Consider the following 72,089-nt stretch of genomic DNA (forward strand, 5'->3'; position numbering starts at 1 on the left):
GTATATGTTTTAGTAAATCTCTGTGCCTCAGCTCGGAGACTGAGGGCCTGTAGAGCCCCACACTCGGGAGCAGGCATTCTGGTGGCTCTCGGGTTTGACAGTGTTTCCTTGTTCTTCTAAAGAGACCCAGATGGACAGTGGGCAGAGTGTCACCAAGTTCAGTACCCAGATGCCTTTTAAAATAATTAATTAATTATTTTATTTTATTTTATTTACTTTTGGCTGCGTTGGGTCTTTGTTGCTGCATGCGGGCTTTTCTCTAGTTGCGGCGAGCGGGGGCTACTCTTCATTGCAGTGTGCGGGCTTATTGCAGTGGCTTCTCTTGTTGCGGAGCACAGGCTCTAGGTGCACGGGCTTCAGTAATTGTGGCACATGGGCTCCGTAGCTGTGGCTCGCGGGCTCTAGAGCGCAGGCTCAGTAGTTGTGGTGCATGGGCTTAGTTGCTCCACGGCACGTGGGATCCTCCTGGACCAGGGCTTGAGCCCATGTCCCCTGCATTGGCAGGTGGGCTCTTAACCACTGCACCACCAGGGAAGCCGTCAGATGCCCTTTTATTTATTTATTATTTTTTTGTGTGTGTGGTACGCGGGCCTCACTGTTGTGGCCTCTCCCGTTGCGGAGCACAGGCTCCGGACGCGCAGGCTCAGCGACCATGGCTCACGGGCCCAGCCACTCCGCGGCATGTGGGATCTTCCCGGACCGGGACATGAACCCGTGTCCCCTGCATCGGCAGGCGGACTCTCAACCACTGCGCCACCAGGGAAGCCCCAGATGCCCTTTTAAACCACTGCTCAGCCCCTGTGTCTGTCTTCAGAGAGCCACAGGGTCTTAATTCTTCAAATTGGTGTTTGACCAGAGCTGGTATGAGCCTGGGAAGTCTTTCCTGAGCCCATTAATATGTTTTCTCAATTGCTTTTCTCTGAAGTAAGAGACATTATTAGGCCAAGGATGAATGGAGCCTGAGATTCAGAGAGTTTGCAAAGTGTGTGTTTGTGATTCCAGAGGTTACCATGGAACTTCACAAATCCTGACCTTAAGGGTCCCTGAGAGGGGGCAGGTGGGGATAACCAAGGCACAGGGTGGCCAATTTGAGAGGGGTTGGCCCATCAGGAGCCCAATGAGGAAACACTCCTGTCCCATTAAGCCCAGCTTAGCTGTGCTCTTGTGTCTCTTAGATGAGGTCCGGACACGCACCATATGATCTTTTAAGACCAGGTCTGGTAAGTGGCAGATCCATAGATTTTTGGATGCTTTGTGAACTGGCTTTTAATGCCCATCTGAGGACTCTTTCTTCCTCAGCTTCTCAAATTTGTCATTTATGAAGTTGACTATAGTTTTGACTTGATTCTTTTCAACTCCTCTTTACCCCTGTACCCCCAAACAATTACTTTAACAGAAGGCAAGTTCTTAGGAAGGACTAGAAGTGTTGGGATACACAATGCCTTCTCCTTTTAGGACCCAGAGTGGCAAAGGGAGACACAGGAATAGACTTTCTAATGCTCAGAGGGAAAAACTGTTGTATGTTTTGAGATTAAGACAAATAAACAAGAAAAGTACTAACAGCAACAAAACATAGCACCTTGCTAGTCTGATATACAGGTGATTGTGATGGATTTGAAATGTGGCAGGACCACACTCAGGACTGCTGGGATGTGTACCTGGTTCACCTCACTTGATACATCTGAAAAATGGGTTAATGATCTCCCTGGTTTACTGTGAGGATCAGAAAACCTTCGGATGTGAAACTGCTTTGGGAAGCTAAAAGTATTTACAACTATGAATTCTATTCTTTGTGACATTATTGTGACTCAAAGTGAATACTCATTGGTTATCTGGTTGGGTGAAACAATTCTTGTCTTCAGGAAAATCCTATCATTGCTTCATGTAGAGGCACCTTGACTTCCATTGTCTTAGCGTCTTATACCTGCCTACCCACTCCAATCAAATGATATTTGTTGATACCCAACTGTTTGGATGCACTCTATTAGCCAGGTCTAGAAAGGTTTTAGAATTTCTATGTTTTTTTTTTAAAGAGAGCATACAAGGAAGAGTTCGAAGTATTGGTGATAGGTCTGGGTAATACAAAGTTCCCATCCTAGAGCTATACTATCATCAGGCTCCTACACTGAGCTTCTGTCTCCGTCCCCACCACATGCTTTTGGAATTAGATCCATTATAGTTCATGGCTTCTGTAACCTGCCACCATCCCCAGTATTAATATATCCTGTGCTTTCAGTGTGTAGTAACACACATATAGCAACCTGTGATGTCAGCCTCCGCTGTATGGTTACTGCTCCCCCCCAAGTCCTAAGTCAGTCCTAAGACAGTCCTAAGTCTAAGAAATTATCACTTCACAGCTTCCATTTAAAGCATAGAGAATGAAAAAAACTCTTGGGCTTTAAGAATCCCATATATTTGTGTGAGCCACTTTCAGTTTACTAGGCCCATTCACACATGGTGTTATGTTATTCTGATAGTATCGTGGTAAGTGTAATATTATTATTCCCACTTTGTAGATGAACAAATGGGGCTCGGAGACTCAGTAACTAACCCAAGTAACTCATCCAAGATCATTCAGCTCTGCCTAAAACCTAGACCTGTCTCACCCAACACCACAACAGTCCCTAGTATCCAGAAGTAAGAACAGTCCTGTTTGGCTGGAGGGTAGGGAGGGGGGGAAAGAAGCAAATATCCCCATGTGGACCCATTTTTACCTCCTTTACCCTTTTTATAAGAAGACAGAGATCTACCTAAGATGTTGATCCTCTCAAGGATATGTATCTGTGTGTTTGGATTTTAAGGCAAGACAAAGCTTTCTGACTCCCTTTGGTCTTCTGGTGTGATTTCTGGAGGCTTTGTTGGCTTGCTTCAGATGCTAAGACTATTAGTTCACTAGATCTACTAGGAAAAATCATTTCACCCACTGGAGTCTGACTGCCAGGACTCTACAAGATATTTCTGAGTAATCTGGGGTACACAATGTTACACAGGTCCTCTCCGTACTGAGAAAAGCAGGTTGGGGTTCTAAAAGCCAACATTATTTTTACCCAACAAAAGCTGCTGGCATGCACTCATGTCTGGCTTTTCCTTGCTGAGTGGTGCCATGCTCTTCTTATTCTTTTCTATTTCAAGGGACTTCCTGAAAGCTGGAGACAAGGAGAACATCTTTAATGCAGACCATTTCCCTCTCTGGTACCGAAGAGCCGCTGAGCAGATTCCAGGGAGCTTTGTCTATTCGATCCCATTCAGCACAGGTGGGTGCCCTTGTTGATGGCTGGCTCTGTCCCTTTGGTCCCGCTGGCCTGGGCATTGCGTGCAGAGTATGAGGGAGCAGGCTGGATGCTAAGGGAGCCAAATTCAGTCTTGAGAGCCAGTGTTGAATATTGGCCTAGCTCTGAACCAGTGACCAGTTCCATAAGTGTTGCTGCTCCAAATAAAAGGAAGCTTTAACTTAACCAGATTGTGTAAAAAGTATGTCAGGAAGCAGGACTGTTATTTTGTACCATGTGGAATTTGAATACAGACTTCTTAATAGATTTTTTTTTTATCTAAAATGTGATCATGGCCCTACTTAGAGAAAATTCATACAGCCATAACATCCATTGCCAGAACCTTCAACAAGTCAGATCACTCTGGAGGCCCACAGTTCTACATCAGAACTGATTTAAATCAACATGCAAGAGTAAGGACTAAGATTTTGTATAGCCTCGTGCTCTCCTGACAGGGAGCTGCGGTGACCAATGAGAGGCATGTAGCCAATGATTCTTCCAGTCTTAAGGTTTTACGATATTGTAAAAAAAACGAAGATCACCTCCCTCCAAAAAAGAACTGAACATTACCTTATTTCAACCAGTTTTAGAAGCAAGACAAACTGGAAAATCTTTTCAATTGTCCTCGGCTTTTTCGTTTCATGCATCTGATATTTTTGGTGCTCATTCTGTGTAAGGCTCTGTACCGTGCCTTGTAGAAACTTCAGAGATGAATAAGACATAGTTCTATAAACTTGGATTGCTCTGGACAGTTCAGTATATACTTACGTTTTATATTAGGGCCTTTTGTATTAATCTCTTGCAAGCATTCCCAAGTCAACCCTAATGGAGACTCTCTAACTCTCAGTGTCATAGCCCCTCCCGGAGTTTTGGCACTTGCTCATTTCTGTGAATGAAAACATCTTTAGAAATAAGGCTTTCAAAATTTGTGGAAGAGATGTTGACAAGAGTTGTCTAATAATTATTTAAATGGACTCATTAGGAAGAGGGTCCCTCATTAATGAAGATATTCAAGGAAAGGCCAAGTGTTATTGTAGAAATTCCCTCCCTAGGTGGGGTTTTAGAGGGGATTATCAGTTAGGTTCCTTTAAGGACCAAGATTCTTGGAGTCTGTGCTCCTGTGGTGACAGGCCTATGTTTACCCACGGCCATGCACATACATGTGTTCTCAAATATAAATTTCCAGGTACTAAGGCTCTTTCTTTATATGTTTATCTGTATCACATTTCATTGCTGAAAATATCAGCTAAGAGACAGTGGACTTTCTAATTCTGCTGCAAACCTATCAATAATAATGTCTTCTTTTATCGTGCAGTCTCATGATACTTTCTTTTTCGTAGTCTTCTAAAGAAACAAATAGAACTTAGCTTGCTAGATCTGGACAGTAGCCATCAGGTTATCCAGAAGGGCTTTTTCCCAATACTGGACAGAGAGGAGGAGCTATGGGTAATGAGAGCATCTCCCAGAAGTGCTGTGTGTGTGTGTGTGTGTGTGTGTGTGCGCACGCGCGTGCATGCGTGCGTGCGTGATGGCTCCTCGTGTCAGTTTGCTTTGTTATTATTCACCATTTTTCCTACAAAGAATTACGTCTGGAAAAAAATTCTGATTAATTAAGGCTGGCTGTTGTCTAATTGGTTTTTGGCAGGTGGGGTTTTCACTGAACTTTCAATGAAATCGCATAATAAAAAAGGAATTTACCTTGTTCATGGTAAAGTTATGGATGACATAATAGGAGATTTCGTGGCCCCTTTAGATTTGGAGAAAATGTTAAAAATCACCACATGCAGGTGTTGTGGTGGAGCTCTCCCTCGTTTTTTTCTCCTGTGTGTTGAATACCTGTACACACTGGAAAAGAAGCTGGTTTTTATTACAACTTAGACTCGGGCCAGAAAATTCTTAATTGCTTTGGTCATAAGTGTATTCACATTCAGATCTGCCTTCTCCCTGATTCTAAATTCAATTGGATTCCATTCAGCTCACATTCATTGAACCTTTTAAAAGGCAGGCACTGGACTAACAATTATTAACTACGGGCATTAGGAATTTGTGCTCAGCGTCTTTTCATTCATGAGTATTAGAAACATTGTTAGTAATTAAAAATCTCTTTATACTAATACCATATTGTTATCACATTAATAAGAGTTTGGGGTAAGGATTGCATTCCAGCTCTATCCCTGTTTAGAATGGTTTTGTTCAGAAAAACCTGGCTTGAAATGAGAATTTTATAGATCAGTAAAGTTTTAACCAACAGATCAGAGCTAGAGTTCTCAACTCACTGTAAAATAATTTCAAAACTTTATCTCAAGCAGCTCTCCATGGCTATATTTAGAAAGGCAATATAAATATGAAAACTGACACGAGTAAACACTGATATTAGTAACCACAAATTTTTAAAAATGTGGTCACTCCATGGTAGTTAATAATTTTGATGTGAAGCGGCTGGACATTCCCCATTGGGGGTGGTCATAACTCGGTGCAGTGATTCCTTCAGCTGAGAGGACCGCCCACCCAGCACCTATCGCCTAACAGGGCTGACCAGCTCCGAGTTCTGGGAAGCAAGCCCCAGCACAGTCTGCAGAACTGGTGACTGCAAACCAATACCATCACTCTCTTAACATAAGCTCTGTGACTGTCTTCATTTTTGTCATCGTGTTTTGTTTTGTTTCTTCTTACAGGAACAGTTAACAAAAGCAATGTGGTGACAGCAAGTACCTCCATCCAGCTCCTGGATGAACGGAAGTCTCCCGTGGTGGCAGGTAAATGATGGATTTCAATCAGTGAATGTAAAGTAAGCATGGTGTCCATTCATCATTTGTCAACTACTTCCACGTATCAGAAACTTGGCTTTGAAAGGTAAAAAACATTAAAAACTACTTCCTCTTCATCTTAGCATCATCTTCTCCAATCCAGGGCTCTGAAAGCTGGTGGAATTTGATGTGAAAGCAGAAATATTTCCCAGGATTTTATTCTTAAACTCTGAGCCAGTAAGAAATTGTTGGTGCGTGCAAAAGATCATTTCTTGACAGTAGGTGCCGTGAACACTTAAAGTAAGCTCCAGATCTTCCACTTCTATGTCATTAGGATAACAGGGGCCATACAAGGAAATTGTGGATTTGTTTTAGGCAAATACAAGCTGAAATGTGCACCTCTCTGGAGAGCATGAGATTTTCATCGCCCTAATCCCCCTGAGTGATTAGAGTTAGATGTATCTACAGGTGCTGGGTTTGGGACCAGGAGAAAGCCAAAACATTTTATGATTGAGTCTTGAATTATCAAAGAAACCCTGTCTCTGCTGGCTTTTCCCATCTCTCTCACTCTCAAGAGTGTCAGTAGATTTTTGTGGCTGGCTGGCAGCTTTCATTGGTGGTATTTGGCCTAAAGGACCAGAAACTGCCACAAGCCCTCTTTTGAGGACAGCTGCTGAGAAAATGGAGCCTAAGAGCGTGTCTGGCACATTGTCTATTTCTGATAAATAATTGTTGGAGCCTTTGGTTGACGGATGGGTGAGACACTCCAAGTATCATCCTGATATTGGCTAGATTTACCAAAGGGAGTCATTTTGTTTTCAGTAGCCTCTCTCAGTAAGCTGTACCATAGGGTGATTTTGAATATCAGCTTCTGTGGTGGCTCCACACACTGAATATTTGTGGGAAGGAATTCAAATGGATCAGACATGTTTCAAGTGGTTGTTCCTTGGCTGGGAAATATTCCTTTTTCCCCCACTTTATTTCTGGTATAGCCCATACATCATAATTGTATTCTCATAGATTAGCAGGGATTGAAAGATTTGGGGACAGTTGTGCCCTGGTTATTCCTGGGTTTTTGGGTATAGCAAGGAAGACAGTCTTATGTATCTGACCTGTAAGCTCATCTTGAACTATGCAGACCTATAACTAATCAGCCAGGAGATAAGGACTGTGAAAATTCAGGGCTGCTGTTCTTACTGTCTCATGTTCCTTGAGGAAAATAGGAGACAGGATCATTTAACTCAGCAAGATTTATTTTTGCTTAAAGGTCAGCCTTACTCGCCTCCAGGCTGACCCAGCCAGCTAGTTCTGGAGGCATGTTATCTCCCTGGAGTTGGGGCCACATGCAACAGCTGATAACGACATGGTCTGAACCAAACTATCTGTCTGTGTGTTTGAAATTTCTTTCTAAAACCTTTTCCTTGAATTTCTCATTAAGCCATTATGAAGGATGCTGTGTTTTGGCCCTAAGATCACTGTGCCCATCCCAGCCACATCTGTCCAAGTTTACAAACTGTGTGCTCAGATGTTTCCAAATGGCTTATATTTCATAAATGTCTATTTGGCTGAGTATGGGCAAAACATGGACTCAGCCTGGGCACTGTGTATCCAGTGTGGAGAAGACCATGACTTTTCCAAATGGCATGCTTGTCTGCTATTGAGTTATACAGTTGGCCAGAGACCACAGGCAAGTCATGAGACATGGTTGGCCCACCCTGAGTGGGTGGAAGAGACGTATTCCTGTTTACTACGACTCACTATGTGTCAACTCGTGCCCATTTTCAGAAGATAATTACAGAGCAAGACAAAGAAACAAGGTTATCCAAGGAACTGTATTTAGTCCTTACCTTCTAAATCTGATGACTATTAATCTTCTTTTTTAAAGCGGGTCTTATAGACATAAGACAAAACAGAATTGCTCAGTTTTGATCTTGAAGGCTGACATGGATGCAGCACCGTGAAGGCAGTGACTTCAAAAGGACCTTTATGTCTCAAAAAGCAGAGAGTCCTCTTCAGCACTTCCCCCAAATTTCATTGACTCTGACTCACCCGTCATGTCACTGGGTAATTAGGTTTGGTCACTTTCTTCTGTGTATTCTCTGCAAATTTAAGTAGACATTGTTTACTACTCTAAAATTTAAAAGCCCATTTTAATTGGGGAAGAAACCTTGTTTTGGCAGGTGAAGATGAATAGGTGAGCAGGCTTTTCCCCCACCAGTGTATTTCCAACAGCAGATGGGATACAGCCAACTGACAGCAATTTGGGGCTTCAATGAAATCCTTGTGTTAAATTGAAATTTTTCTGAAAGGAAAGGTGTACAATTTTAGTTTATTATCAAGGACTACTTTGAAAAGCCTGCACTGCTCCCAGATCTGATCTGGTGTTCTCATGTTCATTGGCTACATATGTCTGTTTGGGATAGAAAGTTTCTTGTTTTGGTTTTGTGTGTGTATCTCTGTGTGTGTGTGTGTGTGTGTGTGTGTGTGTGTGTTATTCTCTTCTTTCTCTCTTTTTTTCTTGTTTTTTTTTCCCAAACAAAAACATTTAGATAGTCATCTGTCAATGACATCTTTGAAGAAAGGGCAGTCAGTCAGACTGGGCCGGATTCCATTTATACGTCAGCCTCTGTGCATAAATGGGCCCCATACATCTTCTTGGCCTATGACATTGCTTACAGTCCTTCTCTTGAGGAACTTGCCAACTCTCCAGCTGCCACTAGCATGCTAAATTTGCTTAATTGCTTTCCCACTGCAAAGGAAGAAGTGGTATGACTTTCTCTTTGGCCCACCAAGTCTCTCCAGAACCCTGGAACCTGCTGTGTGTGTCAGGACCCTAATCCATTTTTCTGTTGTTATTGGAGATGCAAGCCTGGGACTGTAAGGTCCACGTAGGTTTGTTACTTACTCTATAACTTGCTAAATGTGTGGTCTTGGGTCCCTGAAGTTCTATCTAAAATAGGGTTGGGATTATTGTCTCCCTCACCTTACTCTGGGTTGATTTGGGGATAAAAAGAGAAAACAAACAAGAAAATATCTGGATATGCGGAAGTATAAAATTGCTAGGATTTGAGGTGGCCCATTTTTATCTTCAAGTTGGCAGTATAACTATGCATTCATTTGCTCATTTATTCAATAAATATTTCCTGACCTTGTGCTTTCGCCAGCACTCTAGATACAAATGAATAATAACCGGGCCCTGTAATTGACAGTTCCTCCCACAGCCCCCTGTCCCTCCCCACCAGAGAACTTTAAAAGAGCAGCTATTTTTAAAGCTATGTCTACACAGGACAAGTGAATTGAAAAGCTGAGCAGTCATCTAGAAGCTCCTAGAGGTCAAAGACTTCGTACTTTTCATCTTCTGTCCTTCACAGCATAACCCGATGGAGTCCCTGGAGCATAGTGGACCCTCAGTGAGGCTTCTATAAATTGAATTGAACTTGCAGAAACCTATTTGCCCTTACTTAGTTGTTATTGACTTGCGTTCCATAAATTACCTAGATCATGGTGTTAATTCTCCACTCCACTCTCAATGGAGAGACCAGGCCCAATAGAACAAGAGTCATAGACACTGTTCCCATCATGCTAGGGTGGAAATGACCTGGAGAAGAAAATAAATGCATTGAGGGGAGGAATTGAGCCAAGTTGGAAGGTATAACCATGCAGGGAATTTCTTCCCCTCCTTGGGGTGTTTGTCTGACCTTCTGTATTCTCCTTCTAGACTCTCGCTCTGACAAATACAAAATACTTAATCTCAATTTTTGGTAAGAAGTTCATATTTCTGAATTTTTTAAGTACTAGGTAATAAATTCTGAATTATTTGCATTTGCTTTAAAATGTAAATTTTAGCATATCAAAATCTAAAATCTCTTCTCAGGTGTTCTAGTTTCAATTCTTGAATAAATTATAAACTCTCCAGAGACAAGGACCATCCCAATTACCTTTTTATTCCTAGTGCCAAGTGTGAGGGCTGATGTGGTAAATATGTCAAAATACTGACTAAGTGACTTGAGAAAGATGGGTTTCATATTTACTTGCTCTCTGTAGGTATATACACTTGCACAGTTTACTGACCAAACAATAGGAACACAGTACTTGACCAAACTCTAAGAGAGTCACTCAGCAGCTAAAACTGCAATCCCACCATAGTAAAATGATACAGACCAATATGGATATTTTAAGGAGTAGAAAAACTGTTTAGTGTCCATTCCTAATGGCAACTGTGTTAGCCCAGTAGTTGTCCCTGCATCAGCAGATGTCTTTTCTGAGGTCCAAGCATCTAACCTGATGCTTAGAATAGCTAATCTGGTCAGCAACAGACATTATAGGCATTAGAGGCATTGGTTATAGAAATTAATATTTTTAACAGATTTATTGAGATATGATTTACATACCAAAAATTCACCTGTTTTAAGTATAAAATTTAATGATTACTAGTAAATTTGGGGGGGACTCTGATCTATTCCTTTGCAGGGAACACACACCACATTAGATCCATTCACTGGGGGAAATTGGAAAATGTGGGTTAAATGGTCTCATTTGCATAATTCTGGGCAGTGTAATGAAGGGGGATGCTTGATATTAGGACAAAGGATCTCATTTTAACTAGATGATTAAGAAAGAGACTGCTTAACATCAATGACCATTAGCTTTTGTCAGGTACGTGCTGTTTAAACTGAGTGTACTATTTAATATACAGCTTTCCTTAGAATTGGGTAAATAATGTTGCCAAAATGTTATAGGCAAATATTCAACTTATCAACTTTCCTTTGGTGGGATTTCATATATTTGGTGTATATGAGTTAACTAGTATTTAGGAATTATGTGTCAAGTCTACATGAATAAACTTCTAGTTTGTAGATCTGAGCAAAGGGAATGTTTTATCATAGCAGAAATTAATACTTACTGATTAGATTAGTTGTTCTCAACCAGGAGCAGTTTTGACCCTCAGGAGACATTTGACAACATCTGGAAACAATTTTGATTGTCATGACTGGTTAGGAGGGGAGCTACTGGCATCCAGTGGGTAGAGGCCAGGGATGCTGCCAAACATCCTACAAGGCACAGGACAGCCCCCCAACAACAAAGGATTGTCTAGTCCAAAATGTCAGTAGAGGTGAGATTGAGAAATGCTAGATTAAACTGACAGACAAACTTCAATTCTTGGTGCTTTCAAATTCAGTGTTTTCCCTTATAGGCTCATTTACAAAAAGATGTTTCATTTCTTCATTTTCTAATTAAATAATTCAATAAATAAATAAATAAATAAATATATATATATATAGCATCGACTATGTACCTAATGCTGAGGATACAACTGAGAACAAGCACCCCAAAGGGCATTTTGGAGCGAGTCAGGGGATGATGATTCATACAGTGAGAGGGCACTGTTGGCATCCCCACCCTGAAGCTGGGGTGGCAGCTGCCCAGTGAAGACCCATTCCGACTAAGTTGCTGCCAGTGGAGGGGAGCCTCCACTTGTGTGGGAGGTACAGACAACAGACAAGTGTGGCACGAATGGGAGGAAGAAAGGTGGGAAGGAGGGAGGGAGGAGGGAGAGGGAATTTCTGGTAGTGGCTAATGCTCTGTAGAAAATGAAGTGTGGTTGGGAGTAGCAAAGGCAGGGAAGAACACTCATGTTCATACTTGCATATGACAGAGGCAATGCTTCTCCAGATTGGGGGAAGATGGGGGCTCAGAGAAGGCCTCCCCGAGAAGGTGACACGAGTAGAGACCGGAATGATGAGATACAGCCATTATACAAAGATCTGTGGGAAGAGCATTCCAAGCAGAGGGAACAAGATTCCGGGAATCTTGAATGAGATCCCCCATACATGTTGTGTCTAGATGGGTTCTGTGAGACACAAATGAGTTTTTCAGGTTGGGTGGTATTTACTAGGATCTAAACGCACAGCTGATGGGCAGATGCCCCAGGGGGAGGTGAGTAACCCAAGGCAAGTCTTTGCTCTAAATGTCAGCTATGAGGTGGGGCTTTTTATATATTTGACATTTGCTTTAAGTTGACTGGTGGGTGCCATGAAGGGACAAAAGGAGGTCAAGGCCGGTAGGAATGACAACAGCAAACTTCATAGAAATGGATTAGTGATGTAGCTACCAATTATGCTGTATTTCAAGTCTGCAACAGAATCTGAGTTAGAGTTGGCCACGTAGAACAGCTGCTCTGCATAGTGCGGGTAGCCAGTGACAGGGCACGCTGAGGATCATTGCTCCAGAAATAAAAATAGCCCAGAGTTTTGAGAAACTGGATCCTCTGTGCTAACTCTCCAGGACACTCACTCCCATGAGCCACTGTCCTTTTATAAACCTTATCAAAAGCCCCAACACATTCTCCACCCCATCAGCCACAGAATTTTGGAGTTACAGGTCCTTATACCCGGTTTTCGAGTTCTGTATCGGCAAGACTCCTCTTTCTGAGGTCATAGTAGGATTTGGACATTAACCCTAATGTAAGCCAAGGATTTAGGAGTGAGTACAGGGCCATTTCTCCCCTCTTGCTCTGGGATTGAGTTTTCACATTTGTAAAACAAGGTTGATTGGTGCTTTGGTTGGATTTCTAACAGCCTAGTTTTTAAAGACAGAGATTTGTTTCATCACCACAGAAAAGGAGGAGAATTAACCAGTAATGGAGTATGTCTTGCACCCAGATTCAGTCTGGCTTTGGGGGGACCCCTCTGGTTCCTTTTGAGAGAAATAAATGAATTCATATAAATAAAGTGCTTAGTGAATGCTTATAGTTGAGTGCTCAGTAATGGTTAGCTGCTAAATTATTATTGCTGCTGTTACCGTTGGTAAGAATGATGTATGTTACACCCACCACCTCTCATTAGTCAATGCTTCTTGCCATGTGCCGTCCCCTATGCGAAAAACTTACCTAGGCAATGTCGTTATAGTATCTTGAAATGTTTCATAGTAAAACTTTGAAGCTCACACTTTCATGTACTTATTCCTTAGAACAGAGACAAGCTGTAGCCCATAGGAGCAAATCTAGGATACTACCTGTGTCCTTCTTTTAGGGTTTTACTGAGATATATTTCACACACTATTAAATTCACCATTTCAAGTGTACAGTTTGTTGGGTTTTAGTATTTTGCAGGTTGTGCAACAATCTCTACAATGTAATTTTAGAACAATTTAACATCCCGCCCAAAAACCCCCCATACACACACACACACACACACACACACACACACGCACGCACACCCCTTCATTCTTGATATCCCACTCCCCTTTCCAGCCCCAGGAAACCCACTAATCTACTTTCTGTCTCTGTGGATTTGCCTATTCTGGACATTGCAGATAAATGGAATCATACAACATGTGGCCTTTTGTGATTCGCTTCTTTCACCGAGCTTAATGTTTTCAAGATTCATCCATGTTGTAGCAAGGATCAGTCCTCTGGCTTTTTTTTTTTATTCTATTTTATTTATTTATTTGGCCATGAGGGCAGCATGTGGGATCTCTGACCAGGGATCGAACCCGCACCCCCTGCATTGGAAGGGAGGTCTTAACCAGTGGACCACGAGGGAAGTCACTACTCTGGCTTTTTAAACTGCCAAATGATATCCCATTGTATGTATGTATAGCATCCTGTTTATCCATTTATCAGTTAATGGACGTTTGGGTTGTTCGCATTTTTTAACTATTATTAATAATGCTGATATGAACATTCATGTACAAGTTTTTGTGCAGATATGTCTTAATTTCACCTGGGTAGAAATTGGAATCGAATTGTTGGGTCATATGATAACTCTAGGTTTGATATTTTGTAGAACAGACAGGCTGTTTTCCAAAGTGGGAGCACCTTTTTACAATCTCACCAGCAACATACGAGGCTTCCAATTTTTCCACATCCTTACCAATGCTTACTATTGTCTATCTTTTTTATTTTAGCCCTCCTAGTAGGCGTGAAGTGATTTGTATTTCCCTAATAACTAACTACACTGAGCATCTTCTCGTGTGCTTGTCAGCTACTTGCATATCTTCATTGGGGAAATGTCTATTCAGATCTTTTGCCTATAATTAGGTTATTTGTCTTTTTATTGTTGAGATATAAGTCCTTTTTATAAGCTGGATACAAGTACCTTGTCAGATATCTACCGGCTGTTTTTGTAAATAATGTTGGATAGAGAGCACATGGACTAAAAAGCCAAAAATATTTACTGCCTGACTCTTTACAGAAAACGTTTGCCAACTCCTGCTTTAGATAAAAATATGTCACAGTCCATTTTTTAAAAAAAACACCTAAAATGCTAATTTGTTCACTCACTTATTTCACCATCTTTTTATCTTATGAAAATGAAGGGAATATTTAAATCAGAGGCTGTGTAAGTAGATATTAAAGACAGAGCTTCCTGTATCAGAAGGTATCCATCATTGTGCCTAATGTTTTTATATATGTGGTTACAGAGAAATTCCAGTCAAAGATCCTGAGCTTTCTAAAACATACGCTCTCCCTGCCAGTCAGGAGAGTGATGTACTTAGTCTTTGCTCTCGTTTATAAACCTCTGAACGGTGTAATCAGCATAGTGCTTGTTAGAACGTTGGAGATGCCCTCACATGCTTTGGTGGAAAACAGTTTCTGGGATACTTTTTTCCCCCAACATGGCTCATGAGAGATTTGAGGATTTATTTAGCCACCCTTATCCAGGCAAATCTCCTAGTGACCTTAGTGGGATTTTGATCTCGGTGAAGATTAGAATATATATGACTCAGGCTAAGTGAAGGGCCAGAGAGGATAAATGAGCTGACGTACATTTCCCCTCCCCGGGAAGAGGGGGCATGACCAGAGGCTGCAGCTTAAATGCTTTGACAGTCAGTCAGTGGACTCTTGCTCATGGAAAATGCTTTTGCCAGTCTGTGGTGGGAAAGGGACAGTGCTGATCAAAGGCTCTTTATTCCAATGGCCTCCCACAGTTTGCACTCACCAAGAGCTCCCACATTCTATTCTGGGTGAAAAGGTCTGCACGAGGTCAAGATCAGTGTCTGAATGTCATTCCTACTTCAAGGCCAAATTATATATGACCAGGCTCAGGCAGACTGGAGTGTACATTTGTCTTAAAACATAAAAAGGAAGTTCAGAGTGAAAACATAGTGCATGGGCATTTTATATGCTTTTACTTCACTAGCCTTCATCTATCAACTTCCAGATTTTTGCTGATATAGTCAGTTTTTTTAAGCCAAAATTATTTTTGTTATCAAATTATTTTATTTGTGTTATTTCTCATTTTTTATGCTCTTCTCACTTCCTCTCTTTCATGCTTTCTGGAACCCACTCCAACCAGGTTTCGTCCACAGTGAATCATTTCTCATCAAGGTTACCTGTAGCTCCTACATTACCAAATCCAAAATTGAACTTCAGATGTTCATTTTTCTTGTTCTGTGAGCAGCACTTGGCCAAGCTGATCACGTTCTCCTTGCAAACCTCTTTACTTGATTCTTTGCCTACCTCACTGCCCACCCTCCTAGGCCTCCTTTGCTGACTTTGTTCATCTCCTGATTGTACATGTCGGAGGGCCTCAGGGTTCCTGTCCACTCTCAAGCTTTAAACACCCTTCATGAGCTGGTGATTCCCAAGCCCAACCTCTCTCCCTTGACTGCTCAGTGTCCCTGCCTCTCAAATAGGCCCATCAAATGCAATCGATTCCACATTTAAGTCATTCTAGTTATCTGGTTATTCAGTCTAAAAACTTTGGAGTCATTCTTTTTTAAAAAACATTTATTATGGATAATATTGAATATACTAAAAAGTAGATAGAAGCATAAGAAGAAACCCATGTATCCTTCATTCAAATTCCTACTCCACTAATTAATGATATGACCTTGGACAAGCGACCCAAACCCAATGATTATGTATCTTCATCTGTCATGTGGCAGTAAAATGCTCACATTTTTGGTTAATTTGAGACTTAGAGGAAAATGAAAATACTACACTGAAAACAACTGGCACAAAACTGGGTGTTCAATAAATGTTGATGGTGGTACTATAATTGTTCTTTTCCAAATAATTAATATAATAATCCCATAGTCTTCATATTGTGGTTCACCAGAATGAATGAAGGATGGCAGGGGTTGGGTTGTGTTATACATTCTAACCCCATGCTCCTGCAAACTGCATTTATCAGGTGTGCAATTAATTATCTGTGCGACTTTGGGATAATTCCTTTCCTTTTCCATGCTTCCAATTGCTATTTGTAAAATAAGAATATGGAACTATATGAGGGTAGCAGATAGGTTTAGTCTCATAAGTCGACTGCAGTTGATCAGGAGTAGGTACCTAGAAAACAGATTAAAAAAGATTCTGAGGCCAGACATTAGCAATGTCTGAAACAGGTAGGGAGGCTGGTCACAGCTATTCTGAAATTTGCCAGACCTAGACTAAATGCTCTCCAAGGACTTTCCCAACTCCCAATCATCTTTTTCTTTTTCTGGCTCTTCTTGATGAGTCTTTGAAACTGGGTCACATCCTATCCATCCAAATGAATACTCATTGTCATTGGAGTGAAAAGTAGGTGTGGATACTCCAGTCAAGAATCTGAAAAGAAAGTGAGGGGTTAGAAAGCTGCTTCTCCCAACCGGAGGGAGGTTTCTTTGAGATTTTATTGCATTTTGAGCATTAAAAAATAAATTTAAAAAACCATTTTCATCACAGGGGAAAGCAGGTTAGTTCCCTGAAGTTGTGCATATAAACCACACCCCAGTGATGCCATGTGAGGTTGGAATATCATTTGCTGGTAGTTTTCTGTCTAATAGCATTTAGCAATGGATACACTGGTGGGTTTGACCCAAGTGAAAACAGTTATTTCCTGATCTGTGATAGAAAGTTATAGGTTTCTAACAGTTGTATAATTATGATAATGGGTGCTATGGATAGATCATTTTAGAAATTGAGCCACTTCCTTTGATATTTTGGATCTAAGACGAGTGTGACATTTCTGGGGTAACTTGGTAAACTTGAGTAATGAGATTTGATTTTCATGAACCTTCGGGAGGCAATCCTATGATTCACTTTTCAGTCTTTCATTTTAGTAAGAAAAAAATAAAATACCCAGTTGTCTGTGGGCATATTATCATCTGAAGCACAAGATTGTTCCCACAGGGTCACGGATTTTTGCCTTAATTTTAAAAGCTTTCCAGGTATAGATTTGACACTAGGTCTTCTTTCTCCACGATCTCTGTGGAAGAAATTCCTCCTACGCCGTCTTTATATGCCTCATGTCTGTTGGGTCCTGCTATTGTGAATTTGTGATCTCTGGCAGAGCAAAAATAGTGATACTGTTCCGCTAAATATAATGAAGAAACTATATTTTACATGATTTTCTCAGAAACAATCAACACTAAACGTGATATTTGTTCACATATTCCTTCAGTAAGGCTCTATGACTCTTTGAAGGAAGGGCATTTTTATAGGGGAATTTATAAATATGACAGCAGCAATAAACAGCTGAAAATAATCTATGAAGCATTTGCAAATTACCCCTCATGAGCTGTAGTGGTTGTGAAAGATAATTTGTGGTTCTCACAGAATACCCTGCAAATTGGGTCTTTCATCTGTGATGTTTTTAACAGAGAAAACATTTCATTTCTCGTATTAACAAATGATAACGCTGAATTGTTAATCTAAACAATTTGATTTATATTTTTCTGTGCTGAGAGAATTGTTGACATTTTAGGGTAATTATTTTCATCGTTAACTGCTCTTTTTGGTGACTATAGGCAAAAGATAGAAATCTGAATACATGAAGACATCATTTTAGTCATTCTCCTTAAAGACTTCTCATAAAGCAGGAATCTGTTTGCCTGAGTTATCATCTGTGCTTAGAAATCTAATAGGACGTGGGTGTTGAGGAGTGAGGATTCTAGTAGCCACTTTCAGGATTTTCAGCGGTGCATTGGAAGCTCTGTCATGTAATCACTGTGGCCAGGGGGACGGGATTGACCTGTACAGTCACCAGGCCTCCGGCAGAGCACGGTGCACTGCATGTCTTAAATCACAGCAATGAGAAGAGGCACTTGTGGTTGGCCTCAGTAGTTCCCAGCTTATGTAATATCTGTTCAAGTATCTCACAGCATGGTTGCCAAGATTACACGAATGTTCACGAGAACACCTCTCACCATGCCTGGTACGTAGTACGAACTCCAGAAACATTTGGTGAAATGAGGACGATGTATAAAAAGATCTTCTCGATTTCCCTTCTCATAGTGCTTTCTTGGCCAAGGGCTCATGGTCCAGGGCAAGGGAAAGAAAGATTTTTTTTCCACCTGGAAAATAATCCCTACAACCTTAGACCGGATGCTCAGGCTCGCCCACTGAAGTGGTGCACGAAGCAGAGAAGAAAGGAAGCACCAGGCTTGGGATGGAGCTGATGCAGCAGCTGACTTTCTCTGGAATCTCTTTTTGATCTTAAAATCCATATGCTAATTTTTCAAACTACTCTTTAACGTACCCAGGTTTATTTTAATACTCAGAAAAAATTAACATCAAATTTATACTTTTTCCCCCAGAAGAATCATTTAGCAAAATTGCTGCTCCAAAGAGATGGCCCATCTTTAACTTGTGGGTGTGGGCAGCCCACACTAGTTGTGAAGCACTGTGAGCAGGTATAGATGGCCTCTGTGTCCTGCAGGGTAGGCTAGGGTAGGTTCATCCGTCTTTCCCTTGGCCTCTTTATACTGTTGGGCAAGGCTTTGGCCACATCACACAGGGAAACAGTATTCCAGGCTGAATGGACCGCCCATTCACATGCCAGTTTATGGAATGGACTGCTGATTTAGGATCCAAGCAACTTTTACATGGCCTGAAAGAGTGAATATAGGGCCAGTACCCTGAATGACAAATATGTTTTATCCTTTGAACCAATTCCAGTTGATTAGTTCTGGTTGCCTTACAGTGCTGTCTTAAGAAAGCATCTGTGGTGCATCAGGGCTCAGGGAGGAGTGCTGGGATTGATTAATGATGTCTGTCAAGGCCTCTGGAGGGACAGCTTGCCCTGTATTTGCTATTCCTTGCTTTTGCCAAGTCCTTAACTCCTCTGTGTAAAATGATTTTAATACTAACAGGTGACTAAGTATGAGATGGGACATCATGAGAGAGAGAGAGAGCAGGTAGATTCTACTTTAAGAAATCCTAGCATGAGAAAATGCAAATTTACAAAATACATAAATCTGGAGCCAATTATTGCCATTACAGAAAGATTCCATGAAAGGTTCCTTTAAATAGCGAGATCCCCTACTGCATTAAAATGATGATTCAATTTACAAAAATTTCCTTTGCATGCAGCTCTTCAGGACCGTGTCTGTGGAGTCAAGCAAGCCACACCTGATTTTTTTAAACCCCAGCCTAAATGATGTTCAGGACGGCTGCTCCCACGTATCTCCAGCCTCTTGATAATTCCCACTCTCTTCAGACTTCCTCTGACTTCCTATCCCAGAGTGTTGAGTAGACAATCTGGGTGGTGGTCAACAGCTGCTGGCTTCCACCCTGCCGCGGCTGCATTTCATTAGTGGGTAAACTGATTGCTCTGAGTATGTTTATGTGTGGGTGTGGTTGAACAAGCCTATGCACTCTGCACACTATGTACGTAGATACAGATACACATAAGCCATTATCTTGCTCTCAGCCCACCCTAAATTCATTCCTGCTGTGAGAGTTATAAATGGAAGGTTCCAATCGCCTGGTGGATATGGCCTTTGGGTAATAGTGCCTCGAATTCCGCCACCCCATCCTCTTTGTGTTTGTTTATATGTTATTTACCCTTGCATCAGAAAACTTCCCCAGACCCTGGGCCTGAGTCCCATTATCCAGTCATGGAGCCCTCTTCTTCTTCTGTGGCCTAGAAAGCCCCAAATGGTTTTCTGATTTAGAAAATTAAATATAATCTGACTCTTGTGGCAAGCTACAAAATTCCCAACCAACAGACGCTTTTGCTAAATATATAACATACCTAACATCTAAAAGTATCACCGGTCTATCATGAACTTGGACTATAGAAGCACTCAGTGCCCATTGGGTAAGATTGCCAACTTCTTCCCAGGCACTCAAAATTGGGCAGTTTTCCAGTGGACCACAAAGCTGCCAGGAATGCTGGCATGCGTGTTTGTATTTCTGCTGCCCTGTAAAGGCAACTTAATGCAGGGAAGAGTACCTTGAAAGATGTATCTTCCCTTTCTCTGTGGACAGCCTTCCCCACATAGAATATTGTCATAACTTCTCAGGCACAGAGCACAAGTTATCATCTCTGTTTCAACTATGGTATTTTTTTAAAAATCTCAACATAAATTTCTTCCCAGGAATACTGTCTTTTTTTACAGACACATCTTTTTTTTTTTTTTTTTTCCTTTTGGAAAAAGAAAATGAGGCAGTAACAGTGAACCATCAGCCCTACTCAGAAACTTTCTTCTGGCCTATAATGATTATTCCTATTTGAGATGAAAGCTCTCAGGCCATTGAGCTGTCAAAGAGCTCTTTTCCTTCTGTCTTCGCAGGCTCATTGATCTGAGCCGAGCGTCCCGCATGGTACTGGGCGGTAATAGCTGCATAGGTGCAGCCATAAATGGCAGCCGCCAACATCATGAGACACACGATCCCACACAGCACCCCTGTGATGATGATGGTGGCCACGGCGTGGCGCAGATTGGCTGGCCTCGGCTTGGGTTTGATCTCACACTCCCAGTGGTCTCGCTCCCCTGAGCTGTGGCTCTCAGGGGGCCTGGGTACAGCCCGGTGGGCAGCACCTAGCTGCTGCACCTGTGATGACTCCAGGTCTGGAGAAGGAAAAGGGCAGGGCTGGTACAGCTCGTGAGGGATTTTAAGGAGGTCCTTTCCCTTCCAGGTGTCCGGTGAGGCACAGATGATGCTGTCTGTTATTCCCCCTTTGAGAAACAAAAGCAAAGAATGATAACAGAGCCTGATACAACCAAACTCCCAAATCCTCAACCTGTAAAAACTTAGGCAGATGGAATTTATAAAACACCTTTTTTTTTTTCCTGGAGTCAAAAAATTTAACAATCGTATTTTATGATTTTAGGGTTTCTAAATTGGCTAAATGCTAAAAATACCACACACTAAATGGACAATTATGTGTGACCAAGAGTTCATTAGAAGCTAAGTCACCTTTACCTTATAAATGCCAAGGGAATAACAATGCAAAAGCTGACAGGAAGGGGCGCTGGAGGCCAGCCTGAGGGCACTGTTGCATGCCCTAATGAGCCCTGCCACACAAGAAATCTATTGTGCCAAATTCCCACAGGAGAGCTAAAAAATAAATAAATAAAACAAATGTCTTTTGTTGTGATGTTATGTGTTAATTACAAAGACCCTCTGTCTCTACCAACACTCTTCAGTGATGCCAAACCGGGAGATCAATGGCCCTGTGAGTGAGTGCTTTGTGTATCTGAAGGTTTGACGGGAATATGAGTTAAGTTCATGGGATTAAATACAATTAACGTGTCTCCTCAGACCTCGAAACACTTAGTACTTAAAGTACCAAACTTTCTCAGTGTTTTCTTTTTTTTGGCCTTGCCGTGCGGCATGCGGGATCATAGGTCCCTGACCAGGGATCGAACCTGAGCCCCCTGCATTGGGAACGTGGTGTCTCAACCACTGGACCACCAAGGAAGTCCCAAGTATCGCACTTTCTAATGGGTTATTGGACTCAATTTCCATTCTCTCTAAGGGGATTAATTTCCTCATGTGTGTGGACTACTATTGTTCAGGAAGAATTTGTGTGCCTAGAAGTTCTTTTCTAGAAAGAACACTGGGCTAACAGATTCCATCCTGGCCAAATTTGACCACCAATTTACTACTTGACCTCAGGCAGATAAAGTTCTCTGACTAAATTTTTTGCCATGAAAACATCCTATTCGTATCTGACTTGATAGTTTATAAAGCACTGTCAGATAAGTCCTCACAACTCTGCTCTTATGGGTAATTCTTATCCAAGGTCATTCAGGTCATAAGTGGATAGATCAACACCGAAACCCAGCTCTGTCCTGTGATCCCGGTTTTCCCCGCTACACCTACCGCCTCTCTCTACTTCCTCCTCTCTGAAACATCCTGAGGTCAGTGGAGTTAACACATGACTCTCAGTAGAATCTCACCCCCATGAAGCCTGGCACCAATCTTAGCCAAGTCAGACTGGAGATTCTTTGTACACATCGTAGGTGAATTATGAAACTGTACCAGAAGTTGCCATGCGGGAGCTTGTCACTTCAATGTTATTAGAACCTTCCTTTGTGTAGCACTTCAGAGTTTTGGGAATGCCTTCACATCCATTCTGTCTGAGCCTTATAAGCTGAGTCTTACCATGGCCGTATTAGTAGATGGGGCCAATTTGCAGTTCAGGGGTTATTGTGGCCCAGGTCACACTGGGGTCAGTGGCCATGACAAAATTCAACTCATACCTTTTTTGCTTTTACTGCTTGAACTGAGTCACCTATTGCCAGAGTCTCTTGGGCCCATCCTGGCTTCTTCAGTGATCCCCTGAGGCAAGAGCGTCAACTCTAAAGCAAAAAGATAACAGGAATTTTCTCCTTTCCTGAGCTGAGGTGCAGGAGGCCAGAGGTGTGGGGTGCCTGTTCTGGATGAGCCCAAGGCGCCATCAGGCTGCACCGTGATTAAGGATCCCTGTCTCAGAGACCGTTTCAATACTCTGCCTGGAAGCTGGTTGTAAAGCAGAAGGCCAGAGAGCAGAAAAGAAGTGTGGGGGCTTGAGAAGTAACCATATTTAACCCAGGCAAAGAGCACTGAGACTTTCATCAGGGGAAGAAAGGCCACATGCCATGGGACCAGCTGACCTAGACTGGGGCGGTTCACCCAGTAACTTCAGGGTTAAGCTCTGTCTTTCTCCAGTTCCAGGCTTCCTGCTGTTCAACATTAGGGTGGGAGGCATGGCCTCAGGACACAGAGCCAGGAGAATACACAGACTAGAGCCTGGGATGTTGCTGGAAGGCAGGGATTATGGCCACCAAGAGCTCCGTGGCCTCCTGTGTCCTTAGCCAGGACTCACTTCCCAGCCTTCCACCACCATCTCCTCAGCCATGACCCCAGGAAGCAAATCTGCAGATGACAGCTTGAGGGTCTCAGTCTCTTCTGGATTCAGAGCAGCTGACAGTGCAAGAAGCTCCAGCTTTCCAAGCACTCACATTATTCATCATCTGTCCACTAGCAGCTCTTAACCCCTGTCTTGGGAAGAAATGGGATTCAAATCTTGAGTCTGACCATTACTTTGCTGTGCAACCCTAAGCAAGTTACTTGACCATTCTGTGCCTCTGCTTGCTCACCTGGGAAGTGGGAAACTGGGGTAATAATGAAATCTACCTCACAAGATTGCTTTGAGGACTCAGTTGGATAAAGTATGTCAAGTATTTAGCACAATTCCTAGCCCAGAATAAATGTTTAATACAGTTAGCTGTCAGCATAAAGATGATTTGTTTAGTTATGAATGGAGAGAGAGGAATGCTAATTACAAAATCTATGTGCATGTTTTTGTGGAGGAGACATTATTAGGTATTCATCAAAGCATGTTTTTTCTCTGTTGGGTCCACAGGAAGATGAAATTTCCCCACCCTTTGTGGTCAGATTGGGGCCACGTGATTGAGTTCTGGCCAACAGAACCAATGAGTGACACTTCCAGGCCACAAACCCCCCTGCTTCATCCTCCGTATACTTTGTTCCCCCTTGGTGGGAACTAAGGTCTTGACCAATACCTATTCCCTTATTTTGCCTTTATTCAATGCATCAGTAGTCAGATTGTCTCCTACATTCACTTGGGGATTTTATTTAGTTATTTTGGGACACCCAGGTCTTGTTATCCCAAATAAATTTTGCCTTCCTCCAGAGAAAGACTGTCATCCAGACGGGGCAGCTCCGCCATGAGGGAGCGTTGAACCGCACTGTGGAATCTGAGGACCAGAACGAGCCTTAGGAACTCCCTGGCTTAACACTGTCCATTTCCACCTGGTGACACTGAGGGCTAGTGAGGGGCATCAATTTGCCTGAAGATCACCAGTGAGTTTGTGCCTGAGTAGGGGGAGCTATATCATACCTTATGTTGCTTCTAATATCCTGGACCTGAGAAATATTTTTTGTCAAGAAATATTTCTAATTGATGAAAACCATCTTTCTCTGATGCTTTGGCTTATGCTTACCATTTAGTCTAGAACACAACAGCTGAAGCCACTTCACCTCTAGATATAAACACTTTTATTTGCAACCTCCTATAAGAAAGATTTTTGTCACATTATATGGCCTCTGTTGTAGATCAACTTGAAGATCAGCTGGTTAGTGATAAGCTATTGGCTATTGTTGAGAGAGATTCTTAAGTCAATATTATTTATTTGAACTCATGTGCTCTCTCCCACTTCCTTCTGTGTAACTGCTGCAACCATCTAGACTCTGTTGATTCCCTAATTCATGTCTGGAGCTCTGATATCTTCCCAAATTATAGGCTCAGATATATAGCCACCAACTCAACAACACTCCTTGGCTATGTAATGGGCATCTCAAACTTGACACACCCCACATTGAGTTCTTGATTTACCACCTCGTACACATACTTGCCCATTTCCCCTATTCCCCAGCCTGCCCCTTATCAGCTACTGGCATCACCATTTATCTGGTTACTCCTGAAGGACAAAACAAAATTGAATTTCCTATAATATACTCTCTTTTCTTTATCTCCCACGCCAACCCATTAGTAATTTCTATCAGTTTAATATTCTAAATATCTCCCAAAGTTGATAATTTCTCATCATTCTGGTTTGGGCCACCATCATCTTTTCCCTGCATGACTGAAATCACTTTCTCCCTCATCCCCCTGCTTCTTCTTCTGTAGCTTTTGGTCTACTCTCCCTAGAGTCACCAGAGTGACCTTTTAAAATGTAATCAGATCATATTGTTCCCCTGACTAAAATTCTTCAAGAGATTTCCATCTCGCCTAAAATAAAATCCAAATGTCTCAGCCTACTCTGCACGTTCCAACATGACCTAAGTCCTGGGTACTTGTGCTGCCTTATCCTCTCTCGCTCCCTTCCTCTGTTCTAGCCACTCATTTGTCCCTCTTTCTGTCCCTCAGTGGAGCCAAGCTTACTTTCCTGTCAGGGCCTTCACACTGCTGTCCTTTCCCCCAGTTATCTCATGGTTCATTTCCCCTCATTGTTCCAGTTCTGCTCCCCCATGTCACCTCCTTGGAGGGGCCTTCCCTGTCCTTCCCATCCGAAGTGGAACCCCCATCCCATTACTCTCTCCCCTTACCCCACCTCTAGCACTAACTGCTATCTGAACATGGGTATATATTTGTCTTTTTTAACATGTTTCTACTGTCAGAATGTAATGCCCATGATGGTGGGGATTTTCTTGTTCACTGACCTTTTCTCATTGCCTAGAAATGTCCCTGGCACGTAAGATTCACTCAAGTATAGGATGAATGAATGAATGATACTTAAAAGTTAGGAGGAAAGAAACACTGTGATGCAGAGGAAAGAATGCAGGGCCAAGACCTAAAGCCACTCATTCTACTCTTGTCTGTGCTTCTACTTTGTGACCTTGGTCAAGTCATGAACATCTCTGGGCCTCCATTTCCCATTGATAGTAGGCTAGCATTGAGTTAGAAGGGGTTGGCAAACTTTTCTATAAAGAGCCAGAAATAGTTCACATTTTAAGCCTTGCCATAGTCTCTGTCCCAGCTATTCAACTTTGCCCTTATAGTGCAAAACACCCACAGACAGTAAATAATAAATGGGTGTGGATTTGTTCCAACAAAACTTTATTTACATAAATAGGAGGTGGGGCAAATTTGGCTCTTGGGCTATGGTTTGCTGACCCCTGAGTGATTTCTAGATCCCCTCATCTTTTATATTCTGGGATCTCTTGCTTTGCTTTTGATACCTGGTTAAAGAAATAGTAGTTCCCTTTGGAGAGGGTACCTTACTGTATCCAGTTTCAGTAACAGTGGTGTTTGCTAAAGCAGAATGGATAATCTCAGGGAAGATTCACAGCTGTCAAATGGTCAGAAGCAGACAAAGAAGAGGGGGAAGTCCTAAGGAGAGATAACATGCCCCCAGTTGGATCACACTTGAAAATCAAAATTTGGTGTCATTTCAGAGTTGAGTAGTTATTTAGGTGATGATTGAAATTCCCTCTTCCTTAAGGGCCTACATTTCCCAGAAAAATAACTTAATGGTGTTGTTAATCAAAGAGTAGAAAGTTAGGATGGGGAGAAAAAAAAAGTGGAAAGTTATCTCCATGAATCGTATCTGTAGATGATTTTAAATACCTGAATTTAAACACCCTCTAATGACTCACTTGCCTCTTTTGCCATACCATGAAATGACATCAATGTGAAAAAGCTTACATGGATCCCTCAAATACTCCTCAACAACCCTTCTAGTGCAGAGAAGAGATGAGGTTCATCCTAGGCTGGTAACACACAGTTAGGCGTTACTGACCTTTATAGATAAACGTCTCCAACCAGAGTTTAAGACTGAGCAAGTGGCAATTGCATTTCCAGAGGTTGTCCTTGAGAAATAAATGCCTCACTCTGGGCATGGATTCTAGGAGGGCTCGACCGAGCTGCTGAAGCTGGTTTTGTTGGATCGCAAATACAGTTAGGTTCTCCCAAGGCTCACCCAGGGATGTGGGAAGGTGGCTTATGTTGTTTGATGATAAATCAAGTTCCCTCAGCTGTGGGAGGGAATGGAAAAGTCTGCTTTCCAGGGAATGCAGGGAATTCTGGGTTAGGTTTAAGACCCGCAAGTGCTGAAGTCCATGGAAAACTCCAGAGGTCAGATTTGAAAGAGAATTGTTGTACAAGTTCAAGGTTGTGAGCTGTGGCACTGACTTAAATGCAGAAGCCGGAAGCTGACGTATCTGGTTATCTTGTAAGTGCAGGGTTAGAGTCTGAGGAGGCAGATCGGAAGGGACTTCAGCCAGACCCTGCCGGCTGCAGTCTACAAAATTTGAAGGTGAGTGACAGCGGCACCTCTCTGGGCAGCCACACACCACCGGGAGCAGGAAAATCATACTTGAGAGCAGGAGCAGTTCGCCTACAACAAACAGAAAGAAACTGTGGTAGGAACCAGTTAGTAAGTGGTGTCAGCGTTTGTTTCCCTTTAAATTCACAGGTAACTGGAAGGTAGATGAAATAGGATATCAAATAGAAATATGAAAAAATAATTCGGGGGGCACATGCCCTGTGTACAATGCAGCAGAATTACCTGGGACCAGAAGTTTAGAAGAATGATACAGAGTTCAGATATTCACATTTCTTAAATGTATGCTACAGGTCAGTGCTGTCCAATAGCACTTTCTATGCTGATTGCAATGATCTGTATCTACTGTTTAATATGGTAGCCATTATCTGTATGTGGCTGCTGAGCTCTTGAAATGTGACTACTGCAACCAAGGAACTGAATTTTTATTTGCATTTAATTTTTTTTTTTTTTTTGCGGTACTCAGGCCTCTCACTGTTGTGGCCTCTTCTGTTGTGGAGCACAGGCTCCGGACGCACAGGCTCAGCGGCCATGGCTCACGGGCCTAGCCGCTCCGCGGCATGTGGGATCCTCCCGGACCGGGGCACGAACCCATGTCCCCTGCATCAGCAGGCAGACTCTCAACCACTGTGCCACCAGGGAAGCCCTGCATTTAATTTTAATCAGTTAAAATTTAAGTAGCCATACGGTGCTAGTGGTCCATATTGGTTAGGGCAGGTCTGAAGCATTCTTACAAATTGATGTCCATCTTTGCAGGTATAATAATTCCATGAATGATGACCGGCTCTACTCCTTTTTTATTCAAGAGATTTTAAAAACAAAGAAAAGCATTAAAAATAATATAATAAACACCCATGTTCCTATAACAAAGTTCTGTCTGTTATTCATAGGTTGCCATATTTCTTTAACTCAAAGAAACAGTGCATTACTGATACTGTTGAACTCGCTTTGATGAGCACCCACATCATATTTTCCAACAGGAACCCCCCTCTTCCCTACCATATACTAGTGTATCCCTCCAGGCCTTTTAAAAACAATGCAGTCCCACTACTGGGCATATACCCTGAGAAAACCGTAATTCAAAAGAGTCATGTAGGGTGGGGCTAATGGCAGACTCTGAGAGGGCTCACGCCAAGGAGTAGTTCCCAGAACTTCTGCTGCTAGTGTCCTTGTCCCCGTGGTGAGCCACAGCCACGCCCACCTTTGCAGGAGAACCCCCAACACTGGCAGCCAAGTGGCTGACAGGGTCTTGGTGCTCCAGACAGGTGTCAGGCCTGAGCCTCTGAGGTGGGAGAGCCAAGTTCAGGACACTGGTCCACCAGAGACCTCCCGGCACCACATAATATCAAACGGTGAAAATCTCCCAGGGATCTCCATCTCAATGCCAAGACCCAGCTCCACTCAACAACCAGCAAGCTACAGTGCTGGACACCCTATGTCAAACAACTAGCAAGACAGGAACACAACCCCACCCATTAGCAGAGAGGCTACCTAAAATCGTAATAAAGTCGCAGACACCCCAAAAAACACCACCAGACGCAGTCCTGCCCACCAGAAAGACAAGATCCAGTCTCATCCACCAGAACACAGGCACCAGTCCCCTCCACCGGGAAGCCTACACAACCCACTGAACCAACGTTACCCACTGGGGGCAGACACCAAAAACAACGGGAACTATGAACCTGCAGCCTGTGGAAAGGAGACCCCAAACACAGTAAGTTCAGCAAAATGAGAAGACAGAGAAACACACAGCAGATGAAGGAGCAAGGTAAAAACCCACCAGACCACACAAATGAAGAGGAAATAGGCAGCCTACCTGAAAAAGAATTCAGAGTAATGATAGTAAATATGATCCAAAATCTTGGAAATAGAATGGAGAAAATACAAGAAACGTTTAACAAGGACCTAGAAGAACTAAAGAGCAAACAAACGATGAACAACACAATAAATGAAATGAAAAATTCTCTAGAAGGAGTCAATAGCAGAATAACTGAGGCTGAAGAATTGATAAGTGACGTGGAAGATAAAATAGTGGAAATAACTACTGCAGAGCAGAATAAAGAAAAAAGAATGAAAAGAATTGAGGGCAGTCTCAGAGACCTTTGGGACAACATTAAACACACCAACATTTGAATTATAGGGGTCCCAGAAGAAGAGGGGAAAAAAAGGGACTGAGAAAATATTTGAAAAGATTATACTTGAAAACTTCCCTAATATGGGAAAGGAAATAGTCAGTTGATTCCAGGAAGCACAGAGAGTCCTATACAGGATAAATCCAAGGAGAAACACGCTAAGGCACATATTAATCAAACCATCAAGAATTAAATACAAAGGAAAAATATTAAAAGCAGCAAGAGAAAAGCAACAAATAACAAACAAGGGAACCTCCATAAGGATAACAGCTGATCTTTCAGCAGAAACTCTGCAAGCCAGAAGGGAGTGGCAGGACATATTTAAAGTGATGAAAAGGAAAAACCTACAACAAGATTACTCTACCCAGCAAGGATCTCATTCAGCTTCGACGGAGAAATTAAAACCTTTACAGACGAGCAAAAGCTAAGAGGATTCACGACCAAACCAGCTTTACAACAAATGCTAAAGGAACTTCTCTAGGCAGGAAACACAAGAGATGGAAAAGACCTACAATAACAAGCCCAAAACAATTAAGAAAATGGTAAGAGGAACATTCATATCAATAACTACCTTAAATGTAAATGGATAAAATGCTCTAACCAAAAGACATAGACAGGCTGAACGGATACAAAAACAAGACCCGTATATATGCTGTCTACAAGGGACCCACTTCAGACCTAGGGACACATACAGACTGAAAGTGAGGGGATGGAAAAAGATACTCCATGAAAGGAAATCAAAAGAAAGCTGGTGTAGCAATTTTCATTGAAATAAAGGCTATTACAAGAGACAAAGAAGGACACTACATAATGATCAAGGGATCAATCCAAGAAGAAGATATAACAATTGTAAATATTTATGCTCCCAACATAGGAGCACCTCAATACATAAGGCAAATGCTAACAGCCATAAAATGGGAAATCGACAGTTACACAGTAATAGTAGGGGACTTTAACACCCCATTTTCACCACTGGACAGATGATACAAAATGAAAATAAAAAGGAAACACAAGTTTTAAATGACACATTAAACATGATGGACTTAATTGATATTTATAGGACATTCCATCCAAAAACAACAGAATACACTTTCTTCTCAAGTGCTTGTGGAACATTCTCCAGGATACATCATATCTTGGGTCACAAATCAAGCCTTGGTAAATTTAAGAAAATTGAAATCATATCAGTATCTTTTCCGACCACAACGCTATGAGGCTAGATGTCAATTACAGGAAAAAATCTGTAAAAAATACAAACACATGGAGGCTAAACAATACACTACTGAGTAACCAAGAGATCACTGCAGAAATCAAAGAAGAAATCAGAAAATACCTAGAAACAAGTAACAATGAAAACACGGTGACCCAAAACCTATGGGATGCAGCAAAAGCAGTTCTAAGAGGGAAGTTTATAGCAATACAAACCTACCTCAAGAAACAAGAAACATCTCAAATAAACAACCTAACCTTACACTAAAGCACTTAGAGAGAGAAGAACAAAAAAACCCCAAAGTTGGCAGAAGAAAAAAAATCAGAAAAATCGGATCAGAAATAAATGAAAAAGAAAGAAATGATAGCAAAGATCAATAAAACTAAAAGCTGGTTCTTTGAGAAGATAAACAACACTGATAAACCATTAGCCAGGCTCATAAAGAAAAAAAGGGAGAAGACTCAAATCAATAGAATTAGAAATGAAAAAGGAGAAGAGACAGCTGACACTGCAGAAATACAAAGGATCATGAGAGTTTATTACAAGCAACTATATGCCAATAAAATGGACAAATTCTTAGAAAAGTACAACCTTCCAAGATTGAACCAGGAAGAAATAGAAAATAAAATCAGACCAATCACAAGGACTGAAATTGAAACTGTGATTAAAAATCTTCCAACAAACAAACGTCCAGGACCAGATGGCTTCACAGGTGAATTCTTTCAAACATTTAACGAAGAGCTAACACCTATCCTTCTCAAACTCTTCCAAAATATAGCAGAGGGATGAACACTCCCAAACTCATTCTACGAGGCTACCATCACCCTGATACCAAAACCAGACAAGGATTCACAAAAAAAGAAAACTACAGGCCAATATCACTGATGAACATAGATGCAAAAATCCTCAACAAAATACTAGCAAACAGAATCCAACAGCACATTAAAGGGATTATACACTGTGATCAAGTGGGGTTTATCCCAGAAATGTAAGGATTCTTCAGTATACGCAAATCAATGTGATACACCATCTTAACAAACTGAAGGATAAAAACCGTATGGTCATCTCAATAGATGCAGAAAAAGCTTTCGACGAAATTCAACACCCATTTATGATAAAAACCCTCCAGAAAGTAGGTATAGAGAGAACTTACCTCAACATAATAAATGCCATATATGACAAACCCACAGCCAACATCGTTCTCAATGGTGAAAAACTGAAACCATTTCCATTAAGATCAGAAACAAGACAAGGTTGCCCACTCTCACCACTATTATTCAACATAGTATTGGAAGTTCTAGCCACAGCAATCAGAGAAGAAAAAGAAATAAAATGAATACAAATCGGAAAAGAAGAAGTAAAACTGTCACTGTTTGCAGATGACATGACACTCTACATAGAGAATCCAAAGATGCTACCAGAAAAGTACTAGAGCTAATCAATGAATTTGGTAAATTTGCAGGATACAAAGTTAATGCACAGAAATCTCTTGCATTCCTATACACTAATGATGAAAAATCTGACAGAGAAATTAAGGAAACACTCCCATTGACCATTGCCACAAAAGAATGAAATACCTAGGAATAAACCTACCTAAGGAGACAAAAGACCTGTATGCAGAAAAGTATAAGACACTGATGAAAAAAATTAAAGATGATACAAACAGATGGAGAGATATACCATGTTCTTGGATTGGAAGAATCAACATTGTGAAAATGACTCTACTACCCAAAGAAATCTGCAGATTCAGTGCACTCCCTATCAACGTACCAATAGCATTTTTCACAGAACTAGAACAAAAAATTTCACTATTTGTATGGAAACACAAAAGACCCCGAATAGCCAAAGCAATCTTGAGAAAGAAAAACGGAGGAATCAGGCTCCTGGAGTTCAAACTATATTACAAAGCTACAGTAATCAAGACAGTATGGTACTGGCACAAAAACAGAAATATAGATAAATGGAACAGGACAGAAAGCCCAGAGACAAACCCACGCACCTATGGTCACTTAATCTGTGACAAAGGAGGCAAGAATATACAATGGAAAAAAGACAGCCTCTTAAATAAGTGGTGCTGGAAAAACTGGACAGCTACATGTAAAAGAATGAAATTAGAACACTCCCTAACACCATACACAAAATTAAACTCAAAATGGATGAAAGATCTAAATGTAGGCCGGACACTATAAAAGTCTTAGAGGAAAACATAGGCAGAACACCCTATGACATAAATCACAGCAAGATCCCTTTTGACCCACCTTTTAGAGAAATGGAAATAAAAGCCAAAATTAACAACTGGGACCTAATGAAACTTTTGCACAGCAAAGGAAACTATAAACAAGACGAAAAGACAACCCTCAGAATGGGAGAAAATTTTTGCAAATGAAGCAACTGACAAAGGATTAATCTCCAAAATATACAAGCAGCTCATGCAACTCAATATCAAAAAAACAAACAGCCCAATCCAAAAATGGGCAGAAGACCTAAATAGACGTTTCTCCAAAGAAGATATACAGATTGCCAACAAACACATGAAAGGATGCTCAACATCACTAATCATTAGAGAGATGCAAATCAAAACTACAATGAGGTATCACCTCACGCCGGTCAGAATGGCCATCATCCAAAAATCTACAAACAATAAATGCTGGAGAGGGTGTGGAGAAAAGGGAACCCTCTTGCACTGTTGGTGGAAATGTGAATTGATACAGCCACTAGGGAAAACAGTATGGAGGTCCCTTAAAAAACTAAAAATAGAACTACCATATGACCCAGCAATCCCACTGCTGGGCATATACCCTGAGAAAACCATCATTCAGAAAGAGTCATGTACCACAATGTTCATTGCAGCTCTGTTTACAATAACCCGGTCATGGAAGCAACCTAAGTGTCCATCGACAGATGAATAGATAAAGAAGATGTGGCACATATATACAATGGAATATCACTGAACCATAAAAAGAAACGAAATTGAGTTATTTGTAGTGAGGTGGATGGACCTAGAGACTGTCATACAGAGTGAAGTAAGTCAGAAAGAGAAAAACAAATACCATATGCTAACACATATATATGGAATTAAAAAAAAATGGTTCTGATGAACCTAGGGGCAGTACAGGAATAAAGATGCAGACGTAGAGAATGGACTTGAGGACACAGGGAGTGGGAAGGGTAAGCTGGGACGAAGTGAGAGAGTGGCATGGACATATATACACTACCAAATGTAAAATAGATAGCTAGTGGGAAGCAGCTGCAAAGCACAGGGATATCAGCTCTGTGCTTTGTGACCATCTAGAGGAGTGGGATAGGGAGGGTGGGAGGGGGACACAAGAGGGAGGAGGTATGGGGATATATGTATGTGTATAGATGATTCACTTTGCTATAAAGCAGAAACTAACACACCATTATAAAGCAGTTGTACTCCAATAAAGATGTTAAAAAAAAAAATAAGAACAACAATTGGAAATAGCCTTATAGCTCATGTTCTGATGCAGGCACTGTTGAATGTGCTTTATATATATTAATTTAGTCCTTCTAACCTTGTAATTTGGGGTCTATTATTATGCCTCTATTAAGGGTGATGAAACTGAGGCACAGAGAAGCTAAATCACTTGCCCAAGGTCACACAGAAGTAGTAGAATCATGATTTGAACCCAGCAGTCTGCTTCCAGGGTCTGTCATGGTCCTGCTGTGCCTTACTGCCTATAAATACTTTTACATAACACACACATACATACACATACTACATAATGTTTTGCATAGTGGTTTTTTAAAAACTACATAAATATAATCATAGGCATGTTTAATTTTCAGTATAATCTAGTCACTCAAAACTGATTCATCCACATGGTTATATAGAGAGCTCTTTAATTCCTTCTAACTTCTGTGGGGTATTCCATGGTGAGGCCATGCCAGATTTAATATTTAGCCACTCCCATACTGACGAGCATTTGAGTTGTTGCAGTTTCTTTCATGACATGATGCTGCAGAAGGCATCCTTATGCAGAGCTCTTTGGCCGTGTGGAAATGTGTACGGGGTCTCTAGAATCAACAGGAACCTCCTTGTCAAGTTCAGAGAGGATGCTGAGTTGACATTTTCTTAGGTGCTTCTCGGTCAATTTCCAATGTAGCTCTATCACTCCCTTCTTTTTTCCTAACACTTGAATTTCAAAATATGGCAAACATCCATCAAGGACATTTTGTTAAATTGGTAGAGGAATTCACAGGGCCAGGCAATAATATTTAAAACTCAAGATGGTTATCTACTCGGAGAGAAAGCTCTTGAGAGAGGTTTTTTGGTTTATGTGTTTGTCTGTTTTGGGCCCTAACTGGGGAAAAGTACAATGTGGCTGTCAAATGCATGGAGGCTTTTCCCCTTTGTCCTTTCAACTCTCTGCTGCTGCGAACAGTTCTTTAGGGCAAGAGGGAAGATGTTTGGAGAGCCTTCCGAAGGAGATTTTGCTCAGTTTAGTCTAGCTCAAGGTATGCAAAGCATCATAGTCCCATTGCCTCTTCCAGCATATAAAAGAGCAAAACCCTTGCTTTCCTTTCTATAATTTAAATAAATGTAAATCTCAGTGCCAAAGCATCTTCCGGTTAGAGGAGAGTTGCCACCCTCAATTTAGCTGTGGGTCTCAAGCGTTAATTAGTTTCAGAAAGTCTTCCCACTCCCACCCACCCCCTCCAAGTGGATGATAAATGAACTCCAACCTGAAGGACTGTGTTTTCTGTGAAATGGCCCATGACAGGCCAACTGCATACCCATTCATGACTGTGTACATTGGTCCCCTCCCCCTTCCTCTGACCCAGCATGGCACAAACATAAATCCTTCTATCAGAGACAATTTTTAACATCTGTTTGGTCTTTTGAGAAAGACAACTTGAAAATAAGCTTCCCACAGATACTTTCCTGAGGGGCGTCCCACTTTCTAAGGCGGGAGGGAATTAATCATGGCTCACCTTCCATGACTGAGTCTCCACCAGCTTACCCGTTGAACCTGAAGCCCACCTTTATTAATCTGCAGATCAACACACCGAGGGCGAACTCCAAGTCCAGCTTTTCATTCACTTTTTTTCTGAATCCTACTAGTGCTTTTCTTCAATGTAGAGAACAGTTGTCGCTTTCCGGAGACACTTATTTAAGCAGCCCTTTCCTTGTCTCCATCTGTCTGGGATTGTTTTCCATAAGAGGATCTTTTGATTGTGCTCCCCCCCCGCTTCTTTCTCAAAGCGTCGCCCTCCCCAGGATCATCGCCGCCTTTCCCATTGAGCCGACGAGCCAGAGAAAAAATGTTTGTCAAACCTCGGTGAACAGCTGTAGCATTCAAACATGACCCCAGTGGCTCAGGCTTTTTGATTATTTAATCTGCTTGAAGTCCAGGGCACCAAAATAAAACTATCTACTTAATCCGGTCCTGGTTTCTGAATTCTGTTGACTTACTAACCACACTGTGTCAACCCTCATTGAGTTGGGGGACACTCGCTGTGGATCCTCGATCTGGGGGTCTAGCAACAGAGCCAGCAGAGTGTGTAATATGAGGACAAATTGGCCTGCTGGAGGCTGACACGGTTTCCACAGTGCACTGTTTGGTCACCGAAGGCTTATTCAGCCAACATCCGCAGGGATTAGCTGTGTTGACAGGGTCTTGATGCCCTGAAATTCATAGCCATGGTTTCCTTTCGTGGGCATCACTGCCTCTTCTCCCTGGGGCCACAAATACTTCTCAGCTGCTTCTTTGCTTGCTCCCCCCCGCCCCACCGCCCTCACCTCCTCACTGAATTGACCTTTCGGTTTGCATGCCTTTGGAAATACTTCTCAATCTTTCATCGTTTCCCTGATGCTGAGGTTCTGGCTCTTTCCTCATTTTTCACATATAGAACAATAAAGCCGGCCCCCATGAGCATCAGGCGTCAATGAACTGTGACTGTTCTCTAATTGAAGCCATTGGAAACTTTCCCACCAGGGGCTGGAACATTTCTTTGAATGTGCAAATGCCCCTCCATTTGCTGAGGTGGGATTTCAATGTCAAAGCTGCCCTTCAACATGCCAAAATGTTCCACATGCCTATGGTGAAAAAAACATGCTTTTCTTGAGGCAGTGTGAAATGGGATCCCTGGCCCCGGGTAGTGTAATAGAGCAGTTGAGTTTGGGGTTTGGAATCAGCTGGGTCTGGATTTGAATTCGGCTTCACCATTTACCAGCTTCATGTCTCTGGGCAAGTAACTTGCCCACTGAAAACCCCTTGTCCTCATCTCTGACATGGGGATAACAGTTGTTTTTGCTTCATAAAATTGTTCCCAGGATTACATGAAGCAATACATGTCATGGCCCAGAGTGCCTTAATAAATGGTCACAATTACCCAGGAGAGTGCTTTCCAAGGCTTCTGTGCTGCTAGCATTCAACTCCACCTTGACTCAACAGGCAGGAGGGGGTCCTGACAAAAGACCAGGAGGCCTGGCCCCTTGTGCCACTCTGGCGGTACCCTTGGGCATGAAGTTGAAAATTTGGATTGTGACTATCCTTAATGGCCTGCTCTTTGGGATCCCTTTCCTCCTTTGGACAAGCCCCGTCCAGCCTCACAGAACCTAGGACACTCATCCTGCCTCCTTCCTGAAAAATCTGCTTCACTCAGCCTGTCATCCTTCGTCCTTCTCTCCAACATTCTTTGAGCGTCCGATAATACAGTGGGGAAAAGTCAGATGTAGACAACAAAGAGCCATTTAAATCTTAATAAGGGCTAAATGGTTCCTTTCTTCCTCCCTTCCTTCCTTCCCTTTTTCCTATCTGTCTACTTTCAGGAGCACAGAATTTAATTATAATTATTCGTGTATACATGACCATCAATGGCTTGTATGTAGCATTCAGTCATCAATGGGTCATAATATGACAAACACCTGTGAATCTAACACTCATTCTAAGAACTGGAAAGCTTCCAGTAACTTATATCAACCTGCATGCCTCTGTGTTTCCCAGGGGCCAGCAAGCTTTTTTTGTAAAGAGCCAGGTAGTAAATATTTTAGATGTTGAGGGCCATGCGGTGTCTGTTGCAACTACTCAGCTCTGATGTTATAGCACGCAGCCAACCACAGACAATCTGTAAACAGATTGTGTGCCTGAGCCCCAGTAAAACTTTATTTACAAAGACAAAACAGGTAGACGACTAGATAGGCCCACAGGCCATAGTTTGCAAACCCTGCTCTATCCTGCTGTCTAGCCGCTACTGTCACTGCTCCACCACGGCCAGCTGTCACCCACCCCAACCGCCACCGCCCCACTGGACATATCCACCACCCTGTCTCCTTCTTATCTGTAAAATGAGAGGGCTTGAGAGGATGATCTTTAGGCCCCTCTTATGTCTAAAACCTTGTCATTCTGGTCAGAATGCTTGAGTGGGCTTGAAAGGCTTTGTATTTACAGACTTTAGGGGAGCTTGGACAAAAAATTTGAGTGTCTCTTTGGGTTACAGCAGAGCTATTTAGCCGTGTCCTGCAGGGCCCAGCTAGGGTCCTGGACTCAGAGGCCTGAAAAAGATGTATCTGTTGACAGCATAGCTGGGCGTAGGGGGCCAGGACACCTAAAGGAAAACTGCAGGCAGTCGAGGATACCTGCAGTTAAAGCCAGGCCGTGTGGCTGAAGGAGGAAGCGCACTTCCGTGGTGCTTATACTCTGAGGTTGTGTGGTCTTGGGCAAACCGTTCACTTTCTCTGAGCTTCAGCTTCCTCATCTGTGGAATGCCTACCTCACAGGAGGCAGGGATGATCAAGGGATACATGTTATGTGCATGGTACAGGTCTGGTAAAGCAGATAATCAGAAGTGGCATCTCCTGTAAGCAGTACGTCTTCTCAGCCCTCAAACAGTCTTGACTGACGGCTCCCAGCTAATCTGTGAGCACCCTGGGAATACGCAGAGAGCCCCCACCACTGCTGGGCTCCTGGGAGCAGTGGCCTACTGCCCAAAGGGGCTGTTTGGTTCAGTTGGCTCTAATGGTGATTCAAAATGGGCAGTGCAGACTTGGAGTGGAAGGCTCCTGGACCTAGAAAGACTTTAGATGCAGGGGCTGATTGATTTATTCCACCTGACCTCAGCCCAGAGAACAAAGGGAGGCTGTGTGATCTGCATGCTAATACCTGCAGCACCTGCCTTCTGTCCCTCCCTCCCTCCGTGAGCCAGAGCTGAGAAGTGGCAAGACAACCCCGCATTCAAAAGAATCACCCAGGAGTGACATCACACGTCAGGTGAGGTCAAGCGACTCCCGTGAGGGGCTCCTGTACCGCGAGATCTAGTCAAGAGCCCAGTTCCCCACACAGACCTTGCTTCAGACACACCCCCAAAGGAATATGGTGGCTACCGTTACACTGCAATTTCAAGAATTCCCTAGTTTCTGTATATTTTTATATAAATATATTTCCTATGTGCTTTTGCCCATTTTAAGTCAGAATGTTTCCCTATATTCTTTTGCTCATTTTAAGTCAGAAAATTTCCTCACATAAATTGGTCTATTTAACATTTCACCTCCCTCCAAAAAAAAATCAACAATTATTAACATTTAAAATGGATGATGTCTTAAAATCCAGCAAATATGTAATAGCTCTTTCTCCCAGGTGATATTATACAGCTATTTTAAAAGAATAAGTTAGAGCTAAATATATCCACCTGGGAGGATATTCATAATAAATTGTTAGGTTAAATAAATCAACCTGAATAGGAATGCACATTGTATAGTCCCATTTATGTTGAAACAAACAAAAAAAAAAACCCCAAAGGTGGAAGGATTAACTCTAAAAATGTGCATTGGTTTGTCTGAAGATGGAGTAAGTGGGGAAGGATAGACACTAAATTGATAATACTCCTTATCTAGAGGACAGCAGTAATTTAAGAAGAAAGAGAGGAAAATTAACTTTTTTCTGTTTATACCTCTGCATATTCAACTTGCTACATACAACAAACACATATTACATCTGTAATTTTAAAAATACAAAGGAAATGAGCTGACTTTTGTTAAATAGCAAGAAGAGCTTCATTTTGTTTTCTGGAATATTTGAGATGGCTTATCCTCTAGTTACTAGCTGTGTTGTATGTGTAAATAACATCCTTAGAGTTCAGCTCCCCTCACTCTAGGAAGATTAGCCCCAAAAGTGACATCTGTCTTTCTTTGCCAAATGATCTCCACATGTGACCAGACCTTATAACTCATAGGAGCACTTCTCCCAGTTTTAATGTCTGCTTTGGTGAAATTTTGGCAAAGTGCTCCCCCCATCCCCATCAGTGGGCCCCATCCAAAGCAGGTGCTGTGGTGATCTGATGTGGGGTAGGCAGCCAGGCCGAGTGACAGCTGCAGCCCAGGATAGCCTGGAAGAGGCCCTTGGTACCACAGATCGATGCAGAAATTTCATTTAATTATGAAGAGAGATTTGGCACTTGGAAAATATTTCCCTGCGGTTGTGGATGACCAAACAGCACCTAGGTATAAAATTTATACAGAGCTTCTTAAAAGAACTCAGTATTATTTTCTCCTTTCTTCCTTCCTTCCTTCCTTCCCTCCTTCCTTGTTTCTTTCTTGTTTCTTTTTTTCTTTTTCTTTTTGGTCTTATGAAACATACAGCAAGAGAACTAGAAATATATATTTTAAATGGCTATCATATCATTCGTTCAGTGCTTACAATGGGCCAGATATTGCTAGGGATTTATATTAGGTAAATTATAAATCCTTAATGTAACTGCTGTAACAAATAAACCTCCAGATCTCAGTGGCTCCACACAACAACTTATTTATTGTTCTTATCACAGTCTAGCTCAGGTTGACAAGGGCCAGGCTCCGGTACAGTCATTCAGGGACTCAGGCTCCTTCCATCTTGCCACTGTGCCTTCCTCTTAGTTCTCAGAGTTCTCACCATTAGCTGACTGATGGTGGAAGAAGATGAGGACCCAGCATTGGCCAGGCCTGGAAATGGTACTTATCAGTGCACTTACATCCCACTGGCCAGAAAAAAATCACATGATCATATTTAACAGCAAGGGAGGCTGGGAAATGTAGTCTAGCTGTGTGTTTTGGAAGAAGAGTCGTCACAGGTGTTGGAGAGCGTTAGCAGTCTCTGCCTCCACATTTTATTTGCATTATATCACTTAAAGTTGACAATAACTCACTAGTCTATAAGCTTAAGATGGTTTCTTTGATTTCTTCCCATAGTTTCTACAATACCATGTAGTATGCACATTAAATTAATGTTGAATGAATGAATGACAAAACTAAAGCGCAGAAAAGTTAAGCAACTTGCTCAACGTCTCCAGTGTCTATTGCAATCACATGGATTGTGAGCATCCATATTGGGTAAAATATTCAGGGAACCTATAGTTTTATGTATTTTATGGCTTAAGATCTTTTTTAAAAATACAATCCATTCTTTTTTATGGTAAGCTACAAATTTTATTATCTGGAAGTTCTAACTAACTCAGAAGATAAAAACACAGTTCCTTTTGAGCCATTCGGCCGAAAATCAAGGCTGCCATATGGTTTCTCTAGTAAGAAGGTAGGAAGGATATGTGTACCTCCTCATTCTTTCTTGCCTTTTGGATAAGGTAAAAATTCAGGTTCAAGGACTTCCTAGGGTCATTCAGTTTACTTCATATGACTATCCATAGAGTTTAAATTCCTTTTATCTGGCCTTGAGATGTTTGATAAAATGAGTGGAATAGTGGATATGAAATGTGTGCCTCCAGGCTCTCTAAAGCTAAGGAAGACAGTGGCCAGAATGCATGAGACTACTTCTTAGCATCCACTTGTCTAGTGAGCCCAGGTCTGAGCTAGGGGCCATGGGAACTAGGAAAGACATAGCACGCTGGCTGTTGGCCTCCAAAGAACTTACCGGTTTGGAGGGTGCTGTTTAGCAATTCTTACTTATTTTATCAATCAACGCTGATCATCTCATCACCTTGCACCTGTTAACCCATGTGAAAACTGTACATGACTTGCTTGGACACCGACACCGTCCAACTCTCTGAGAACCAAGTCTCGGAAGTCCTTTGGCTGGTAGCAGAGGCAGACCTAGATGCTTTTTCTTTTTTGGTCCGTCCACTATGTCAAGGTTAGAGGAAGTAGACTGCCCATTCCAATGTCTTCCCGGCCTCAGCCTCCCAGCAGTTGGTTTGCCTGCATACTGGATGTATGTGAAGATAAAGATGCATTTCAGATAAGTATGATTAAAGGTAATTAGTGAGCTCATACAGCTGGTGGAATAAACACAGGCAGATGCTGGTTGATATAAAGCTAATGAAAGAAACAAAAGGATCAAGAAATATGGCAGCTCAGGAAGCCTGGCCAAGGCCTCACACTGACACATTGTTTTACTTAGATCTTTTGATTGGCTACTTTTGTCCTTGCCCCAAGAATATAAATTGGAATCAAATTCATGTTCATGTTTGATTGTTTACTTATGTTACACATAAAATGAGTGTTTTGTGCAGCTCTTCTTGGTAATTTTTTATTTGCTTTTGTACTTTTATTATAACATGATAAAAGTCCAGTTTTTGAAATAGATGACAATGTGTTTTTCATATTTTCAAGTTATAGTAGTGTATGTATATTGTGATGAAATAATGAATCTGTGTTGTGCCATTTTCTCTTTAAAGTTTGCTCTGTGTTGGCTCTTTGCTACATGTAGCTTGAAAATGTTCTGGAAAACACAGTTGTCTCAGGCAGGATTTACATTGTAACTCACCAGTTATAGATTCCAAACTTTAGGAATCCTTTTCATTATTCCAGGCTTCATCTGCCCCATTATTTCATTTTAGAACACTATCCCTATTAAAAGAATGGAATCTGGAGTGAAACCATCTAGATTCAAATGCTGTCTCCAACATTAACTGGCTCCATGACCTTGAATGAATTATTTAATTTCTCTGATCTTCAAATTCATCGTCTGTACAAAGGAACCCAACTGGCAGATTTGCAAGGAGGATTAAATCATATTTTAATGTAAAAATCTTAACAAAAGATGCCTTTGCACCTAACAATACATTCTCTATTAATGTGTCTGTATGACATGTATCAACTAGGCACTTAGGCTGTATCTACTTGCACTAATCTGTTTGGAACAAAAACAAAGAAGTTAAATGCAAAGGAGCATTTTGCCTGTGTGGCAGAGTTCACCATCTTTTAGGGTTATAAAGCATGCAGGTATGTGTGTGTGTATTTGCCTGGAATCATTCGCAGTCTGAGTGAATTTGTGCTCTACATATCTCTGCTTGTCATCAAAATAGTTCCACAAACAAAAGAAAGTTGGTTGTTGGTGTTGTGCGACTGCAACCTTCATGTGGGACTTCTGTTAACAAGATAAAGGTCCTGCATTGACTTTGATGCAGCTTTCATCCAGGTTTATAACAGTCAGCTTCCCATTCCAGTGCAACAGTAATGGTCCCATCCTTTCATTTCATCCAGGAAGCCCATATTGGGTCACCTACTATGTGCACATGCTGTTATTTTTTTTAAGGTTTACCTACCAATCTTTCCTCTAGTTAGTCCGTCCTTGGTAGGAGGCCCTTTTCCCCATCCTTGTGTAATTAGAGAAAACATGTAGTCATCTCCCCAGGGCTGTTTAGCTTTCATGATGAAGCATGACTATCAGAGTTTCGAGGTTGATACGAGTGGAAACATTTGTGTTCAACAAGCAGGCTCCTCCATGTGTTGTCAACATTTCATTTGTGATTCTAATTAGGGCCGAGGAGAAAATAAACTCAGTGTACTGCTCTCCACTGCTATAGCTGATGTTTATAAGTTTCTATCCATGGCCCTGAGTTACTCCTGCCATGAAGGCATTTGGAAATACAGCTGCGTGCTGCTGCCGTGTGTGATGAAGAGCTAAGATGGGTAAATCTACTGGGACATTACTAAGAATGAGCAGTGTAGGTGTTTACTTCTCAGAGATTGGAGTTTCTTTATTTTTTGACACTTTAAATGTTCCTGAAAGTGAAAACACCCTTATGTAAAAATAGGTATGTTAGAGGCACTCTCATTGTGACCCCACCTCATCTCATCTTCTCTGACAGTCTGCTGTAAATTTCATTGTGTATTATTTCTTTATTAAGGAGGCATCTATTGACTGTTCCTGACCTGTTAATCTCTGTGTTTGAGGATATTATGGGCATGAAAATAAGACAGCAAATTGATGGACCCACAGTCCAAATGGCCCCTACAGTCTCACAAGGAGACATACATATTTTCAAATATATGAAAAACTACAGCCATGAAAAGTGCTAGGAAGAGGAGGTACATGATGTTGTAAGAGAATATAGTCAGGGAATCTGACTTGGTAGCTTGGGGCAGCCATCCCTATGGATGTTTTAACCAGCTGAAATCTGAAGGATGGGCTAGACTTCAATGCAGAAAAGAAAAGTGATGATGAGGTAAAGTCATTCCAGGTGAAGACATGGCATGTGTAAGGCTGACAGGCCAGAGAGATGGCACAGTGCCCTAGAGCTACTGGGAGGCCAGTATGACTATAGCACAGAGGGTGAGGGGAGAGCTCGGGCAGGCAGATCCTGGAGAAGAGGTGAAGAAGCTGGTTGTGGAGCCCCATGCCCCCATCTTCCACTATAACTGTGTTACTGATTTTGAAAAGCTCTCTCTCCCTCTCCCCACCGCCCTCACACACACAGACACACACACACACACACACACACACACACAACCCTCTGCAAGAATGCTGCTTTCTGGTGTGGGGGTCGGGGTTAGACTCCTGCACTGAGCCCTGTACTGTATGTTGGGAGGTGCTGTCACTTCACAGGCAGTGTCCTTTGTCAACTCCACCATCTCACCGTAACAAAAGAGATGCATCTTGCTGTCCTTTATATGCTTCTTGGGAGAGGTAGAGAGGATTGCAACTCTGCAAGCATTATGAAATCTCAGTACACATATGTCAAACCCTGAGCTTTTCCTTATAGATTGTGGCTGTGGGCAAATCCATTCCACACATGCCTGAGGGGCTGCAGAATGGAGCCGTCAGCCTCCCCACACAGGGAGTCAAGGAGGAGTCGGCCCTGCTGGGGCACTGAGGCTACTTTGGTGGAACAGAACTTTCCCTCCTGAGTAATCCTGTGCATGTAAGTGTGGATGTGATACCTAGCATTCCAGGGGTGGCAAATAGGTGCTTGAGGTAACATTTGTGGGCCCAGGTGGTCCCACCCAGCAACCCCATGGAGCCCAGCATGGCCTTAGAATCCTTTCCAGCCCAGTAGTCGAGACAGACAACTGGTGGCATCCTGCTAACATAATCCTAGTTCCTCTTCCTGAAGCAGATCCTTGCCATTCTCAGAAGTGACAGATAAGTCTGGAATACAAAGCCAAGGGCCAATTTGCTGAGGGGAGAATTTGAATCACGCCCTAGGAAGCTACTGACTGAGCCCACCTACCCCTCCAGCTTCTACATCTTGATGTAAACTTGGTATTTTCTCCTTGTCCTTGTGAACATGGTAATTTTTCTACAGTGATAAAAATAAGCTCTTTATTTTTTAAAATGGACTTCAAAAATGACAGACAAATTATTAGGACACAGTCAAACAGAAGTTAGGTTTGTGGTCTGTGCATTTGCAGAGGAAACCCCTGGCATACACTAGAAATATGATTAAGTCAGGGGATGGCACAGGCATTTTGTGTTTCTCACTTTGGGCGTGTGGGTGATCCCCAGGTAGAGCTCCTCGTGATTGCCAGGTGTCTGCTGGGAGTGGCAGGTCAGCAGTGAGCTCATGTAGTTCAGCTCATTGCTGAAACTTCCCCAGCAGAACAGGTCCACTGGCTTAAGAAAATGAAGTACCTGGTCCAGAAGAAGTCCATCTGAAAGGGTAACAAAGGTTGGACCACACACTGGGACCAAGAGGAAACTGAATCTAATTTCCCGGTTTTTTCTCTGCTCTTCCATCACATTAGAGGCGGCAGAGTGCTATCATTAGCAGCTTATTCTTTGTTTAGTTCCTCCTCTGTCTTGAAGTTCAATTGCTCTGACTGACACAGTAAGTCCCTAAATTCTCAGGGCTGAATTGAAACATCTAAAACTCATAGAAGACTCAGAAAGTCTCTGGCACGTGGTGCTTTACCTGGAGACCATCATGAGTTCCTCCTCCATTCCAGGAGTGGAACTATTATTTTCTGCATCTTACTGAAGGAAAACCTGAATCTTAGCAAGGGTGTCACTTGCCAGAGATCAGTTTATCAGTAGGAGAGTGGGGACTTGAGCCTGCATTGCCTGATTTCAAAGCCTTTTAACTCCTGTGTTCTTTTATTGCATCTTATTCTTTTCGTCAGCAAAGGACGGGCCCTAAAAGAGACTTAGCTCAGACACAGCGGACTTGGTAGAATAATGCGCTCACCCCTACCCAGCAAGACCTCTGCCTTTGTAGGTCTCCATTGCCCATTGCTTCTAGGGGCTAAGGGCCACCAAGAGAAGAGGACAGCTTGCCGCCTGTCTGTTCTGGGAAAGCATCCTGGGGCCAGAGGTGAAGAAAGCAGGGCACTTTGTGCATGGAGCTAGCATTAATCTGGTCCATCCCCAGAACGGCACTATCAGTCAGATCTCGGCCGTATTTGTCATGGCTGCTCCCCTGTTCAGAAGCTGCCCCCACAGACCCACCCTCTCTTCATCGCTGGGCAGCTAGGGGAGAACTCCCTTTGATCTCTAGACTGGTAGCAGGAAAAGGCTGACATTTTGTGGGCTTCCTCCTGCCCCTCTGCCAGGCGGTTGTTTGGACGGCCACATGAACAGAGCCCCTTGGTCACGCTGGCTTTAAACATCCAGACTCAAGACAGAGGAGCATGGCATGGGAGAAGGGAGAAGTGTCACGGCCACTGCCTTCACACTGAGGGATTCTCGGTCATAATGCAGAGGAGAGGATACTGGGACTCAGATCTGAGCAGATAAGCAGCTCTAAAAAAGGAAGAAGATGGAGAGGATGGAGGTGACCTGACCGCCATCCCACTGGACAGCTGGCCTTCCAGGGTCAAGAAAGAACCACACACCTGCCACGTTGGTTTATAGCCTTGATCTGCAACTCCACGCCCTGAATAAAAGGTGTCGGCCTGGAAACAGATCAGCTAACTTTTGAGATACGTCCACAGTTTAAAAAGTAAGTCAGGTAGCTCTTGGGAGACTTTGACTCTTTTCTACTTATCCTCCTTCACAAAGGAAAGTTTTCGAGTCAAGTAATTCTGAATAGAGAACATTTGTCTTAAAAATATATTCGACTTCCCTGTAGTATAGTATACTTTGATGTATTAAAATACAGCTCGCCCCACTCAAATTACTGCTTCGGTGCCTACTGCTATAAAATTAAACTATTCCTCACTGATACTTTATTAAGCTCCACCAGCATTTCACATGCAGACATCTCACAGAGCTTTGGGCCATATGTTTTATATGCTGTCAGGCTGAACTCTGACTTTAGTCCTTCAAGCCCTCTTCCCCTGTATCTTTATATAGTGCAGCATTTTCAAACACTTTGCTACGGGCTACACCCAAATTGTGGACTGGTGGAAGTAAACGCCTCTGGTTGTGTAGGTGTGAATACCTAAAAAGGAAAAAAAGGTTGTTTTATGAAGAGTTCTTGTTTCCTGGACATCACCTTTACATTTATTCTGTATTTGGTATTATTATTTTTTCACCATTTTTGGGGGGAGATGGAATTTTTTTGAAACCATATGCAAAAAAGGGTATGCATTTATGCACAATGAGATCAGCTCTCTAGCAGGGAGCTAAAGGTATCTGTATGTTTGCATTTTGAAAAATCGATGGGTATAGCCATAAATGCCGATTCTCTTAACAAGACTAACTTTGTCATTTAATAAGGGAGATTATTTCATAGATTTAAAACCAGTTAACACATTTAAAACTTGATAAGACAAGGCAATCCTGGTATGTTTCCTGTTCTCCGGTGATTAAAGCAAATCGAACGCTGAGACTAGGGGAGGTTTTCTCATGGTAAGAGTAATGCCATGAATGTTTCTCCTGGTAATGCAATTAGGAAATATTGGCCCCAGTTAATGTAACTTAAACAAAACATGTTGTCCTCGTCAAACTTGTTCAAGTTGTTAAACAGGCAAAGCCTTGTCCAAAAAGTTAAAAAACAGGGGCATATAGTGTTTCCATGGAAACTCTGTTAAAATACTGATTTGTGGATATGATCATAATCAGCCCCATAATCTAATATGACTGAATTAAATGGAAAAGAATCTCAGTTATGAAGTAAGCCCCCTGTGCAAGAGTGTTCTTACACATGCAGAAAACATATGGATCCTGAAGGACGTTATTTTCAAACTACTTATTGGCGCAGGGATGGACCGTTAAGGCTTTGGTATTGTCTGTTGCGTTTCTCCCCCTTCATTCATTGTTCCTCTTTTTTTAATGCTGGAATTATGCGGGGGAGCAGTAAATAAAGTCTTGATGACATTTGGATTTTTTAATATGTATCATTGCTCCCCACACAACACTCCATATTGTTTTCATTGTCTTTTTTGACAAAAGAAGATAACCCATAATATTTAACCACTTGTGGGACATTACGAGATTAGGTTTTATTAAGGTAATAATTTCTTCCCACTAATGGGATCTTGGTGGAAGATCTATTCTAACCGAATTTTAATGATTCAGCTTCAAATGAATGGCTTTGACCTCTAGGGGCAAGGGCCCATGCTGAGGGTTGGGGTGAGTGTCCCTGGGACTCTGGGCAGAGACTTCAAGGACGTGCGCTGGCCTCCCCGCCACACCGTTCCACGGCTCAGTTTGCACCTGTCTGGGCTGTAGTAAAAATGGAAACTGCTCACCATGGGATAAACTTCATTCTGGTACCATAGCAAAGACAGCTGTCTTTCAGCAAACTTACTTGATTTATTTGGCAGTTGTTCCACCCAGAGACAGTCACGGGTGGTATCGGTGGCACCAGTTTCCTTCTCGAAAAACTATGTCCTTGGTCATGCACAAACTTCAAATGGGGTTTACCGTGTGATTATTAGGAAGAGCCTGGCAATCATTTGCACCTTAGCTTCGCATCCTAGAGCATCTGTAGAAAGGCTCTGTGATAGGGCAGTGACATGCGAATGCATCCCCAAACAGGTGTGTCCGTACATCTCACACCAGTGTAGTCCCTGGATGTGTGGGCCATGGGTTCTAAGGTCACAGCATGTCTGAGATGTACTTTTTGGACAGAGATGTGCCAAGCAGAGTCAGACAAAGCGCAGAGATTCAGACCCTGAGCCAAGGAGCAGAGACTGACTTCTCCCTATGTTCTCCCATCCACCTCCCAGAGCGGTTTTGCCTTCCAGGTGTGCACACCTCTTCTTATTTGGGCACAGAGAGGAATAAACAATGAGAAAAGTAGGTCAGGCCTGAGAATTGTGCCAGGAGCTTGAATCTGCTGATTATTTACTCCCCTTAACGTTTCACTTTTATTTCTAATTAACTTGGGTTTGTAGCAAAGTAATGTATGAACACAGTTTTTAAAAATTAAATAGTACTAAAAAGAAGCTTACACAGAGAAAAAACAGGCCCTTGACCCACCACTCCCCCTCTACTCCCAACCCCTAGTCCCACTTCCCAGAGGCAACAGCTTCCACCTCTCTTAGCAGCTCTATTTCTCATTAGCAAATTGAAATTACTGGGTTTTATTTAATATCAGAGATTGCTCATTTACTTCCTTTAATACCCAGTACTTTGGATTCCTTACACCAGCTCTTCTTACCTTCTCACTATTCCACCAGCACAGCTGCATACCTATCTCATAGTTTCTGATTAATTAGATAGTGATTATATTATTAGGCCCATGTATGTATATTCCCTACTGTGTTAAATTGTATGCTGTTGTGTGTTTTCTTTTTTATGATATTTTTCCCTGGACTGAAAAATCTGTGTGCTTTTTTACTTGCTTAGTTTTCCTTCAACCCATCCCTATTTTTCCCCCATGTGTTTCATCAGATATCTCAAATGCCTGTTATGACTATTTCCTAGATATTCAGTTTTCTGTTATTTCATCATTCTTTGGAGAGACCTTGTTCCCTGCACCTGCTGCCATTCTGTTCCAGTCTGGATAGTTGCTCCCCAGTCCTGCTGGGCAGCTGGGTTCCTAAGTTTTCCCTTCACCATTTTCCTCTGCTGTAACCCTCTTTATCCTAGAGCCATGTCTTCCTTTTTTTCTGACTCAGTTACTCATTTTGCTCACATTCTCCAGTAGTTTTCTTAGAAAGGAAGAGAAAATGTTTTCAGCCCTTATAGCATTAAAAACACCCTAATTCTGCTCCTATACATAATTATCATGTGGCTGGGTATAAGATTCTGCACTGGAGATCATTTTCCCTCAGAATTGTGAAGGCATTGCTCCATTTTCTTTTGACTTCCAGTGTTATTGTTAAGAAGTCTGATGCTATTCTGATTCCTTTGATATGACCAAGTTTCCCAACCTCCATCCCAGAAGCTTTCAGAATGTACTCTGGGTCTCTAGTGTCCTGAAATACCGTGATGCTGTGGGTCCCCCTCACCCATTGTGTTGGGCATTTTGCAAGCTCTTATGATTTAGAAATGAATATTCTTCAGCTCTAGGAAGTCTTCTTATGTTATTTTTCCAAGTCTGTTTGTTTTATTTATTTTTCTGAGAGATTTTCTTTTTCCAACTTTTTTTTTTGCTCTTAAACCTGTTTATTTTGACACTTTTCTTTTAAATTTCCAAGAGTTCTTTTTTACAGCAGCCTCTTGTTGTTCCAAGGACACAATGCCATCTTTGATCTCTCGGAATATATTGTCTAAAGTTGTTGGGTTGTTTTCCTGCTGTTTGTGCTATTAACTTGAACTCATTTTTTTTTCTGCTAGTTTCTGTCTTTCTTTTTCGTGTTAAAGGCTCCCCACAAATATGTGTGGCCTAAGTTCTTATTTAGCAGTGAGGCAGCAAAATGCTGATTGAAAATTTCCCCACCAATGGACTTTACTTTTGGGTGAATCGATGGGAACCCAGCCAATTTGGGGAATGGGAATATGCTAGCAACTCTAAGACTCACTGTTGAATGAAAAGAGGTACAGAAGGGGAAGGAAGTAGAAGCAATGTGAGGGACAGAAGCAGTGTGAGGGATAGAAGCAATGTGAGGAACCATTAACAGCAGGAAAGAAGATGAATATAACCATTCCAGTGGATAAGAAAAATTAAAAGTGTAATTTAACAAAGAAGAAAAGCAGGTTCACATGCACTAATGCCTTGCTCCAGAATACCAAAAAATAATGACAGCGGCTATGTGACTTCAGGGAAACTGGCTCCAAACCTAGGAGGAACAGGGGTTTTGCCCAACATTGGAAAAACACCTTGCTTTGCTCTCTTCTCCAATGAATGCAAAGAATCCAATCCTTTCTAAAACAGTTGAAACAAAGGAACAGATAAAAGGTAAGAAATGCGGCTTTGGAAGCAGATGCGGTTTATTAAAAAGAATCCCTGGGACTGTTTAGTCCCCAACTGAGATTACTCTGAAGGAACAGAGCTCGAGGGTGAGTGATCTTCAGCTGTAATTGTAATACTCTGTGGATCAAAATAGTTAAGCATTGTGAAAAATTAATCTGCCTGTGACAGCAGTGCATTTAAGATGATTAGAGTTATCTGGAGAGCCTTAGGCAGGGAATCGGCAGCTCTTTGCTCTTGCCTGCTCTAAGCAGTGACAATCCAAGGAGGGTTTCAATGTTTTGTTATAGGATCAATTGGTGAGAGGGGGAGGGGGGATAGTGAGAGAGTTCCAAGGGGACTTTGTGGATCTGAGAACCTGTTGCTGGGGAGGGGACGGTAAATTGCTGGCAGAAGGGTCGTCATTAATCCTTTCTGGAGCCCCATAAGGAAAGTGATCTTCCATTCTAGGGGTTATTATCAGACCGAAGCTAACAAGTCTTGTATTCTCACTGTGCACCAGACGCTGTGCTCTATCTGACTTTATCATCCCAGCTTTTACAACCAAGCAGAGGGAGGTTAAACGCTGGATTCTAACCCTGAGCCCACCATTAGTCTGTACTGCCCCTTGACTCTTTCAGTAGACTAAAGGAACAGGAAAAGGGTAATCTTTCAAGCAGTACTAAGGCAAACCTAAGAGACACAAAACAAGGAGCACAAAATGCTGTAGCTGGGGCTTGCTGGACAGGGAGAAAGGAAAGGAGTTGCAGAGTCAGGCTGGGCTACCCATGCAGGGTAGGGCTTTGCAGGAGTCACTGGGGCATTTTTGACCAAAAACCTGCAGGAGAATATTGTGTCTGTGGTACAGCAGCATGGAGCCACAGCATCCTGACTGCTAGATATCCCCCCAAATTGCCTGGTGCCCTGGGGAAGGACCCTACTCACAGTGTGGAGATGGTAGAGACCTAACAGTATATACTAACAGTATGTAAAGGGAGTCCTCGCTCTGACTGTACCCCATGAAAATAGGAGGTCCTCAATCTATCAGCCAGGACTTGGTCCTAGGAACAGAAGCTACTCTAAGTGTTCCAAGTATAAAGGACTTGAATACAGGGAATAAGAAGCTTTTATGATCACTGAAGGGTGGAGAGATGTGGGTCAAGAAGCATCCATGCAGATGGCTCTTAAGAATTCACATGGGAGCTGCCTCAAACTTCACATCTGCCAGCACATCTGCCTGCAACTGCCTCCAAAGCCACATGGCGTCTGTCCCTTTGCTGCCTCTAAAACTAGTTGACAACTCTCTAGTTGACAAACCCTAATCCAGAGCCACAAATGGAGGAGATTCTGGGAAATGCAGTCCTAGCTTTTCTTCTTCAGTGCAGGACAGGCCTCCTAAGGAGGAGGTGGTGATGTCAACTTGAATATCACCCACCAATACCCTGGAACTTCCTATGACCTCAAGTTACAATGGCATTCTATTAGTACCGCTATTCACCACCACCCCCGCCCCCTCCCCCCGCCACCAACAAGCCCACTGTTTTTTGGTTGTCTTGATGTTGGGGTAAGATAAGAAACTTTTAACCTGGGAAAGTTTAGGTATGTGTGAGCCTAGGGTCCATTCCAGGTGACCTCCTGAGATCCCAACAAGCTAAGTGGTTCTCTCACTGTATCAACTCATACCCTGGCTCAGTAAAAACTGTAAGATTCTTGATAATTGCCCATGACAAGAAATGAGAATACTCCTGAAAGGTTAGCAACCAGGCCCTTCATGCAGATACACGTGTTTGCCTTCTTCATTATCCAGTGTGGTTACTGAGAGCAGTTAAAGGGCTTTGAGTGTTCAACTGGTCTAGGAAAAGGTACCATGTTTCCTGTAAAGGTTCTACTATGAGCCCCAGCATGGTCATGCTGACCTGGCACCACTCAACGATGGCCATGGTTGCGTGGGAAGCTGCATTGGGTAGATGGTGAGGCTCCCTAGGAAGGAGTACCAGGATTCATTAGTTATTCTTGACGTGAAGTCAGGAAGGGCAGCATGCATGCCACAGATTTGCCTTCCATGTCAGTGATTGGATTTGCCTGCAAGGGGGTGCTTATGTGATGAATCTCTGTACATAAAGATAAGTTGCCCATCTCCCATCAGAAGGAAACACCAACCTAGACTACAGCTGTATTTGTCAGGCTGCCATCCATTGCAAGCAACAAAAATCAAACTCGACGTCGCTTTAAGCAAAATCAGTAAATTAAAGGAAGTTAATTATTTGATTGGTTGGGGTGGGTGGAAGTTCATTGTTCCTTAACTAAAAAGTCCAAAGCTATATCTGGCTTCAGATACAGTTGGATCCAGGGCTCAGCTGAAGTCACCAGTGTTCTTAGTTTGTTGTTTCACTTGTCTTTGTGTCAGCCCAGTTCTCAAGCAGACCCTCTTCATGCTGTGCCTCCAGCACTCATCTGATCAGCTTGGGAGACTCGGTGGAGAAAAGCCTCCTCTTTCCTGAAAGTTTCAGTTCAAAGTTCTGGGGCTGGCTCTCACTGGCAAAGCGCGGGTAGATGGCCATCACTATGACGGAGGAGGGGAGGGTGCATTCCTGTGCCTGTGGAGTGGGGGGCAAACCCTATGCAAACCATATGGACTGAAATTGGAGGCAGGACATGTCCCTAAAGGAAATAGTGTGGGTGTGGGTAAGGGGAGTGGGGCTCTTCAACCCCTCCCCCAAAAAAGGGACATGCATGCCCAGCTGGCAGAAGCAACAGCTGTATGTTATTCCAGCCCAGCTGGAGTTAGAATCAGTCTGGGCCATCTCTGAATCATCTCAGTCAAGTTGCTAGCTTCTTTGGACTTCTAGTTACTCATTTGTGTAATAAGTAGGTTGGGTTCAATGGTCCACTCCACCATTCCAACTCTAAACTTGTGCTAATCTGTCCATCTATGCCACAACCAAATGGACTGCACTGGGATCGGGGTCCATTAGCAACATTCTCAGCAAGTGGATGGGTTACTTATTTCAGGCCTCCTTGTGCTATAAAGCAGCAAAAAGCAGCCTGAAAAATCTCCCAATGTTTTTGGTCGGGGTCTGAGAAAAGTTCAGAGTGGGTTTTGAAGGGACACACTCCACAGAAGCAACCATGGTCTCTGCCACAGACACATCCATCCTACTGGATCCTAGATAGAAGATTTCTTTTGCCTGCAATTCTCTTGGAAAAAGGGCCCCCGCCAAACTCATCTGGTGTGCTGTGCTCTGGGTAGAAGTAATTGCTTTTATGGGGCATTATTCACGTCTAGTCTACCTGAGGGCCACCTCAAATAATGTTTCTCTAGCTATTAAAGGCTTTATCACGCATGAAGCCTCTCTAGTATTTTTCTTTAGGGGAAAAGAAAAAGACTCCTCTTGAAGTTTACCACCTCCAGCGGCAATTTGCTGCCCATTTCAGGGCCATGTTAAGTGGTTGGCACCTGAAAAAAGGGCAGTCTTTTTCTTTTAAGTGCAGCCGGAAAATGGGAGTCATAAGTGAAAGTAGGGAACCAGGAGAAGTATTTCCATGCAGCTGAGGTAGCTTTCTTGTTTTGTTGTGAGCTGGCAAACTTCAACATGCTCAAGCAGTGTTTTGTCAAATTTCTTAAATGCTGAATGTGGCACTGTCCCAAATGAATGTAGATGTTATTTTAGTGCTAGGAGAGATTTATTTTAATGTACAGATGCAGCCACTACAAAGGCCCCTTTTAATCTACTGGGAGCTCTGTTCCTTGCTCTTTTACTCTGTGCAACCCTCCTCCCCATTCTAGGGAAAACTGGTATATGCTGTGAAATTGCAGAGTATTCCCTTCTTCCCTCTTCATCCCCCAAGGCAGTGACATAAGTGCTGACAATAATTAAAATTAAAATGCTTTATGAAAGAAAAAGCAATTTGCAGGGCTTCATTCCCTTGCACAGCCTGCCTGGAATTCAGAGACAACACTGCTTGATAAAAGAAAACGTACCAGCAACACAGCCCACTTGCCCAGCTCCACACTCAAGCAGAGCAGCCCCAAGAGAAGCATTTCTTTATTTAGGAAATGTTTCCTAGATAGAAAGGAAGCACAGAAGGAGCTGTTCCTTTACTGCTCACCTCCAAGATGGGAAATCCATCCATTGAGCTGAGCCTCAGGTACCAATATCTTGCACCTTGGTGGAGGCCAAAATAAACAGGAAGGGAAGCACAGAGGAAGCCATGGGGACATGTGAGGTTTGGCCCAGCCAAATCTATGCTTTCAAAGCAAGACGAGAGAGGGGAGCTACAGACAAAAGCAAGGAGTTTGAGGGGGTGGGGGTGGGGGGCGTATGTGGTTGGGGGCTGCTCACCAGACTCACTGGCAAAGGAGAAACTGAAGCCAGGACAGTTTCCAGTCCTATCTTACCCAAGGATCCCTCTTCATAATAATTTGGAATATTCCCTTTACTATCCCAAAATGAGATGCATAGAAAATATAACCTGTTTCCCTACACGCTGCCCCCCCCAAAAAAAAACTATAGAATGCTCCCACTATAATATCAAGAAATAAAAGGAGAGTAGTTTATAGGAGGATAATATATATTTTAGTGTGTAAATGTTTGGGCAGAACTATAAGAAGAGACAGAACGAAGAGGCCAGAAGCTTGCACAGAATCTCTGTAAATGCAATAGCTGCTGTGTGGGCCTCTCAACCACAAACCATGCCTCCTTGGTGATGGGATTCTCTGAAATAGTCACGTTTCAGGCAAAACAGAGTGTATTTGTCTCTCTCTTTCACAGGACTGAGGTTACATTTTTAGAAATTTTCATGTGCAAGACATACTTTGTATTTAGATGTAGAACAGAATTCAGTTCAAGGCCCAGCTATGGATCATGCTTTCCAAGCACATGAATACCAGGCAGAGCACTTGAAGCCCTGAGGGGCATGGAACCATTCTTTGTTGGGGTCTGTCTTGTGAACTGTAGGCCTTCCAGTTACTGTAACGATCAAACTACAAACTTCCAAAACAGTCCCCTAGGGGGTGATGCAGCCCCATGGAGAAGCATGTAGGAAAACGGGCAGCAGGCTCCTGAGTCAGGCTTGTGGTCTCTAATCCCAATTCCATCCGGTTCTAGCAGTTGTGTGGCCCTAGTTAAGTCACTTGACCGCCTGCAGCTTATCTTTAAAATGGAAAAAACATCTTCTCTCTGAGATTGCTGAAAAGTTAAGTGGGATAATGTTAGTTGGGTGCCTGGCCCGCAGTGTGTGCCCTGTGTGTCCTCTATTATTGGGACCAGCTCCTGCAGCCCTTCATGTCCTGGGCCATTTCTTCTGTCTGTTTTCTGCTTCCTTAGAGACAAAGGCTGTTGTCTCTGCTCTGAGGTGGGTACGGGTTTCCTTTGGGCCACTGCCTTGTTTCCAAGGAGGCTTCTCTCCTGTCTTCCTTCTTCAGAGAGGGGCAGCAAGCATGAAGGCCTGGAGGCATTGAAAGATGCCAGGAGCCTCTGAGGAACTCTTTTTGGCCTGCAGGAAACTGATCAGTTCACAGGAATTGGAAAGAAAAATTAAAACATAAAGCAAAATGTATGAGAAAATGTGTAGATTTACCAGCCTCATAGTAAGCAAAGTGTTAGTCTTTTCTACAGGGATAGGCTCATTAAATACATATTCTTTTTGAGTAATTTTAGGTGACTCCCTTTAGCTCATTCATTTAGATATTTGTTTTTCAACGTCTCTGAAGTCATGAAGATCTGGGTTCAAATCCTAGTTCCTCCAGAGTCCCTCTCAGCTTCTAAACCATGTGGTTGACCTCTAGGTTGACCACTCAGAAACCTTCGTATCCTCAGAATTAAAACAGAGGTGACAGTGACAGTATCTAGCTGTGAGGATTTTATCGAATCTTCAGATTTTACAAACTCTCAGCAGAGCTGCAGATGTTCTGGGTAGTTGTGATTACATCAGGTCCAGCTTGTTTAACTTTTAGCAAAAAAGAGGAAACGTTCCACAGTGGTTTGAAACCCAAGGTCCTTGCAGGTGACATGGAATCTACAAGGAGTCCAGGCCAGGAAATGAAATGAATCTGGGGCCTGTGATAGAGGGTTGGCAGCACCTTAGATTGGTGAGTGATGCACAGTATATCAGTCTTGGAAAAACTGTGTGCAGACTCAGCTACACGTCAGTGCCATGCACGGCATCCTCATTCCAGCCCAAGGTGGCCCTAGAGTCAGTCAGCAGCCCCCTGGGCCTTATTGACAAGCCAGCAGGGAGCCTCGGGCTGCGCCGACTGTCTGCAGCCTTTGGCAGCAGTAACAGGGCTAGCGGAAGCCAAGTTCCAGTGTCCCAGGATAGGAGCAGGGAAGGCTGACACCTACGAGGACGTCCTGGTGCAGGTCTTTCCTCCGGGCCGCCACATCTCTGGCTTCCCTTTCCAGTCAGATCTTCTTTCCCATGCAGTCAGTTTAGGGGCTGGAGGCAGGGTGGAGAGGGGAGGAACTGGCCCAGTTCCTCCATTATGGCAGTTGCCATAATGTCCTTCCAGCCCTGAGATTCCTCTGGGCCTCAGCTTTGGAGACTGGAGTTCCTCTGTGCCTCCCTTCGCCATGGCCCTAAGCATGGAATGCTTTAGATGAGGGAATGGAGAAGAGCCAGGGTGTGCCAGGAAGCTCTGGGAAGAACGTTGGTAACAACTGTCTTTCAAAGTGTTTTCCCTCAAAGAAAGCACAAGAGGCAACTGATTAACGGCCTAGTGCCTGGAATATAGTGCCTTCGCTTGTTCATTCATTCGTTCAGTCGGTCAGCCTTTACTGAAGGCTACTGGGTGCCAAGGAACCTTTGGAGAAAGAATAATTGCCTGAGTTGAGGGGCATTGAGGTCAGGCAGCCTTACTTACCACTGAGGCCTGTCTACAGTGGTCTCTACCCTGCTGAGAGGGCTTTGGACTTCCTGCGAAATCAGAGAAGGAAGCACCCACCCTGTCTCCACAGCCCACCCTGGCCCCGCACAGGAACATGACCAGTGCAGTCTGTTCTGAAAGCCAGTTCAGGAACCCAAATGAGAGACTCAAGTATTGCCAAGTATGTGTTTGGGAGCAATTGTTTAATGACAGAAAATGGTTTTTCCATCCTCAACATCTGCCTGGTTAAATTATGGGACAAAACTGGCATCCTTCACCCCATGGCTAATTCCCAAATACTCCAAGCTCTTGAGATTCCAAGAGGTTGGAGGGGGAAAAAAAGGCTTGATTACTCCAAAATGCTGTTCACCCCTCTTGTACTTCCCATTCCCTCTGCCTCCCCGCTCAGAAACACATTGTGTGCAGCTGTTGTGGGAGGACCTAGTCCAGGTTTGCCATGGCCGAACACGTTACCACCCAGGCATTTGGCTTCAGAATGGGGGTCTAGATGGTGAGAGGGAACCAGGCCCAATGGTGTGCTGGTCTTGTCTTTGCAGGCTGCCTTCCCGCATGAGCACACTCAAAAGCACATGGTCTTCCCAGGGCTGTTTCTGTTGTTCTCGTCCTTTCCATGTCAAATGAAATGGAGGCACTGGATAGAGACTGAGATAATGGCCTTGTTGACCCACCATCAAGAGGGCAATTCTGGGGCTTCCCTGGTGGCGCAGTGGTTGAGAGTACGCCTGCGATGCAGGGGACACGGGTCCGTGCCCCCGTCCGGGAAGATCCCACATGCCGCGGAGTGGCTGGGCCCGTGAGCCATGGCCGCTGGGCCTGCGCGTCCGGAGCCTGTGCTCCGCAACGGGAGAGGCCACAACGGTGAGAGGCCCGTGTACCGCAAAAAAAAAAAAGAGGGTAATTCTGCTTCTGAGGAGCTGTCCCCAGAATGCTCACTAGATTTTGTTTGAACCTCCCTGTTAGGCCCTGCTTGTTGTCTGATAGAGACTAGGGAAGTGTACCTTCTTCACTTGCACTGGCCATGCAGGTGGTCTTGGAGTTTTCTCAGACACTTCAAGCTTATTCCCAGCTTGGGGTTTTGCATGTGGCCTAAAATGCTGTCTCCACCGTCCCTCTTCACCAGGTCACTAGGTCCTCATGAATTCCTACTCATCCTATTGGTTCTCCCTCTTTATTGACTGCTTCCCTAATACTATCTTAAGAGAACAGTAATTCCAAGACATGCCTGGTGAGCAGACAAACATGTTTCATGAAATAATTCATTTACAAGCAAAATCAAAACATGCTGAAATTTACCAAGCTAAAATGATGGGCCCTTGAGGTGGAAAAGATGGACAGTGTCTGGCAAGACACAGATGAGATTGATGTGCCAGTGGAAGAACTCAGGGTTCCAGGCTTCACTCAGCCAGGAGGGATTAGAAACAAGATTGCACCTCACCGTCCAATCCCAAGTGCCCTCTGCTGGGTGGGAGTCCATCATCTCTCACCTGATTCGATGAGTGCTACCAAATCCTAACCAGCCCCTCACACAAACTATACAGCCCACTACCTCCACCTGCAGATATTTCCAAAGCGTGGGTCTGTTCACATCTCACATCCATCCCTTGCTGAGAACCTTTTCATGGCTCTTCATTTCCCTCAGGACAGAGCCCAAGATACCTGGATGGCAAAGGTAGGTCTCCTGAGAGAGAAAACAGTCTAAGAATAGTTGACATCGCCATCAGCACAGCATCAAACCGCCTGGTCATTCCTTTGACCTGTATCATAAGTGCCTACCTGGGCTGGGCACTTCTCTAGGTACAGAGAATATAGGTGTAAACAAACAGCCTCTGCCCTCCAGGAGCTTAACGCTAGCTAGGTAGGAATAAAAGACAGTAAATAATACATAATATAATTTAATGCCAAATACAGATTAATGCTTTGATAAAAATAAAGCCGGTTTGACTATTGACAAAAAGACCATCAGAAGAGTCCGTAGACCAAGCAAAATCAGGTTTATTCCCTATCTCAGTGAGGGAGAACACCGCCCTGACAGGGTCTTACGAGTGTCCAAGAAAGGGTAGTCAGGCAGGTGTTGATAGGGTTCTGGGGTCTGGGTGGGTCTTCAGTGTGGGGATCTGGTCGGGATTGGGTTCCTTTAAGAATGGTGTACCTCTTGAGTCTTGATAAATCCAGAGTTGTTTGATAAGTGAGCAGTTTCTCTAGTTGAGCCCTCTCTTGTTCTTGATCAGTCTGTTGTTCAGATAAGTTGATTTAAGGGAAGTTTCTCAAGTAAATCATAAAGTATTTTTACTGGTTTATAGCCTTATCTTTCTGGGCAAGAATTTTCTGTAGTAAAATCACGAAAGTCATACTGATGGAGGCGACCTTGGTTTCCAGTCCTGATATTTCACTGCAGAACACAAGCTATCTCAGTGCTCTCAGGGCTAAACATGCAACAGAGGTCACCCCAGCTTATTGCCTGGGATGTGCCATGTGACTCTCAGTGTAGGATTGCCAGATTTAGTAAATCAGAAATTTTTATCTGGCAACCCTATCAGAGTGCTGTGAATTTTTCAATGAATTGTCTGTATATTAATTCTAGATTTTCAGCTTCTCCTGCAGCATCAGAATAACTTGCAGGATCCAGAAGGTATTCCCACAAGGCATCAGCTGAGCTGAGATGCTCACTTGACTCCAGCACAGGGTGGTCTCTCATCCACCACAGTTCCCACCCAGTCCTGGAGGGATCTGAGTTTTGGGGGGTCTGAATGGACTCAGAATCCCTAGGATGAGCTGGGTGTGCTTGGACAAGTCCCTTTCCTTCTCTGTGCCCTGGAACATAAGCTGGAGAATCAGAGTAACTGGACACCCTCCTCCAGCTCCGTGAACTGTCCATGTGAATTTTTTTTTAATTGACGTATATTTGATTTACAATATTGTGTGAGTTTCAGGTGAATAGCAAAGTGATTCAGTTATTTTTTTTTTTCAGATTATTTTCCATTGTAGGTTATTACAAGATATTGAATATACTTCCCTGTGCTAAACAGTAAATCCTTGTTGCTTATCTATTTTATGTATAGTAGTTGTTTGTATCTGTTAATCCCGTACTCCTATTTTATCCCTTCCCTTCCTCCCTTTCCCCTTTGGTAACCATAAGTTTATTTCCTAGGTCTGTGAGTCTCTTTTTTTTGTTTTTTTTGCGGTACGCGGGCCTCTCACTGTTGTGGCCTCTCCTGTTGCGGAGCACAGGCTCCGGACGCGCAGGCTCAGCGGCCATGGCTCACGGGCCTAGTCGCTCCGCGGCATGTGAGATCTTCCCGGACCAGGGCACGAACCCGTGTCCCCTGCATCGGCAGGCGGACTCTCAACCACTGCGCCACCAGTGAAGCCCTGTTTCTGTTTTGTATGTAGATTCATTTGTATTATTTTTTAGATTCCACATATAAGTGATATCATATAATATTTGCCTTTCACTGGTTGACTTCACTTAGTTTGATATACTCTAGGTCCATCTCTATTGCTGCAGATGGCAATATTTCATTCTTTTTTATGGCTGAGTAATAGTCCAGTGTGTGTATGTGTGTGTGTGTGTGTGTGTGTGTGTGCGCGCGCCACATCTTCTTAAACCAAATCATCTGTAGATGGACACTTGGTTGTTTCTATGTCTTGACTATTCTAAATAGTGCAGTTATGAACATTGGGGTGTGTGTATCTTTTCGAATTAGTGTTTTCTTTTTTTCTAAGTATATACCCAGGAGTGGAATTGCTGGATCATATGGTAGCTCTATTTTTAGTTTTTTAAAGAATCTCCATACTGTTCTCCGTAGTGGTTGCACCAGTTTACATTCTCGTGTGGATGTTTTAGTGCTGCTTTGCATTGAATACAGTCATCAACATCCAGCTCAGAGGTGTTTGGCAAATATATGTGACCATTCTATTATGGGTTTTGAAATGTTTGGAAATGTGACCCCTGATTTTGTTATAATCTCTTTGGTAACTGTTATTAGGTGGTGACCTAATAAGAAATTATTAACTGGGGAGCTATAATTTGGAAACTTATAATTTTCTTAATGGACATTGATTTGCGTAACCCTGATTAAAATACAATGAAGCCTGAGGCTTATTAAATGTTTTATTCTGAAAGCTTGAAAGGATGGGAATTGACTCTAAAAATGTACTGGCTTGAAAACCTTATTGAAATAATATTATTTGAAGAGTTTTGTGAGCATAAAATGATCTGACAAAAACTATTCGATGCCAGCTTCAGTGGCTTCAGAAAGCTGAGGGAATATAGGTTTCTTCAGATGAAGTCTGGAAAAATGCTTCCAGATTACCTCAGGGGTGAAAAGAAAATTATTATTCCATTCCACAGCCCTGCTAATTCTTTTCAACATTGATTCTGTCAAGTAATTAGAATCTAAATGGAGGAAACATTCATAATTGTCATTTATTATACTTTACCAAAGGTGACTGCTCCCAAGAAGCTCTGACAGGACAAAAACAAAGTGACTACAAAAGAAATGTGTAGGCGAAGGGATCAGGCCTTCCTACACACACATTCCCAGAAGCCAGTCACAGACAGTGAGTGGGGATGGTTCCAGATTAAAACAGACCTCTGCAGCTATGAGTCTTCAAAGAAAATCTGCTGCTATCGCGTTGTCAATCAAGCGATAATGAGTCCTGTTTCCCTCCCTCTCTCTCACCACAGACATATATCATGTAGCTCTTTGTTACTTAAAAGCATGTATAAGAAAGGTTACCCCCCTCCACCCCAATACCACAGGGTATACTTCAGAAGTGAAATATGCAATCGGTGAGGGGTTTATATTTAAAATGCCTCCTCCCCTTTTATCATTGTATTTCTTCACTCGGCATAGGCTAAAATATGAGGTGTGCCTGCTCCTGTGAGAATGTTTTTTTTTCCCCTAATTTCTGAAATAATACCATACCTTGGAGATTAATGTTCAGGCTTTACCAAGATTATAATAAACAAATAGTGGCTTTGATCTAAATATTTTTCAAAAGGTTGTTGCTGATCATTCTCCCGTCCCTATAATCTTTTAAGAAAGCCTTTGGACTTGCCAGTCTGACACCCAGGGGGGCATAAATGCAGCTGCCTCTTCTTCCCCCTCGTCTCCATGAGGATACTCTGTTCTCAGTTTCGTCCAAATTAGTCCCAGGATTTCAGTTGTGTTTTTTGTCCAACATTCCATCATGCAAATCATTAAAATCTTCACATGAAATATTTAACAGATGAGTTATGTCATAATTCACATTACAGTTTTAAACTGTTTTTCATGTGGTAAGTCATTTATCCTGGACATTAGCAGACCCCTGGAATGGGCTTGTATTTGATGTAAGGAAGGTTAGAGTTCTTTTCCTCAGCGCTCCAGGACAGTGGCCTTTTCCCAAACCCCCAGTTAATCATGAAATATTCCAAAAAAGTGACATTCAGATTCATTGTTAGTTCTACTTGCAATTAACTATTTTGAAAACAAAGAGAAGAAAACATTTAAACAAATGTGGCTTGGCTAGCAGCTATTACAGTTGACCGTTAATTAAGGCAAGTTGTAATCCAAATGTGCCGTGCCTTGTTCCTGTCACTGCAAGCCATCATTGCTGTTGGGCACAAAGGAATGAAAATTCAGGGACTCTGTCAGAGGCGGGCTGAGGACAAGGTGGGAGATATTAACCCAGCTGTGTAAAAAGAGCCATTACCCTGCTTAAGAAATATGACCAGAAAGGAGCTCATTTTCTAGTAGAGAAAATGTATGGCCAGCATGTACTTGTAGAATTTGGATTTTAAGAAAACTTGTTCCACTCCTAAGTGATGAAATACAAAGGAAATCCTTAGCATGTATTTTATTTATTAACTTATTAGAGTTTTATTTTCTCTAATAAGGAGAAGGTTTTTTACCATATTCCTACCCATGAATTGGAATTGGAATCTATTAGAAGAAAACACTCCTGTTTGTGGGCCAAGCCAGCCCAGGGGAGCCTGAGCACTGGAATGAAATAATTGTCCCCATGCTGCCAGCAGTAGCTAGTCAGTTGAGAAGCTTTGTGACCAGGTAGCCTGGCTGATGAGCACATGGAGCTGACGGTGACAGTATCAGGGACAAAACCCTCTTGGATTCTATACGCTGACCTATCTAACCTTGTCCTGAGTGTGCATGGATAATCACAATTCCAGAGGGGTGAGTGATGGGATTTGAGGAGCGGAGCACACCTTTCATTAATCCTGAAGGGGAAAAAACCCATTTCAAGCTTGCTCAGCTGGAAAGGAATCTTTGCCTTCTGTTTTCTGCTTCATTTTGCCAGTGCTCACACGGCCTTTCCCCCCTTCTAAGGTATTATAATTTTGTAGAGTGTTTACCCACCAACATTACATCCTAAGGGACCTTGGTAGCAGTGACAATATGGATTTATCGTGGATGAATCTTCTGTTCAGTGTCAATATATTGGCACAAAAGGTGTACTTGGTGGTGAAATACAAGCAAAAAGGATTAAAAACCAGAAACAAATCATCACATGAATGTTGACAACACTGTCAACCCTTTAGAGTGTTCTGATACACATCTTTTTATTTTGTATCATTTATACCCATCCCACGAAAGTCCTGTTCAGAAGCTAGAGCCAGTGTGATTCTCTTCATAGAGACAGAGAAGTGAAATGATGTACCCATGAGCACTCAGCTGTCTTAGAAACAGTGTTCACAACCAGAGCTCTTGATAAACACTTTCCTGGTTATAATTTGTTGATGGCGGCAGGATTGTTTTTCTGTCTTCTGGATGAGCTCTTTATGTGTATGTGAATATATCGCATGGCTGGAGAACTGGGCAAATGGAGGTAGGGGTGTTTTGTGTGAGCTTGCATGCCAGGCGTGGTGAGCACTGTTTTACAAACCGGATTTGTGCTCCTAGGGGTAAGTTGCCAGTTGAGGCCAAGCCCACAGAAAATTATTTCTAAATGAATACAATATGAAAAAAGTTATTTTATTTCTAATTTTACATGTAACATTGTTCTTTGGTGAGTCTCGGATTACACTTGAATGCATGTCTATTAACCTGATATGAGATGCATGCATGATTTCATCTTGAATGCATTTGAATATAATAGCACTGGAAATGTAATTTGTATTTTCAAATTTTATAAAGCAAAATAAATAAATCTTGAGGGTGGTAGCCACATTGAGCATATTGCATTGATTTCTTTGGGTTTCTCTCAAACTAATTACCATCTTCCCCTTGCAAATCCAGGTCTTCTCACACGGGCAAGTCTGTCTGCTCTAGATTCTCCATACCTAAGTCATCCTCATTTCTTTCACCTCCAGGTAGTGGGTAGCATGGACAGGTCTGTGGGAAACGTTAACTTTCATCCTCAAGGGACACCAGTGTCCACTTCCTCTCTGTGTTCCTTCCTGTTATCAGTGATGACTGTCCAATTAAACTCTCTGTGATGATGAAAATGTTCTGGATCTGTTGGGTCCAGTATAGTAGCCACTAGCCTCATGTGGCTATTGAGCAGTTAATATGTGGCTAGTGCAACTTAGGAACTAAATTATTACTTTTATTTAATTTTGATTTAAATAGCTACATGTAGCTACGGGCCACCAATTTGGACAACATAGGACTGCAGCATGTGAGGTCAGCTGTTGGTCCCAATTCCAGTGCACTAATCACTGACATTGTGCAAATGAAGTGCCATTGTGTTTTGGTGCTTGGATCATGCTCGACTCCGTCAGCTCTGAATATCCTGAAGTATGATCCTCTCTTCAGCGATTTGAGTGCCCTCCCCAGGCCTCCATCCATGGCTGTTGCATCCCTTCTGTCTTCATTTCAATACATTCACCACCTGTCACGTATCTGGTTTCTGATAAACATGGGACGAAGAGAGGGAGCGGAAAAGTAGGTAGGAAGGAAGTTAGAGAGTTGGGCAAAGAGGAAGACTGGAAGGAAGATATTTCATGGAAGCTCTGTGGTCTGTATTGCTGAGCTGAAAATCTGTACTCAGGCATACTTTAGAGTATTGAGGTATGTTACGGCAACAGTAACCTGACTAATTCAAAGCAAATTATGAGGTGTCAGTGCTCCAGATGCATGAGTATTTCATATGAAAGGCTCTGGGGCTCTTTGGGATGACAATTCTCATAACGATGATTTTGCTTTTTTGATGGTTTCCAAAGACCATCCTAGTATCTTAAGGTCATTGTCCTAGGAGGCTCACACGATATTGGGGTTCTGGGAAGGGTCCCCAGGGATACTTTCTTCTGGGTCAGTTCTGCTCCTGGGAGGCGAGTAAGGAACCACCAGATGCAGTCATGGAAAAGGGACTCTGTCTCCATCTTTGTGTTGAAAGTTCCTAGCAGGGAGCCGGGGAGCCTTTATAATCAAATGGAAGTGAGGAGCACCGTGAACTCCAGGAGAAATATGTTGATGATTTTCTGGACTGTCTAAAAAATTTCAAACCCCAGGAATGGTGTTTTAATTTTCTGCATTCTCTTTGGGACTTGGGTTTCGCTAAAGCATTTTCAGTCCTTGTTTTTCTTATTAAATTAGCAGGATTGACTTGAATCAGAATATACCGTTATGGCTTGAAATGTTGAAAGAACAAAATAGACGGGCATGACAAATATCTCAGGTTCCATTTGGGATGTGTGGGGGATGGGAGAAGAGAGGAGGAGTTGTTGAAGTAATGATGATATTTTTTCTGATAAAAGTTGAAAACAGGAAAAATAAAACTGGAACAAAACAAAGGAAAATAGCAAGAGGAAGCTAAATTTCTGTTTGTGGAAGCTTGTATTTGTTTTTCTGAATAGAATTAGCCATAGGAATGCCCTTAAGCGTTTTTGTTTGTTTGTGGAGGGGATTTTTTATTCTGGTTTTTTGGTGTTTGCTTGTTTGTTTGTTTTTTACTTTAAATCAATTTGTACTTAAGAGATAATTAGCCAAATGCACCCAGTGGCTGTGGCTGCCTGACTCACCTCACTCTCCTATCTCCCACTGTCCGGGCCATTTCCTAGTCGTTCCTGTTCAGGGCTTTCATTGTGGACTTTCTAAAATTTAGATCTGAGGTCCTTTGACTTTTCTACTTAAATATCTTAAATGGCTCCTCAGACCCTAAAGCAGGTGTCAGCAAACTTTTTCTGTAAATGGCCAAGCAGTAAGTATTTTAGGCTATGTGGGCCCTTCAGCCTCTGTTGCAACTACTCAGCACTGCTGTTGTACCAGACAGTACGTAAACACATAAGGGTGCCTGTGTGCCAGTAAAACTTTATTGATAAAAAGAGGCTAAATTTGGCCCTTGGGCCAACTCTTGGCCTACAGGATACTCTTCAGGTGTGTTGGCCTGACATTCAAGACCATTTTCCATTTGACCTCAGCCTGCACAACCATCTCCCCCACTCACATTCTTTCAAGCCTCAGAAGACAGTATGGTCTTTGGAAAGGCTCCATCCTTTTGCCTGTGCTGTTTCTGCACTTGATTCTCATCTTTCCTCTGTTCTTACTTTTTCTATGAGTTAGATCTCCATGCTTTATCTTACACAAAGTTCTTACCGATTCCCCCAGGCCAAGTCTGCCCCATCCTCTGTGCCCCATAGTTCTCTGTTTAAGCCTCTGATGTTGCTTTTACCACGTGGCCACTCCCCACATAGACTCTGAGGGAGCATGTGGTCTCATTCCCCTTAGCACCCAGCTTAGAGCTTGGCATAGAAAGCGCCACTGAACAAATGGTCATGACATTGACCCACCAATGGGCTTGTGAATCTCTTAATCATAGAGAAGTATATTAACTTGTAGGTGAACGTACTACAAACCCGGAAGTGGGAAACCATGGGCCAGAGTTGCTGGAAGGGATGTGGGCAACAAAAAACACAGCCAGGGCAAAATGGAGCAGATCCATTATAATCAAGACTGTCTGGGAGTCCTTTGGCATCGACCTCATGGCCCAGACAGGGAGTGAGTGAGGAGTGAGGGAAGTAGTGTCTAGTTTAGAGCATCAGGACCAGGGAGAGGATGCAGCCTGCTGGAGGGAGATCAGAGAGCAGCAGCCTGCATGATTAATGGGATGGAGGGACTGACTCATGAAGCAAGATTAAAGCACTGTGAGGAGCTGGGATACAGACCGAAAGGGGCAGATGATAGCAGGCTGCAAGTATGTGAGATGGATAAACACCCAGGAGGGAGCAGCTAGCTTCATTAGAGAGGTGAAAACAGGGCCTCCATCAGAGAATGGGAAGGGTGCTCAGAAAGGGCATGGGTGACTGACAGGGGAACTCAGTAGACAATGGGTGGGCCAGGGGCAGCTCTGGGTTGCTGGGAATAGAAACACCATAGAAAGGTCACCGTGGGGTGACTCTCTCAAGGAACCCTCTGCTTTTATCCTGTTGTGTCTCGAAGCCTGCCGTGGCTGTTGACCTTGGCCTGCAGAGATACACACGGAGGAAGAGAAAACTCGTTTTCCTCCCTCCCCTTAGATACCAGTGATTGAACGTCACAACAGTTTTAAGGCCTTCTGCTCTGAGGTCAGCTTTCTCTCATCCCTCCCTGTGTTTGGTAGAACCAGAGATACTTGCCTCAAGCCCCTTCTTAAGTCCAGGTCAGGCTCTTACCTCTGCCTGCTGGTGGATCTGACTAAAAACCCAGCCAGCACTTTGGTTTATAGCTTCCTCAGTTGGTTCATCTCCAATAGGGATATGGATCATCAGGCATTTTGGAAGACAAGATTCATTTGAAACTGCAGTGAACAGCCTTCAGGCTTCAATATCAGCCTCCTTCAGGTACTCTCTGAAATTTTCTCCAGGGCTAGGAAGAGCAGTTTATGCTATAGTCTGACCAAATGGCCCATATCGTGGTAGGTCCTCCATAGCCAACTTGCTATCTGCAGTAAGGCCTGTGGAGTAGCCTAGCTCAGCCCCGGCTGCACATTCAGATCACCTGAGGTGCTTTTTAAACATACCCATGCCTAGGCTCCACTCCCAGAAATTCTGATTTAAATGGTCTTAGTGTGGAGGGGGAAGGCACCAGGCATCAGAATGTGTTTTTGAAGTCCCCCAGATGGTTCTAATGTGTTGAGAACTGCCACTGAAAAACCTTTATTCAGGTATGATTATAATTCACACTGACGTTTATCTATCTATCCATCCATCCATCCATCTACTGACTATACTATCACCTGAACAGTTTTTCTAAAAAAGCAATCATTTACCAGTGAGTCATCTATGTGCTTGGCACCTTGCTGGAGGCAGGGATCCAGTAGGGAGCAACAACATGTCCCTGTCCCTGGGGAGCTTGTGCTCCGGAAGATGGAAGACACTTTGGGCAAAGCGGGATGAACCCAGAGTGCTGAAATGGTGCATTTCAGAGTCTTCCATTCTGCATGTTACAGCCATGCTTAGCTCTACTCTTACCCTAGAGTCTGACATTCTAAGTGCAAAGATAGAGGATGAGTCTCTCTAAGTGTACATATCCCAGTTAACTTTGACTCTCAGGTCTTGCTCCAACAATTTGTTTAGGAAGTAGAAATGGACTTGGAACTTAAAAGGGTAACAGCCCAAGACCTTCATAAATCTTCAAGTTCCAGAAGCCAGCAGAAGAATGTTTACCCAAGGTGGGAGTTGGTGGGGGGCATCTAACATGGTGGCCACATAAAAGTATATGAGTGAACTTGGTTTTTCTTTGTTGTTGTTGTTTTTTTGGTAATTGTGTATCTCTTTTGATAGGTATTATTATGTAGATTGAAGTTACTGTAGGTATTTCAGCAAAAGAAAAAACATGTGGAAAGATAAACAACAATACTGGTGGTATAAGGATATGGCAAAAATTGGGGAAGTTGTGTGCAATGGACTGAAGTTTGCAAAACCGCCCAGGGCTAAATGGTGTCCCTTGGGGAGTGCAGTGTGTCCAGCACAGAGTCTCATTCTTTCTTTCCATCTCCTCTAAAGTTTTCTCACCATCTGACGAGCTTTTTTCCCTGACTTGAGTACTTTCGAAAATGGTTTCAAGAGTTACTTTGTCTTGACTTCATAGAGAGAAATATTCTGAGCTTGTTCATTGCCTAGTTCTGAGGCTCCACCGAATTCTTCTTCCCAGAGTTTCAAATCACTTTCTTAACCTCTTCCATTTCTGCACATTTCTCTTACTAGAAGTAGCATTCACTGTTGCCTTAGGGAACTTTCCACAGACAAGCAAAGAACTATATAATTCCACTAGAGTTCCTGGGGAGAGAAGATCACTGAGATGTGGATGCTGGGGGACAGTTCAACAAAGTCACATCATGGCTGAGTGACTTGCTTCCAAACACCAGCCTCAGGACAAGCACTTTTCAAGTTTCATATCTCAAAATATATGCAGAGTACACATTTTAGGCATGCAAGTTCATGCAATGATAACAGAAAGGGGAACCCTGAAGAAAGCGTGATCTTCTGAATATCCTTCTTATTTCCATTCCTGTTTTCAGCTGTGCTGGGGAGGGTGGTGACCACAAGTATATGAATTTTAGAAACACTCAAGTAACATCTCTCCAAAGAGCCATCTGCACTGTGCTCAGTTTGTTCTGTCAAGAGTTCTATGAGTACAGGTAACTTGAAAATTCCTTACCTGAAAGATAAAATGTTTTAGTTGTATGCTTCCCTGTAAATTTAGTTTTTAAGTGTTCTTATCTGATATGCTGACATCAGCATCTTACCTTGACAGATAATTTTCAATGATAATCTTAAATAATTGTGTAAAGAGATCTCTAATGCCATGTTTTATTTATAATTTGTCCAAGCTGTAGGCATTCAGATGAAACTTGAATTTTTCCAAAGGAAGTTCTGGACTGCCAGCAGACAGGTAAGTTATAATCAGCATGTTGAAGCATTAGCGACACTGTTATTATACAGGTGTTCACATTTGAGTACCCGGAGCCTAAAAGTGCCAGATTTCCGATGAATATTTGTAAGATGAACTGCTGGGCTGCTCAGATTACCTTTCATTTCACTGCAAAGTAAAGGGCTGACAGCGTGTTAGACACCACATGCTGGGAAAGCAGGGAATTTGCTCCTGCAAACAGTTGTAATTGTGAGATCAAACTAGTGACCTTCTAAAAGAGAAGCGTTTCTTCTAAGTATTGGGGACTTTTGCAGATTTTCATAGTGACCTTCTTTTAATCTTGTGATGCCCAATTACTTATTTGTGAATCTCTTTTGAAGGCTTTTGCATAACTAGGTTAGACTAAGCATGCCTTCTTTGGCCAAGGGCTTCTCTGCCTTGGATAATCTGGGAACATTCTTTACTTGCACTATACATTCTGTACTAAGTAATCTCAGTGGTATTTGTTCAGTAATTCAGCAGAAATGGCAACACATAATTTGCCTCCATCTGTCCAATTCTAAATGTTGAAATGGTATATCATTTCTTAAATGAAGATACTTTACGAAACTATGTACCAAGAACACAGACAGGAGTTTTAAAAAAAAGTCACTGGGGGTTAATTTAAAATTAAATGAATACATAATTATATTTCTTGTTACTCAAAGATTTGAGGTCTTAAAAAGACATCAATATTGAATGAAGCATAAATTAAATTGGACAACATAAATTAAAATGAAAAAGGGCCCTGTTACCCCAAAATTGTCTTTTTTAAAAAATAAATTTATTTATTTTTGGCTGCGTTGGGTCTTTGTTGCGCGAGCTTCCTCTAATTGCAGTGAGCTGGCTGGCTTCTCATTGCAGTGGCTTCTCTTGTTGCGGAGCACGGGCTCTAGGCACATGGACTTCAGTAGTTGTGGCACGTGGGCTCAGCAGTTGTGGCTCACGGGCTCTAGAATGCAGGCTTGGTAGTTGTGGTGCACGGGCTTAGTTGCTCCGGGGCATGTGGGATCTTCCTGGACCAGGGCTTGAACCCGTGTCCCCTGCATTGGCAGGCAGATTCTTAACCACTGTGCTACCAGGAAGTCCCCAAATTGTCTTTTATATTACTGTTTAGAGCTGGTACTCATCCTAGAGAGTACATTCCCTTTGGATGAAATTTACATAACAGGCTAGGACTTTGATAGGCTGTCCTTGAGTAACTAAGTGGCAGTCATAGCAGACTCTGGTGTGTCCAAATGACACGTTTCCTTTTGTTTCCCCCTCACCCCACAGTGCGCCTCTCTGGATGGCAAATGCTCTATCAGCTGTGATGATGAGGTATGATGGCCTCCTGGCCCTGTGTCTGCCCTAATCAAGTTGGGGGTGGCAGGGGCGGAGGCGGGTGGTGGTGGAGTGGCTGGATGACTAAGGGTGTTTTCTCACAGGGGGAATGTCTCACAGAGCCAGGTCTAACAGATTGCTCTGGACCAATCTCCAAAAACCCAAGGACATTTGCTTTGTTTCTTTCTTTTTCTTTCTTCTCCCAATCAGATAGTTTATGAGAGCTGGAGAAATGTGATATAAATGTCCCACGAACAGCCCTACTGGGACTTTGGCATTTTATAAAAAACGATACAAA

General features: G+C 42.7%; 1 protein-coding gene across 1 annotated transcript; it reads right to left on the bottom strand.

Moving 5' to 3' along the window:
* Positions 1–20,424: 20,424 nt before the first annotated feature.
* Positions 20,425–52,692, bottom strand: LRTM1 (leucine rich repeat transmembrane protein 1). The gene is given in 6 exon segments (XM_089919885.1): positions 20,425–20,902; positions 22,433–22,531; positions 26,477–27,073; positions 35,318–35,456; positions 45,016–45,185; positions 52,569–52,692. Coding segments are annotated over 6 exon segments (1,563 nt in total). The 3' UTR covers positions 20,425–20,468.
* Between the last annotated feature and the right edge of the window lie 19,397 nt (positions 52,693–72,089).

Source organism: Delphinapterus leucas, chromosome 10 (assembly GCF_059928025.1).
Source record: "Delphinapterus leucas isolate spDelLeu-1000000601 "Yukka" chromosome 10, BTC_Dleu_Yukka2, whole genome shotgun sequence".
Lineage (NCBI taxonomy): Eukaryota > Metazoa > Chordata > Mammalia > Artiodactyla > Monodontidae > Delphinapterus > Delphinapterus leucas.